The 72,089-nt window shown below is 37.0% G+C and overlaps 2 protein-coding genes and 2 long non-coding RNA genes across 4 annotated transcripts; all 4 read right to left on the minus strand.

The window, feature by feature from the left end:
* Positions 1-16,601: 16,601 nt before the first annotated feature.
* Positions 16,602-17,304, minus strand: LOC133790045 (uncharacterized). Its single transcript, XR_009873861.1, has 3 exons — positions 17,242-17,304; positions 16,881-17,038; positions 16,602-16,667 (listed from the first exon to the last, which is right to left on the minus strand). It is a non-coding gene; the product is annotated as an uncharacterized LOC133790045 (long non-coding RNA).
* Positions 17,305-18,046: 742 nt separating this feature from the next.
* On the minus strand, positions 18,047-19,073 carry LOC133790046 (uncharacterized). The gene is made up of 3 exons (XR_009873862.1): positions 19,053-19,073; positions 18,571-18,641; positions 18,047-18,107 (listed from the first exon to the last, which is right to left on the minus strand). It is a non-coding gene; the product is annotated as an uncharacterized LOC133790046 (long non-coding RNA).
* A 611-nt stretch (positions 19,074-19,684) lies between these two features.
* On the minus strand, positions 19,685-20,632 carry LOC133792466 (E3 SUMO-protein ligase SIZ1-like). The gene is made up of 3 exons (XM_062230374.1): positions 20,571-20,632; positions 20,054-20,126; positions 19,685-19,946 (listed from the first exon to the last, which is right to left on the minus strand). The coding sequence occupies exons 1-3, from the start codon at positions 20,617-20,619 to the stop codon at positions 19,685-19,687; spliced, it is 384 nt and encodes a 127-aa protein (XP_062086358.1). The 5' UTR covers positions 20,620-20,632.
* Positions 20,633-53,987: 33,355 nt separating this feature from the next.
* LOC133788954 (uncharacterized) lies at positions 53,988-56,809 on the minus strand. The gene is made up of 6 exons (XM_062226641.1): positions 56,487-56,809; positions 56,301-56,396; positions 55,165-55,205; positions 54,954-55,071; positions 54,474-54,554; positions 53,988-54,269 (listed from the first exon to the last, which is right to left on the minus strand). The coding sequence occupies exons 1-6, from the start codon at positions 56,682-56,684 to the stop codon at positions 54,216-54,218; spliced, it is 588 nt and encodes a 195-aa protein (XP_062082625.1). The 5' UTR covers positions 56,685-56,809; the 3' UTR covers positions 53,988-54,215.
* Positions 56,810-72,089: the final 15,280 nt, after the last annotated feature.

Below are 72,089 nucleotides of genomic sequence, written 5' to 3' on the forward strand. Positions count from 1 at the left end.
TCTCACTCAAACTTGAGGTAAGAAAATGGTGTATGAATACAATTGCACCCTGTATAGGTATATGACATGCATGGTTTGATATTAAGGCATGTTGGTTGGTATATGCGGACATGGATTGCATATTAAATGCTATTGAACGTTGTTTACCTGTTTAAGACACTGACTAGTCAGGGACCGACTCTAAAGTCGATGATCACGCATTGAATGGCTCTATGGTATTAATGCGGGACCGACCCTAAGGTCGAAGAACTTATAAGCGCTTGCCTGGTCTACGACCAGAAGACTATAGCCAAGGTATATGACCCCGGTGACCGTTTGTCACGTGGCTAAGGGACGTTGTCCATAGCTTCGACTCTAGAGTCGTGAGGAAGGTTATGTTGGTGACTAATCACCATGCACCTGTCCTGATCGAACATATGAAAGAATCACTTAACCGTTAAGCCCTGGTGACCCTATCGTCACATGGCTAGAGGGAGCAACGCTTGTTATTGTGACTGTTGGCTATTGTCACCTATTTGTTGGACTGATAGTCCTGAATGGTTACTATGATCGTTGTTGATATTATATCATGTTCTATTATGTTTTCTTGCTGGGCCTTGGCTCATGGGTGCTATGTGGTGCAGGTAAAGGAAAGGAAAAGTTTGGCCAGCCTTGATTGGAGAGTTTGGGCGATGTGATGTACATACAGGGCCGCTTGACCGCCACGGTCAATGAGTTCTCAGAGGGACTAGGGGTTTACCCTATTTTTGCCGCTTAGGCCGGCGGGGATTGTAATTTGGAACTGTAGCGACTCTTTTGTATTACGAACCACTTGTAAATATTTTGAAAGGCTCATGAGCAGTTTATTTACTTAATGAAATGTACCCTTTCTTTTTACTGGTTTTCTACCTTAACCTGATAATAACACTTAGATCACGTTTTTAACCAAAGGACTCGGGAGTGGGTCAAATTTCTGGTTCACCATTCACCGTAACTGTTCTGGGGTAACCAGGGCGTTACACTTTTGATGACCTAGGGGTATTAAGGTCATTTTTCTTGGGTTATATATGTTTCAAGAGGCTGTAGAAAGTTGTAGAACAAAAACAGAGCAGCTTCTTCACCTTCCCGTACATCATTTCCTCTCTATCATTCTTTGAGGTTTTTGGTCCCAAGTTGAGGTAGCAAGCTAGGAAAGCAAAGCTTGGAGGTTGTGGACTTAGTTCATCATCTTAAGAGGATTCAAAACCAGTTGGAGGTAAGGAATTGTCTTTGAATTTCAGGTGTACTCTGTTTTTCTTATAGTTTTCAACTCTAGAATTTGATGTGGAAAGTTGGAATCAAGGGGAGCTTTTGGTGTGTGTGTGATTGGGTTTTGGTGAGGAGGTGATGTAGGTGAGGTTTAGGGGTTGAATTAGATGTTTTGGTGAGGTTTGGGATGTGTTTGGAACGTTGGTCTCAAGAGGAATCGCAAGAATGGAGTTTCAGTGCAGCTGCTGGTCTGAAGCTGGCGCCCCAGCGCCAGCCCTAGCGCCCCAGCGCCAGCCCTAGCGCCCCAGCGCTACTCAGGGCAGAGAGCAGCCCTCTCTGTTTCTGGGACAGCGCCCCAGCGCTGGTGGGTGGTGCCTAGGCGCTAGGCCAGTTTCAGGAAGTGTTGATTTTAGGGTTCGGGATGGTTTTTAAGGCTCGAGGGTTGGCTCCTTTGCTCATTTTGAGTAGTTTGAGAGTCCCGAGAGTGGGGGATTGGTCTCGGGAGTGTGGTTTAGTTTGTAAACCATTCATTGCTTTGTTTTATTAATGGTTTCTAATTGGCTATGATTAGGTAACCGCTAAGGAGTTTAAAGGTTGATCGTTCTCAGGGTCGTTCTTTAATTCATTCTAGCTCGAACCGGAGGTAAGAAAACTGCACCCCAAGTGAGACATGCATGGATGTTTGTAAGGCATGTTGATTGTGTAATATGGACATGGATTAGACATGGAATGCTTAGCATATATGTTGTTCACTTGTGCATAGCACTGACTTATTAGTCAGGTTTGGCAAAGGTGCTAGTATCAACTGTGAAGCTGTGACTGAATAGTCAGGTTCGGCAGTGGTACTGGGCACTGGTCACGTTGCACTGACTCATCAGTCAGAATTGGCAAAGGTATTAGTATTAGCTGTGAAGCTGTGACTTATTAGTCAGGTTCGGCAGTGATACTGGACACTGGTCACATAGCGCTGACTCATTAGTCAGGACGGCCATAGCGTGGATCACGCAAGCCAACGGAGATTAGATCTAATCGACTATTAGCATTGAATGACTCAAGGAGCATTAATGCCTGACTGACCCTGAGGGTTGATGAACAAACAGAGCTTGGAGGCTGGTGGCTTACCTAGCAGCCACTCTCCCGCTAGAAAAGAGAGCTTGGAGGCTAGTGGCCTACCTAGCAGCCACTCTCCCGCTAAAATCATGTGATGTTCATTTGCTTGTTGAAAGCTTTATGTTCAGTGTGATTATAATGATAATCATTTGATAATGTTTATGAGAAGTGTTATGTTTTCTTGCTGGGCTTTGGCTCATGGGTGATATGTGGTGCAGGTAAAGGGAAAGAAAAGCTCACCTAGCCTTGAGTGGAGAGCTGATGTGGTGGTGTGTACATATGCGGCCGCTTGACCACCACGGTCAAGGTGTTCTCAGAGGAACTAGGGGGTTTACCCTACTTTTGCCGCTTAGGTCGGCAGGATTGTAAATTGAAAACTGTAATGACCATTTTGTACTGAGAGCCACTTGTAAATGTTTTGTTCAGCTCTGCAGAGCAGTTTGTAATAAAATCTCCATTTCCTTTTTATTGGTTTTATACCTTAACCTGTTAATTACACTTAGAGCACGTTTTTGACCAAAGGACTCAGGTAACGAGTCAAATTTCCGGTCCACCGTTCACCGTAACTGTTCTGGGGTAGCCAGGGCGTTACAAGTGCCCAGTACCACTGCCGAACCTGACTAATGAATCACAACTTCACAGTTGATACTAGCACCTTTTCCAAACCTGACTAATAAGTCAGTACCACGCACAAGTGAGCAACATATGCTAAGCATTCTATATTCAATCCATGTCCATATTACACAACCAACATGCCCCACGAGTATCCATGCATGTCACACTTGGGGTGCAATTTTCTTACCTCTGGTTCGAGCAAGAATGAATACAAGAACAACCCTGAGAACGATCGACCTTTTGGACCTTTAGCGATTACCTAGTCATAACTAATTATAGGATTCCATCAATAAATTGAACAATAAAAGGTTCCCAAACCAAAACCTAACCTCCGGGACATCAAACACTACTCAACCGGGTAGTAGGTTCAACCCCGAGGCCTTAGGTTTGAATTCCCATGCTAAAAACACTATTCTAACCAAAATGCCCTGTTGGGCCGCGGCCCTCCCCAGCTACGCCGCGGCGCACCTCCAAACAGAGGCGGCCAAACCCTGACAGGCACCTTGGGCTGCGGCTCACCTATGCCAGGCCGCGTCTCATTATGCCTAACAGCCCAAAAACCAGCAACGCACCAGAAATTTCCCCTGCGTTTTCCCTCTCAAACCAGCCCTTCAAATCAACTCAAAACCTCTTCCAAACACCCATTTAAACCTCCAAACATCACCCATAACTCTCCCTCATCATAACCCAAGTAAAACACCACAAAAACTCCCCTTGATTCCAACTATCCCCTAGACAATTACAAGCTGAAAACCCAAGCTTAAAACAGAGTATAACCAGAAACTCAATGGATAAAACTCACCTCAAACCAGCTTTGAACCCTCTCCAATGGCTGAACCAAGTCTACAACCTCAACCTTTAAGTTCCCTAGCTTAATTCCACACCTTGAGCTCAAAACTCCAAAGAGGAAAAAGAGAGAGATGGACGTACGGGAAGGATGAAGAAAACTTTGTTTTTGGTTCTGTTTTTACAGCCATCTAAAACCATATATATCCTAATCCCAAATGACCAATATACCCCTAGGTCTTTTAAAGCTTCTAAAACCACTTCAAGGGTAATTTTGGGATTTTACACCTACACCGTTAATGATAATTAACGCTTCCCAATTCCTGCTAATCTCAATATTCTCAAACACCAATAATTCACATCCCGTTACCCCTTAATGCCTGATAACACTCTAATCATTAAAACACCCCGAGACTCACCTCGAGCCCCGAGCTTAAGCCTGTTATGACCAAACCGATAATTAACATTCCTTGATCGTCTCATGCCAAACGGCTCGAACAAACCCACATCATAATGTGGTCTCAAGATATATCACCAACATGCGTACAGATAATCAATTTACCCTCAACGGGCCAAATTACCATCACACCCCTGTAATTAGAAATATGGACTCACATGCATGCATTTCACATCATATCATAATATAATCAACATATACATGAATTTATCAATTAATAACATAATTAAGCAAGTACGGCCCTCCCGACCTACTATTCACGCCGTTAAACACATCGGAGAATTCAGGGCATTACAGTGACTATCCTCATTGTTTATGTCAATGATATGATAATAACAGGTGATGATTATGAAGAGCAAGACAAGCTTAAAGGTGTACTAGCCCAGAAGTTTGAAGTGAAAGACCTTGGACCTATGAAATACTTTCTAGGTATGGAGGTGGCAAGGACTAAACAAGGAATTTCAGTATCACAGAGAAAATACATTCTGGATCTTCTCAAAGAAACCGGAATGAGTGGTTGTAAACCTGTAGCAACTCTAGTTGAACCAAAAGGCAAGTACAAAAAGAATACGAAAGAGAAGACGGTAGACAAGGGAATGTATCAACGATTAGTGGGTAAACTAATCTACTTGTCTCATACCCGACCCGACATTACTTTCGCCGTGAGCCTGGTTAGTCAATACATGCACAATCCTCTTGAAGAACATTTAGAAGCTGTGTACAGAATCTTACGTTACCTAAAGAAAACACCTGGGACTGGCTTATTGTTCAAGAAAAATGAAAAACGAGGTGTTGAGGCATTCACCGATGCTGATTGGGAAGGATCAGTTGAGGATATAAGATCAACCACTGGCTATTGTACCAAAGTTTGGGGGAACTTAGTTACTTGGAGAAGTAAAAAACAGTAAGTAGTAGCTCGAAGTAGTGCAGAAGCGGAACTTAGAGCTCTTGCTCAAGGAGTATGCGAGCTAATCTGGATTAAACGTGTATTTGAAGAGCTGAAACTTCAAAGAACGAAGCCTTTAAAGTTATATAGTGACAGCAAATCATCAATCAACATTGCACATAACCCAGTTCATCATGATAGGACGAAGCATGTGGAAGTGGATAGACACTTCATTAAAGAAAAAATTGAAGAGAAAGAGTTATGTGTTGTGTATGTTCCCAGCAAACAACAGTAGGCTGATATTCTAACTAAAGGCTTATCGAAAGATAGTTTTAATGAGATTGTTTTCAAGCTGGGCATGTGGAATCTCTATGCACTAGCTTGAGGGAGGGTGTAGAAAATATTGTTTTTTATTTTATGTTATTATTTTAATTAATTTGGTATCCCTCAAGAATGTGAAACCAATCTGTACACAATATATTTTTTCCTTTTTATGGAGGATTTTAGGGTGATTTAGTACCATTGTAATTACCCTAGAATATTTGGTATTTAATACCAAATTAGTCTATAGTTTGTAAAGTGCTTATTTAAATGGTAGTTCTCTCAAAGAAATAATATCTCAGAATATATTTTCCACAATATGTATTTGTACGAATAAACAAATATAAAAGCAAGTCTTTAATATAACATGCTCGAAATATTTTGACCCGGAAGTGTAAAGCATATATTAAGGCAAGAAGCTAAGAACAAAATCAAATGCATAAAAATATTTTCGAGCCAAGAAATGTATGCATAAAGATTAAATGTTAACACTTAGTAAAAAATAGCTCTAAATTGAGCTGTGAATTTTCTTCTCCCCAAGGGCACATATAAAGTAAATAAAATATTACAAAAATAATAACGGGACGCAGCCCATGACCTCGCCTTCACGAAGAAGGCACCTCCCCATCAATAGCTCTGGACACTCATGCCGTCTCTTCAGCCTCATCCTTGGCATCCTCTTTGTCAAGGCGAGTCTGCCACCTCTCAACGAACTCGGCCTCGAGGGTGTCCAAGAAACTAGTGTCAAGCCCAGGATTGTTGACCCAGATACAGTACATCGCCATATCAACGACATGATCCTTCTTCTTCTTGAACTCCTCGAGAAGGCAGACCTTCTCACCTTCGATTATCTAGAAGATTGCCTTCTTATCCTCCTCAAGCTTGGCATTCAGCTCCTAAAGTTCCTTGATTTTGGAGTCCTTCTCCTTGATTTCAGAATTCTTGGCCTCCAGCTTTGATTCAAGTTCAGACACCTTCAACGTCGCAGCCTTGAGCTTGTCTGCGAGCTTTAATTGGACGTTCTTGGCCTCTTGAGCATGGACCCATCTCGCGAAAACCTTGTTGTTCAACTTGAAGTTATGATGAAAAAATGAAGCGTATGCATGTATACAAAGACGAATACAAGTTATTAAACATACAAGGTAAGTCTATATAAGCAACATTACATAGTAAAATGACTTACCGAGGTGAAGAGATCTCTGCCCTTGTCAAAGATGGTATTTGTCTCGCGGCAGAAGGTGAGGAACTGCCATTGAGGAGTACCAAGGTTGCTGAGACTTTGGCCATCTCGGGATAAGACATCCGAGCTCAGACTGGCACCATGTGACCCCGCAGCATTATCGACCACGTGTTCGGGGACGTGAGTCAAGACCGACAACAGACGTTCCCGTATAGAAGCTTGTTTCTTTGAGGCTGGAGTAGTTTGTTGGGAAACTTGGACTTCAGGAGGAGGCAGAGGGTGTGAGACCTCGGCAGATACCCTGATCTCGGGGTTTGCGTCGGCAGCCTGGCTCGGACCCTGAGTGTCCGAGGTTGGAGGAGTTGCCTTAGTTTTCTTCAACACTTTGAAGGGACGACCCCCTCTCTGAGACCCCATTTGGCATTTGTTTACCTTGGCTCCTGAGCGATGGTTGAGCACGTTGTCCAGGTCGGAGTCCATGTCGTCTGCAAAAAATGCACAAGTTACAATTTAGTAATTGAGCCTAAGCCACTAAAAGAAGCAAGACTAAGGGGAAAAGAAACCTAATTGGTACTTTCTATCGAGCTTGAGCTCGGCAACCAAGAAATTCCCCTATCTTCCGAGGATGCTGGGGGAGTCCCTTCTCTATAAGTAGGAGTTAGCCTTGAGAGGTCTCTATATACGTTGGTCCCATATTGAACGGCGACCCCGTCCCAGACCTCGTTCAGACTATACATGGTTTGAAATTGGCCTAACCAGCTATCGAACCTATGCACCCTATGATCTACCCAAGACGAAATGTAAAAGTTATCCCTAGGATCCGGGAAGAGGATCAGGGTGTTGGGTTTGTGCTTAAGTAAAGAAGGGGACCACATATTGGAGCTAAGAACAACTTTACCTCCACTACCCGAGCTCGGCAAGCCTCGTCTTGTGCTTCGTTTCCCGAGGCAGGCCGGTTGTGTCGGTGAGCTGTAGGGGGACGAGGTCGCAAGCTCGAAGACCTCTTCCTAGGGGGGAGCTTGTTAGTGGAAAGTGGTATTATATTTTATATAATGTTTGATTGATTAAATAAGTGTTACAATAGATAACTATTTTATCTAATGGGGGAATGTTATATTATTTTATAATATAATGTAATATTATATTATTTTATAATATAATATTTTAGATTAAATAAATGTGACAAAGAGTATCACATATTGTAACATATAATAGAGAGTTACAATATTTAGATATATGTGAATATCAAAATATGTAACATATTTGGTGTTACAAATTCAGTTACAAATTTGTAACTTCCAAATATTACCCAATAATGTGTAGATTGTATGTTACACATTTGAGATTGGATTTCACAAAGCCATGATGAAATATGGTTGTTGGAGACATGATTTTAACTCCCATTAGGTGTTTGGAGGTTACAAAATCATGTGGGAAAGGATTTGGGACGTTTTGGAACGTTTTGGAAAAATAACTTTCTTGTGTTGAAAATAGCCTGTGGCCGTGGCCACTGACATTCCCTGGCCGTGACCTGGGGGACAGAGGCCAGTGCCCGAGGCCACTGATAATCCTGGCCGCGGCCAGTGAGGCTGACAACCAACTTGGTTTTTCAGTTTTTTCCAAATTGAACAGTTCTAACATCCCAAATAACTCCCAAATCTCCATTTTAATTCCATAAACTTCCAATTAAACATTGGTAATAGCCATGGGGGTTGGTGGAATTTGAAATTCAAAGGGTATCTCAAACTCTGTAAATAGGAGCCTAATGCTCACTTGTAAGACACATCATTTTCCATCCACAAAGTACTTGGCTGGAAAATACACTATAGAGGCTTGATAATTCGAGAGAGCTATTTCCTAGAGAGATCCCTTAAAGAATAGGGGAAATAAGCATTTTGACAAAGGTTTTGAACCTTGTTCAAGTTGGTGATCCCCACTACTCTGCACTTTGGTTGTGTGAGAGTTTGTTTTTTCATTGATCTTTGCATTCTGTTATTATTCTTGTATTATTATTGTATTGAGTTTGTAATCCTCTTATTCTATTTCTATTTACATATTTATTGGTATCTTTTGTTTTAGAGTCTTTGTAACGACCCAAAAATTGCTAATGAGGCTTAAGGGCCTTGAATAGTGCGTCGGGAGGGCAATTAGTATTTATGTGAATACATGATTTAATGCATGATTATATGATTGTGTGGATATAATGGAATGCATGTTTATGAGTATTAAATATGCATGTGGGCCCTATTCTGCTTAAAAGGGCATATTTGTAATTTTGGCCCGTTGAGGGCATAAATGTAATTATTTGCGATAAATTGTTGAGACCACATTATTATGTGGATATATTTGCATCTTGAGGCTCGAGGCGATCCTAGTGAGTGGTTTAGCGAAATAGTCACGACGGAGATTTATACCCGACTCGGGGGAACCTGAGGGTATTTCTGGAATTCGGGAAATATATTGAAGACTATTTGACATTGGGGAAAATAAGTGGTGACTAATAAGATGACGTGATTTAAGTGGTAAACGTTAGGGACACTTGAGGAATTAGCGGGAATTGGGAGCAAATGACCAAAATGCCCTTAGAGTGATTAAAGACTTGGTTATAATTGGGACGACAAAAGGGTCTTTTGGTGTTTTAAAGGGGATAAGTGACATGCTGCTCATTTAGAATCTAATGGAAAATTGTAGAAGGGTTAGAAACTGAAGGAAAAGAAAAGGAAAGAAAAACAGAGGATGCAACTCACCATTACTCTCCTACACGATTTCTTCTTCCCCTTTCTCTTTCTTGTGGATTTTGGAGTTGTGAACTCAGGAAGGTATAGGCTAGGTCTTGAGACTTTGATCCTTGGAGTGGCTAAGGAACTTAACTGGAATGGATTATCAATTAAGGTAAGAGTTAAAGGTTTTGTTTGAGTTTTCTGGGTTTGTTATGGAAAATCTCTGAATTTGGATTTTTGATGGGAATTTAAGGACTTGAGCTTGAGGATCTGAGGAACTAAAGTCTGGAAAGGAATTTAAAACAACCTAGAGTCGAATTCCCTCAACTAAGGTAACAAATTCTAACCTCGAAGTTTTGGGTTTCTGGTTTTCTAATGATGTTCTTGAGCTTTTGAGCTCAAGTTTAGTTTTTGTGATTGGTGATGTTTTTAGCTAGGTTTTGATGTTGATGGGTTGATTTAGTTGAGTTATAGTGAATTGTAGGTTTGATTTTGATGTTGGATAAGGTTTGGAGTGGTTTGGTGGTGCTTTGGCTTGGGAAAGTTTGAAGGAAAAACCCATAAAGTGGGCTTGTGCTGGTTGTAGCACTGTAGCGCTAGCATTGGAGCACTACAGCGCTATACTTCATGTTTAGAGGGATTTTGTCTCTGCCTGTAGCGCTGTAGTGCCCTTCTTGTGGCGCTGTAGAGCTACCTTGCCTCCAGAAGTGGGTTTTGGGTATTTTTCTTAGGGTTTTTGCTTGGGGGCTCGGGGGTCGATTCCACCACCTCGTTTGGTGGAATTGGGCTTCCCGAGAGCTTGGGATTGGTTCCAAGGTTAGATTATGGAATTGAATGTTAATCAGGATTTTATTTTACGGTTGAGACTAGGTGGTCGCTAGGGCTCGGATCGGAATCGTGCTCGAGGGTCATCTCATTTAGCCAAAGTGCTCAGAATCAAAGGTAAGAAAACTGCACCCAATTATGTGGTTATGTTGGGACTAAGAGTTCCCTATACTTGTATGTGATGTCATATGATGGTATTATGCCATGGGGACATGAGATAAATGGCTTAAGGGTGCCAGAATCTATATTTGCGAATAGGACACGACTTGGGCCACTGGTTGCTGAGGTTAAGTAAATAATCACTAAGCTTGGCCTAAGCGAGCCAGAGTCAGTGGGTTGAACATTGGGCTCGGCCTAACTGAGCCGAAGACAGTGACTTAAACATAGGGTGCGGCCTAAGGGCGTTGACCCTAGTTGTTGAATGATATGTTTACTGTGTGAATCTGATGATTATGGCATGCTAAATACTTGGTTAAGAGACTATTGATTTGTCAATTACTATCGCTGATTATGTAAATGTTGTGGCCTGTTAATGTCTGGTTGATATCTTGTGAATCATTTGACTGTCTGAATTGTCTATGCTATGTTATATAGTTTTCTTGTTGGGCCTCGGCTCACGGGTGCTACATGGTGCAGGTAAAAGCAAGGATGTGATGGTTCAACCATGAGTTAGAGAGCTCTGGGGGCGAGGTGTACATTTTCAGCTGCTCGGCCACCATGGTCGAGGGTTTGTACAGGGACGAAAACCTAAAATGTATATTTTGGCATTAGAATGTCCTTGTTCATTTATAACTTTTGGAACTTTTTGTAAATATGTCCTTTAAACCTTGTTTTGGGATCCCATGTACTAAACAATTATTTAAATGAAAACTATCTGCTTATGAACAAAATCTTTTAAACTTAACCTGTTTATGACTATAGGATCACGTTTTCATTTGAGAGACTTGCTTAGCAAGTCCTGCACTATTTTAAATACACAATGTAACGATCTTGGTTATCCAGGGCGTTACAATTTGGTATCAGAGCGATCTAGGTTTAAGGGTTCCTGAAGACTGGTTGGACATGTACACTTGCCGCTAAAGACAAGCTCGACTCAAGGTTTTATAATTGAATATATGAGATTATATGCTTAAGTGCCTGAATAGAATATGAATGCATTAATTTGTATGATTAATAGGGAGCATGAGATTCTGATAGGGCCTGACCCTTGACTGTTGTGTGATGATATTGAGGTGTGCTAATTAGCATTGTTATCGCTTGTGGATGAATATTTGGGTAATGATTTGTATATGGAATGCATGTGGTTAACTATTTAGAATAAACTCGTATGTTTTATTTGCTTATTAGTATATAGAAAGAATGATGATTATGGTTGCATTTAGTAGCAATGAAATTTGATAACCAATGTATAGTAATATAGATCGGTGTTTGATATGCTTTATGTGTGCATGGTTATTATGATTGTTTGGACCTGCTTGTGGGATGGATCTGGATATGAACATTAGGGCTGAGGGGTTTAGTCGGTGATGGCAGACTGATTCAGATGGTATGTGCTCAGAATGGTTAATTGGACCTGGTATTATTCTAGTGAGGGTTGCAAATGATAGCTAGGGTTGGAAACCTCTATCTGCCCCTGAAAGTCACGACAGAAGTTCGCTGATATGTGAGTAAGGCTGTGAGATCTGATAGAAGAGATTAGATGAGTGAAACAATAGGTTTTGTTGGGATAAAAGTTGCTTTGTATACCTTGACAGTGGGGGTATTATTGCTGGTTTGACCTAAGGGTGGAGACAGATAAGATTTGCTGTATGGATGGCTTAGAAGGCATTATCCTCTGGTTTTGAGGGAGGTTTGGATTAACCTAAGAATTGATCAGTGGATGGGCATAGTTAATCCCATCCTTGATTATATGAAGATGATAGGTCGTGACACTGTGGTTGCGCTAAGTATTTGTGGTAAAAGGATGCCCGAAAATTGTACTCAGACTTGCCATAACGGGTTAAGAGGAGTTCAGGCAGTGATTTGATAAAAGAGGTTATTATGATGTAGTTTGGGCTGTGAAGACTGATAAGTCTATGAACTTGGTTTAGAATGGTAAGACAACGACAAGGTATGTCGATAAGTTTGGTGGGTTGGTCAATATGCTGTAAGAGTTGATACAAGCGGAAGTAGCCTGGAATGATGATTCATTTAAGGATTGAACTCTAGGATGGCCCAGATCATTAGGGTCGCTCTAGTGCATGAGATTTCCATTTGTACTTGGGCAGCAGGGAGGGCCCTGTTATTTAAGATATACGGAATGAGGTACGGAGCGTGAATGTTGTAGGGCAAGGGATGCAAATGACAGTATTCCCATTTGTAGAATTTAGTAAGGACAAATTCTTGGTAATCGGAATAGAAGAACTGACTCCTGGTTTTGACAGGAGGAGGTTTAGTTTACAGGACAGCCGTCTGGACAGTGATGAGGCTTAATGAAGTATTTAGTATGCATCGGGGGCGGGAGATGCCATTCGGAAAGACGTCGGGAAAGGGTACGTTTTCTACATGGAATGGTTTAGTACATTACATTGGACTAGGGATTGTCCAAGATTGGAGAATGAGAAAAAAAAGATTGGAATGCCTCATTGCATTCGAAGCCCGAGGCTAGTTCCTCGGAGGTGACCAGTGTACTTGATAATCCTTGTTCTTGGTTATGTAATGAGTTGAAAGAGTTCGGTGTTGAGTATCTTCCAGGAGAAATTCAGATATGAAGTATATGTCTCAAGGTTATTGTACAAGGGGTTCGTAATGAAAGTGATTGAGCTCGTCATATGAGAGCCTTGTTATAAGCCTGAGTGATAGCTAATTTGTTAAGAGACAACCATGGATTTTAAGGGGCATCACTTAAAGTAAATAAGTCGGACTGAATGGAAACTGAAGTGGGTAGTAGGGATTCAGATGAGTATGTATGGAGTTGTTGGATACGCTTCAGGGTTTAGCTATGGACAGATTCGGTATCAGGGACAGTATGAAGAAAGGTATTAGTTTGGCGGAAAGAATTGTTGGTTCAGTTGAAGAAGTAATTGATTTAGGGATGAATTAGAAGGAGCATTGTATCATGGGATTCATTGACATCGTCTATTTAGGATGAAGAGTTTAAATGCCTGGTTACAAGACAGGACAATGTCTTCAGGAATTGATCTTCGATCTAGTTATTACCAGCCGAGGATCAAGGAATGAGACATTTCAAGAATTTCCACTTGTACCAAGTGGGGTGCAATGGATTATCAATGAAGATTCTTAATTGATTTATGCTTCAACAACATAGGTAAGTTTGACAAACAGAGAGTACATGAATGTTATGAACAAGTCATATCTAGGTTCGTCAAGGATGCGTTGAACTACTCTCTAGTTAGAAGTGGAATGCGAACGACTACTACACTAATGATACCAAGACTGAAGAAGCAGGGTCACAGGTAAGGCTCCAGAAGGTGTTAGTTTTGATATCGGCCAAGAGTACTCAAGGTCACACTATAGGAAGACAAGGGATCAGGCATGAAAAGATTCAATCAAAAGCCACAAAGAAATTATTGAAGAACATTTGAGGGATAAGAGGCACAATGAGACTGGTGAACATGTCATTTACTACCTGAAGCATCTTCGAAGACAGCTACACCAGAGATTGGGCTCGTAGAAGAATCTAAAGTTATACTGAATGGATAATCTTGTACCAGCTTTTTAGAAGACAAAATAAGGATTGGTTAACACCCTGTGGTATAGGAATCCGTGTGTAATGGATGGATGCGGAAGGGTAATGTGTAGAATCCTGTCTTTGTTGAAAATATGAAACTATAAGCGGTGCATCAAAGGCTGGGATGCGCCCATATATAGACTGAAGGGATGATGGTTAGAGCCTCGTGGTAGGTGAGAGAATGGGAATATGGTCGGTATACAGGGAATATTAAGTTGATAGTGAATGCATAAGCGTAAGGGATTTGAGCGGTTGGTCATTCGTAGAGGTATAACCCTGAGATCAGGATCAAGTGAGACTTATTGGGTAATTCATGTTAGAAATCCTTGACTATACAAGAGGAAAATTAATTTGGAAACTGACCTCCTAATTGGGAAGATGTGTGTCAGTTGGACAGAATGCCACAGATTATAGTAAGGTCGGACAGGGTAATGATTAAGATTAGTATAGTACCTGTAATTGGTTATGGACAGGTATATATCTTTCTGGACGATGGAATCCAGAGTAAGGATCTTGTGGAAATGGGGAAGAACCCTATCAATGTAAGATGAGTTAAGGTACAAAGATCGGATGAGTGGTCCGATGGAATTTAGTGTGAAGATGAAAGTTCTAAATGAAGATGGTACTACCTTCTTAACTATATGATGGTTAGGAAGTTTAAATGGATGATAAAGTTTAAAATTTGTGTATTGGAAGGTAAAATGGTATAGGAGTGGATCACTGGAGTGGACCATGTTATACTACAAGTAAGATAATTGGACATGGAAGGTTGTAACTCAGTAGATTGAATTAACACAGTTTGCACTACAAGAAAAAACAGTATTCATAACACTTAAAAACTGCTAACCGGGACTATTGATAGCACTTCTGAAAATGCTAACATAGCCCCTGTTATTAAAAGTCCAATCTTTTCTATAACAGTTTTTGAATGTTATGTTCGGTGTTATCTTAAACTATTCAATAACACATTTTTAGGTGCTATAATATTCAAATAATAACATTTAGATAGAGTTTTTGGTTATAAATTTGAAGTTTAATCTTGTAATTTTTTCATAACACTTTTCAACTATTACATTTGATTATTTTTATAACATTTTTAGTCTGTTATATTATATAAACCATAACGATTTTTTACGCTTATAATATGTTTTTAAATCATAACATATAGTAATAAAATTTTAAATTTTATTTTGATAAGTATGCTTATATGGTTTTTTTTTAATTAAAAGATTTTCATTATTGTATTTTGATAAAAAAAATTCAAAATTAATCATAAAATGTAATTCTCAATAGATTGATAAACCATAAGTATTACATTAAACAATAACTAATTCAAACCATGAATGTGTCTACTTCATGATATCTTAGTTCTAACTTAAGTTTGAAAGCATAACATAATAAAGTTTTATAATCTTGAACAATTTTTACTTCAAAAATGAAAAATTGAAACATTACAAGATACACAAAAGTAAACCATGTGTGAAACTTGCTCCATCCTTCAATTCATCATCCTTTGTGCACTTGTCTTTGTTGTGAGTCCATTTGTTTAGCTACAACAAAATTTAAATAAGTAATGCTTCAACTTAAAGTTATAGTAAACTACAAAAGTACATAAAAAAAAGTTAATTACCTAATTATAACTTTATTAGCTGGCCATGCAATTATACTACAAGCAAAATCTGCTCTATAAAAAGATAATATTAGGGCCTTCTCACCTTAAAGAATGCAACCGTCCAACAACAACAGACTTCTCATGCCAAAAAAATGGTGTGGGTTTAACATGCTTCTTGAGGATAGACTGCATAAACATAATACCAAAAATCAGCTTGACCCAAATTATATATTTGTGTTTGTGTGTGTGTGTGTATTATATACATGCGTTTATAATCAAAGCAAGAGAAACTGGGAGCATCAAATAAAGTAAGTTTTCTCATTGAAAAGTTTCCACCAGCACTTTGTCTCAAATTAAAAGGTAGGTGTAAAAATCGAGTCATTTAAAAGTTAAAAGGTGCCATTGGTGCTCAAAACCAAATGTTTGTTTTCCAATCCAATCACACAATTTAATTGGAAAAGCTGAGATGCCAAGCATCATTAATGCCACACAAAAAATTACTCTAGAGTCCAGACTAAAACTAACAAACAAGGTTAATAAACTGATTCATAAACACAAAAATAAATCATTGGTAATGAAAGTTACTACCACCAATTTTTTTTTTTAACTAGGCTCTCCACCTAAAAAATTTGAACAAGAAACCATAGCAATTGCTATGTAGGTGCCCAGGAAAAATTTGAACAACAGATCTTGTTGGAGTAAATTACATGCCTCACCATTTGAGCTACCCCTCTTGAGTTACTACCACCAAATTAACTAGTTCAGATTAAAATATTTTCAAAGATTTCCTTACCAAAATTTATTTTCATTAGTTCCAATGAGAATTGTTTGGAAGCACATGCTATAGAAGAAAGTTGTATATCCTTATCTAGTAAAATTTCAGAACTCTTTTCAAGTCCCGCATAGAATTATGTTGCATTAAACTTCCAAGATTTAGAATATTAACTGCTATAAAAAATACAAACCATTGTACCATATTTGGATAATGAACTCCACTTGGTGGTCTAGGAATGTGTACATGGAAGGAAATATGATAGCAAAGATTCTCATTTGTATACGTCCAGACGTGATGAGGAAGTAACATGCAACTTACAAGACTTTATTATCAGCAATCATATCCATGCCACTAATTTGTGAATCCATTTGCGCAGGCTGCACTGGTCTATTAGAAACAAAAATGTAACCATTCATCCCACCACTGCAAGATTACGGATATACAGCAAAGTTAGCACTAAAATTGTGAAAAGCTCGCACGAAAGAACTAATTCAAAATTTCTTGTCATCTTGTAAAAATGACTTCTGATTTAGAGAAAAGATTTTTCATGTTCACAGAATATACTGGATGTCTATGTGGAAACCTCTACATTTTCACCAAATCTTGAAAATAAAAAAGAAACAACAGACAAAATACCTGGATTTTGGATCAATGTCTTGTTTGACTTGAGTACTGATCAAGTTCGGATGATCAATATTACTTCTATAGAAAGAAACTATCTTTTTTGCTAAAGGATAAGTCACATGAACAAATAGCACATCCATACCCAATTTGTTCCTCTGACTCTCCTCATCCTACATACAGAGATACCCAATAAGAAACCTCAGAAGACAAAACCCATCACATACTTATATAGGAAAATAAAATGAGAAAGTGGTGAAATAGTTAACTTTATACGGTTATAATCCTAACAGGTAAGCACCTTTCTTTTTATATGGCACTTGATGACCTAGATTAGTTCGTAAAGAAACAATAGTGTTGCAATTTAAAAGAATACCGTCAATGTGTTTTCTACTCTGGCAACTTCTGAGAGAAGGATGGTTTCTTCGATAAATGGAAGTTTACAGATAGCCTGAGTTCCAAGCAATACAAAGTCATCGAATTGTTAGCACAAGCTCAACCTATAGAATTGCCATTTATGAAACTAAAATATATTTCAAAAACAGGTAAAAAGAAAAAATTGTTTCTTATACCTTTAGCCTTTTACAGGTAAAAAAAGGTCAAAGGCAAAAGGTATAGAAAACAGTTTAAAAAATGGGCAAAAGAACTGTTTTCTATAAACATCTTAAAAAGGAATAAACAAACAAGAACAGATTAACAGAGGCATCTTATCAAAGAAGTTCCCTATCAGTGATGTAATCAACCACCACTTCACCATATATACATGAATTGAACATCAACTACCCAAAAATATAATCAATATCTGCAAGTTACATAAAAAAAATTATGATAAAACTTCGTTTATTATTTGATCATGACAAGATACAAAATTTATCTTATACTCGGATATAAAGAATTCAGAATTGAACGTACTTGCCAAGAAAGATAAAGCTTACTTAAATTTTTAATTACCTGTGGGATAGAAAGCCAACAAAGGTGATAATGCATCAGTCATAAGCTTCCTATAAGACTGGAAGAGCGTGTGCACTGTACATGCACAAGAGGGTAAATATCATATGACTAATATATGAAAGCCAAAATGCATAAATACAAACACAGTTTAATAATTAAAACCTTGCAGCGGGGAGTATAGCCATCAACTGATCAAATGGTTTAAAGGGTTGCCCAAGCGTGAATTGAACCTTTAACTCTTCAATACCAACAAAATCTGAAGCAAATGGAGCATAGTGATAAGGATAATACCTGCAGTTGGACAATGGATTTATTAAGTAATATGATTTCAATGAAAAACATGAATGTTGTGTTACTTAAAAAATTGTGAAATTTTGGAGTTTCAAAGACATATGCTTCAAGGACACAAAACCTCAAAGCAGACTTTATTTCCAAAAGTCACTCAAGATCTGATTACATGCACTTGGGAAGAAACACAGGACTTGAAAATGGGGAATGTGTAGAAACATCCATTTATGCACACATTCTTATGCCAAAGCCTAAATGCACTTTATTTCTTGCAAGCCAGTCATAGCATTCTGTCAGAGACAATGAAAACTGCGACTATTTTGCTTACTTACAAGTTAATCAATTCAACCATCCAATGCAGTGTTCAATATAAAAGCAATTAAACTACCTGTAAATTTACAAATATAAAATTACATGAAGAAGAAAAAAAGTGAAACCCTAAGGTGAGGAAGAGAGGCTCGCATACCATTGCCAGGAGCAGACTCCTTCATAATAATAATGCATGACCCAGCAAATCCCTTCTGTATATTTCAACACCTACATAAGATACCAAAATTAAGAACTAGAGTTGCTCCAAACAAATAATAACACAAAACTAAAGAATGTGTTCACACTATAAGGGCTAATAGATATAACCTAAATGGGGAATTATAATATCAAGATTTTTTAGCAGAAAATCATTATAATACAAACTAGAGTGAAAAAAATAAACATACTACACCTGATATGTTCACATTACAAAAAGGGAATTTATAGCCAAACAAAAAAAGTCAGTCTCAGGTCCACAATGATGTGGTAGGTGAACCCCAAAAACAAAGAGTAATGTGTTCTACTTTTGTAGTATAGCCAACCATTAAACCAAAACAAAAACAATGTAGAAAATAGAACCATAAGCTACCTATATAGTTGGCAATTATTAATAAATAGAGCATAACCAACTTCTCTTACCACATCTCTCCGAACCTTCTCTATGAATTCATTTCTCTATGAATTCTACCATACCTTGTTATGTTATAAACACATAAAGAAAACTAATGTGTTACAACTTCTTGACCCAATCTATCTTTTCATCATACTCCATTTTTTACATTATTTTTTATTTTTATTTCCAACCCAATACTCTAAATATCACTTAACTTAAAAAAGTACTTTTTTATTGTGCAGATACTCTAACTAGCTAGCTCTCATGTATTTTCTTTCATTCCTACTAGACATAGGAAGATATAATACTATTTGACTTAATTGAATTACAATTTGATTAAGAAAAACTAGCCAGAAAAAAAACCTAAAATTCTCACAAATTTGAAAGAGGCCATACATAATCATATATTCTAAAACTACAAATTCACCTAAATCATCTATCATAACATTTTACACTAAATACAAAAATGTACAAAGTAATAAATACCAAAATCAAATGCATATTGATTTCCTTTTTCACAAAATAAAAAATAAACCCAAAATCAAATTATATATTTAAGATTAAAAGTAAACTTAAAACGTGGATGGTTAAGATAAATTCAATCAGAATATAGGCATTGAAATACAACTAGAATATACTTAAATACTTATACTTATACTTAAATATACTTAAATACACAATAGAAAACATAAGCAACATTAAGAGGAACATAAGCAACATTAAGAGGAACGAAAACAAAGTGTGTGGCAAATACATTGATCATTGACTCCTTTTCTGATGAAATCCCACAGAAGCACCGAACCTTTGTTTCTGACTGAAAAGAGTGATCATCAATTTCCCCTTTGACTTTCACATTACTGCTATCTGAGACACCCTGTCCCTTTGACGCTAAATCAGGGGCTGCAGACACTTGCATTTTTCTGAGAAACAGGAAAATGTATTTTCTAAGGGAAAAAAAATAGACAGTAGCAAAAAGAGTAGAACCCAGTGACTTTATGAATCAGATAGTGCAAGATATAAGACAAACCTATATATGTCATCTACAAGCTGTGCCACCTGTTCCTTCCCCACAGCATTCTTCTTTGCCCACAATTTAGAAACTGTAAAAGAGAACATAAATTCAGCTAGAATTAATTTCACACAAAATAAGAGAATTTAGACCACAACCAGGACATGGTAAAAGCAAGAAACCTCAAAGCAGAATGCTCAATTACAGTACTAATAAGCACAAGTTTGAGCAACCCAACCAAATTCTATACCAGGCTACAATGCCAGAAAACTAAATTTGAAATGGAAACTAACCTATAGAAAACATAATAATAACTTTTTTAGAAAAACAAAGATGTGTGATGTAGATAGTCGCTGTTTTAGTGTTTAAGACTGACTATTTAATAGATATCTACCTAGACAAACATCTACATAGCCAAGGTCCAAATATATAAATTTCACTAGAAAGAAAAGTAAATAACACAAGACTGACAAATGCAAATGAAAGGAATTTAGCTATTTTCAGGTAGGAAAGCAAAAAAACATACCATCTATACCTTGATCATCAGATAAAACAACCAATATCCGGTCAACAAGGTCCTGCATTAATAACAACAAATGTAAAGTCATAAAACACCAATCCAAAAACATTAACAAGATGCTCAAAATGAATCATTAAAACAAACACCCTTCTGTCATCGCAGAAAATTATTCTCAGATGGGCAACTGTTACAAGAACTTGATGTTATTGTATCTTTATTACAGATAATCATCAAGTTAAGTGATCAAATCCCTGCCCCTACTGTCAATCTGTTTGCCTTTCTCCCATAATTGCGGGAGAGGTAGATAAATAAGAAAAAAATTAAGATTTATTGAGAAGAATACACACCAATACAAAAATAAATTGTGTATGAATTCTGTATTAACTGAATAACAAAAAAAAAATACTAGTGCAACCTTTTCTCTTACTAGTGGGTTACACAACAGGAGGTAACCCTCTCCCTTGCCCATAATCCCTTCCCATAAGAAAGGCAAAATTTGACCTGATGTTCTGCGACATGACACCAAATGACTAACAACTACCAATTAAACTAGCTAGCACCTTCTCAGTAAAACCTTTAAAAGCCAACATCACAAAGAAGTTATTGGATTATGCATACCAAAAAACAAAAAAGTGCTACTCCTAATCAACAAAAAAAGGAGCAACATGTAATTTTTAAACGTTGAAGCCAAAGTGTGATAAATTGCCAAATCCACATGCAGGCAACACCCAGCACAAACAATTTCTTTAGCATCTCGCCTACTTCTTCACCTGCTTTGAAAGACCTAAGTGAGTGAGAACATCCTTAAGCTCTTTTATTCTTAAATATGCCAACTTTTCCTGCAACAAAAACAAACACATCAATAAACCTTGAATGCAACATCAACAATTCAACGTACAAACACTTTCAAATAATTTCATCACAAAATAATTTCAACACCCAAATGATTGAAATAGAGAAGTACCTGAGAGCCAGCAAGCTCCTCAAACTGCTTGACCCAATCATCCATCATAGCATTATTACCCAAGTCCGGAACAGGTGGCCTGGCAAATAATATTGAGCATAACATTTTCTTACTCAATATACAATACTCAGATTCTAGAAATTCACAGATAATAACAAGATTAAAAAAGAAGATATACCTAGATTCAAGAACAAACATTTGATGTGGTAAACAACATATGAAAATTAAACACTGTAAAAAAATTAATACCCTCATATGAAGACTGCGTCCACCACGAATGGCAAGGTCAGCCACCAAAAGAGCACATATATATTACTCGGAGATCGTGAGCTCAAGCACCGCCGTAGACCCGCCGCCGCAAGCACCGTCGCACCCACGAGCGAGCCACGCCGTAGACCCACGAGTCAAGCCTCCCTGTCACATGACCCAAGCCGCGGACCCCATCACCTTGTTGCACACCTGCAACAAACAGAGAGAAAGAAAGAAAGATTGAACGAGAGAGTTGCTGAGAGAGAAAGATAGAGCATGAGAGAGAAACAGAGGAGGCGTAGGGTTATTAGGGATTTTTTGCTTTTGTCTTTCATTTGGCGCCTAAGTGTATAATTTATCGCCTAAAATTTTTAGTTGGGTCAAACAATAGCTTTTTTTAAAATATGCTATATTTTAATGTAATATATGGGCATAATTGTTGTAGTGTTGGTTCGTGTGAGCGGGCGACGTGGCATGGTAATTGATAGTGTCGGGTTGAGACCATTTAGTTTTCCAAGTCTTATAAAGAAATTAGAGTATGAAGGGAATAAGTTTGGAGCCTGGAATTATTGATTGATTATAGATAGTATGGTAATCTGAAGACTTAATGATTATTCTAAAGGATTATGCATTGAATGTGCTAATGCTTAAGATATTAAGGAAAGTATAATCCCTTGATGAATTAGTCACAATGATGAGTGATGGATTACAGCTAGGGTGACACGACATAAGATATGGCAAGATGGAAAACAAGAACATTGATTCTAAGTAAAGAAATGAAAGGCAGTAGGTATTATGATTCAGTATTGATTTGGGGGGGGGGGGGGGGGAACCAATGAAGTTGTGGGAATTCTTAAGGCAGAAGCATTTGCCTATTTGGAAGAACACAAGAATTCACAAGTTGTACACTCTGGAATACGAAGTTCCAGGATAAGAGATTGTATTTCTCCAAGTAGTGCAGACAGGAAAGAGTATGATATTCTGGGAAAGAAAAGGGAGTTCTGACTCCCGATTCGATAAGAACTTTGAGATTGTACCAAGGTTTAGGTCGGGGGCCTACAAGCTAATCTTACCTTGGTATGGGTAATGACTTATGAGTATTACTAGTGTCAATGACATGACTGGAACGACTGTTGATGAGATAAACAGAAATTGGGGTTTCAACAGAATTATTAGGCAAGAAAAGATTAATGAGATTACAGTTATAAGATAAGATCTTATGGAGCAAGATTGTTACTCAAGTAAGAGTGTAATTAAAGGACAAAAGGTAAAGAGCTGGGCTTTGGAGTTATGGTCAGAGGTATGAGATTTATTACTTGATGTGCTCGAATAAATTTCGAGGACAAAATTGTTATAAGGAGGGGATAGTTGTAATGACCCAAAAATTGCTAATGAGGCTTAAGGGCCTTGATTAGTGCGTCGGGAGGGCATAATTGGTATTTATGTGAATACATGATTTAATGCATGAATATGTCGCATGCATGATTATATGATTGTATGGATATGATGGAATGCGTGTTTATGAGTATTAAATATGCATGTGGGCCCTGTTCTACTTAGAAGGGCATATTTGTAATTTTGGCTCGTTGAGGGCATAAATGTAATTATTTGCGATAAATTATTAAGACCACATTATTATGTAGATATATTTGCAGCTTGAGGCTTGAGGCGATCCTAGTGAACGGTTTAGCGAAATAGTCACGATGGGGATTTATACCCGGCTTGGGGGAGCCTGAGGGTATTTCTGGAATTTGGGAAATACATTGGAGACTATTTGACATTGGGGAAAATAAGTGGTGATTAATTAGATGACGTGATTTAAGTGGTAAAAGTTAAGGACACTCGAGGAATTAGCGAGAATTGGGAGCAAATGACCAAAATGCCCTTAGTTAAAGACTTGGTTATAGTTGGGAGGGCAAAAGGGTCTTTTGGTGTTTTAAAGGGGATAAGTGACATTCTACTCATTTAGACTCTAGTGGAAAATTGTATAAGGGTTAGAAACTGAAGGAAGAAAAATAGAGCATGCAACTCACCATTACTCTCCTACACAATTTCTTCTTCCCCTTTCTCTTTCTTGTGGATTTTGGAGCTGTGAAATCAGGGAGGTCTAGGCTAGGTCTTGGGACTTTGATCCTTGGAGTGCCTAAGGAGCTTAACTGGAATGAGTTATCAATTAAGGTAAGGGTTAAAGGTTTTGTTTGAGTTTTCAAGGTTTGTTATGGTAAATCTCTGAATTTGGATTTTTGATGGGAATTTAAGGACTTGAGCTTGAGGATCTGAGGAACTAAAGTCTAGAAAGGAATTTAAAGCAACCTAGAGTTGAATTCCTTCTACTAAGGTAACAAATTCTAACCTCGAAGTTCTGGGTTTCCGGCTTTCTGATGATGTTCTTGAGCTTTTGTGCTCAAGTTTAGTTTTTGTGATTGGTGATGTTTTTAGCTAGGTTTTGATGTTGATGGGTTGATTTGGTTGAGTTATAGTGAAGTGTAGGTTTTATTTTGATGTTGGATAAGGTTTGGAGTGGTTTGGTTGAGCTTTGGCTCGGGAAAGTTTGAAGGAAAAACCCAGAAAGTGGGCTTGTGCTGGTTGTAGCGCTGTAGTGCTAGAATTGGAGCACTACAACGCTATACTTCGTGTTCTGGGGGATTTTGTCTCTATCTATAGCGTTGTAGTGCTCTTCTTGTGGTGCTGTAGTGCTACCCTACCTCCAGAAGTGTCTTTTGGGTATTTTTCTGTAATGACCCACTACTCTAGACTTTTGGACCATTAACGAAACTATACATACAAAACCTTAATAGAACTTACATTTACGAAAATACCATAATTTTATTAAGTAACTTGTAAAAATAAGAGTTACTTACAAAATATCAAGAAGGATATGGGATCCCATTGTTTGAAAAACAAAAACATAACATGATTTAAAAATAAAGGGGTTACATAGTAAGTGCGGAAAATACATATAAAGACCATAAGTAAACGACTACATCCTCGAAATCGAACTCTCGACTCCTTGAATCCGTTCATCACCGATACACATTCTCTAAGCGTCCACAAATCTTACTGCCTCTAAAGCTATTTTCCTGCACATAAAACAAAAAGGAATGAGCCTAATGCCCAGCAAGGAAAATCTAACACATAGTCATAAACATAAATTTCATAAGAAATATAAAGACATAACATAACACTTATTACATACACATACTATAATGGCCATTATTACTTGGGGTCCCATAGACTAAACAAGTCATATGCCCATGAGATTAGTGGGGTCCTACTAGCTAAGTAGGTCATATGCCCATAATCTATTTGGGGTCTTGTTAGTCATATGGGTCATATGCCCAAGCCTACAACATACATATCATAACACTTATCATAACATAAGAAACATAAGATAACACATAAAACATATAACATATGCATTTCTATCCTATTTTCCTTACCAAAGTTACCGGAATATATGGATAGCGTTGGAACTTTGGAACACTCCTAATAACCATTATGAAAAAGAGTGAGTCTAATGAAGAAAAAGAGATGAAAAGGAATGGGAAGACTAAACCCTTGAGACACATACTTACCAAAACTTATGTGCTTAAAAACTTAGATTTCCTAACCAAAATAAAGATTAAGGTTAGAGGCTGAGTAGAAGATTATGAGAACTTAAAAGAACAAATACAGAATTGAACTAGAGTTTTGGGTTACCTTGAAGACTTGTAAGACCAATCTACACCTCAAACCGAAATACTCTAAAACCTTAGTTCCCAAAGTGTTTGATAAGCTTATGATGATCAAGCTTATGATTCCCAAACCCAGGTGTTTATACTCTCACACTCACTTAGCACTTGCAGCCTCTGAACTTAGAGCAAAAGATGAATAATGGATGGGTACTAGGTCCTATTTATAGAGTTTAGGAATGAAAGGATCTTGATTTTACTTGAATAAAAATAATAGCTTTTTAGGTGAATATTATTTAAATAATCGTTCAGCAGAGGCTGAAGACTCGTTCAAAAAGATGCTGGACTTATCAAGAGGTTGAATGGCTGAATGGAAAATGAATTCAAAACATTTCAAAATACACTGAAGGAGGCGATATATCGCCCCCTGTAGGCGATATATCACCTAGGCCAGTATGCCCGAGGCAGTCGTGCATCGTCTCGTGTTTTCCGTATCTACGTGCTACGATATATCGCCCCCTATAGCTGCGATATATCGGCACACGCTGATTAATTAAACACGAAATTACACATTTTTAGCTAAGTTTGAATGGAGTAAACAGCCTTGACGAAGCCCTCAACGTATTCAAAGCTGCTGACTGACCCTATAGCATTCAAACTTTACTCCTTATTAAATTTAATCCTCAAAATACTTAATCCTTAATCACCAATTCATAACATGTGCTTAAAATCCTATTGGTCCTTATCGAAACCTTATAGTATAATAAATATTATCCTTAATATCAGTCATATAATCAAACCTTAGGTTAACATTAATATTCTTAAACTATAGGTTAAACTTAGAAAATCTATAAGTACTACTATGAGTGTCCAAATAATTCCCGGTCTGAACCAAAAGTCCACAGTTACAAAGATAATACTATACATACTATAATACTACTATCTAACTAGCTAAGTAAAGTTCTTGGACTCTACATTTTCTTAGGATTTTTGCTTGGGGGCTCGGGGGTCGATTCCACCACCACGTTTGGTGGAATTGGGCTTCCAGAGAGCTTGGTATTGGTTTCAAGGTTAGGTTATGGAATTGAATGTTAATGAGGATTTTATTTTATGGTTGTGACTAGGTGTTTGCTAGGGCTCGGATCAGGATCGTGCCTGAGGGTCATCTCATTTAGACAAAGTGCTTGGAATCAAAGGTAAGAAAACAGTACCCGATTATGTGGTTATGTTGGGACTAAGAGTTCCCTATACTTGATGTGATGTCATATGATGGTATTATGCCATAGGGACATGAGATAAACGGCCTAAGGCTTGACCACTGGTTACTGAGGTTAATTAAATAATCACTGAGCTTGGCCTAAGCGAGCCAGAGTCAGTGGGTTGAACACTGGCTCGGCCTAAGTGAGCCGAAGACAATGACTTAAACAGAGGGTGCGGCCTAAAGGCATTGACCCTAGTTGTTGAATGATATGTTTACTGTGTGAATCTGATGATTATGGCATGCTAAATACTTGGTTAAGCGACTGTTGATGTAACGCCCTACTACCTTAGAGCGGTTACTAAGTGAGTTTAAAACGTGAATTTAACTCGCTAATCGAGGTTTAAAGATAAATGTGTAACCAAAACATAAACAGATACATAAACTTGAAAATAATTCCATTTACTGAAAATCGTAAAATGTTTAACATTTGGGATCCCAAAGTACAATTAAGAAATATTTACAACTCAAAATGTAATCACAGTCGACTAAACGACAAAATCTAGTTTATACATTCATCTCCCAAAAATGCCTCTGACCGTGGTAGTCAGGCTGACCAAACATGTACACGCTGCCTCACGCTCGCTATACTCATGATTGGTTGACTTTCTCCTTGCCCTTACCTGCACCACAGAGCACCCGTGAGCCGAAGCCCAGCAAGAAAACTCACAAACAGACAACATATGCATATCAAACACTTATCAATTAAACAGGCCATCAACTGGCTAACACATACGGCCATGCCGTCCCAGGCGCTCTACCATGCCCTGGATTCGCGGTCCATACCGTGAGGATATCCCAGGTATCCTTTAGGATCTATCCTAGCAACTCGCACTCTGCATGCTAAACGTTGCTTTCGGCCCTGGCCCCTTGCCGTACTTGGCCTTGCACTCCACGTGCCTTTCGCCATTCCCGGCCCATTGCTGTTCTCAGCCCTCGCCATTATCGGTCATCACCGTTCACGGCTCAAGCCGTTCAGTCATCACATTCACATATGATAAAGCTAACTAACAAGCTAAGCATACATAAACTCAATCAAAGGGTCAAACCCCACAACACAGTCATATAGGGCCGAGCCCCACAACTCATGCTCTACGGGAAACAGTAGTTTTCTTACCTGTGTCCCAAGCTTCTTATGCACCAAAGTCACGAGCACGGTCCTCTAACCCGAGCCTCTCCGAAAACCTAGTCACAACACATATAAAATTCTCTTTTAATACTAACCAATCCAAAACTATTTCCCGGGACCAATCCCGTACTCTTGGGACCTCTGATTTCCCAAAGCAGAGTAGTGGAAACATCCCCCGAGCCCCCTGGGCAAAAGCCCTAAAATGGAAAATTTCCCCTGCCCAAAATTGGCCTAGCGCCGCGGCGCCCAGAATGGTCCTTGCCCCTGCTGCAGCCTAGCACCGCGGCGCCCCTTCGCGAACCCAGAATTCTGGGTTTCTCCAAGTGTTTTCCCCGAGCCAAAACACTCCCAAACCAACCCCAATGCTTACCTAAGCCTCAAATTCAATTTAAAACCCCAAATAAACCACCTAACAACTTATAAACACCAACAACAAGCCTAAACACATAATCAAACCCATGATTCACACTTTGGTTCCAAATTTCAGAAGTTTAAACCAGCAAACCAGAAACTTAAACCAAATCTTATAAAACTTAAACCATGCTTCAAAATTCTTAAACCACACCAGAAACAAACCTCAAAATTGCATAGAATTCTTACCTCCAGTGGAAAATTCGACCTTAAGCTTCCTTCAATTCCAGCTTCAAGCTAAATCCTCTTGTTTCTCAAACTGAATTCCCACACAAACCAGCCACAAACCAACTTTCAATTTTCATGCTCACACTCTAAAAATCAAGCTTAGAAGCTTAAACAAAACAGAGATAGATTCTTACCTTTGAATAATTCTTGGCCTATACTTAGTTTTAGTTGCCTCAAACCAACTTAATTCTCCTTCTAGGTTTCACAATTCCAGCTCCCTTCCTTTTTCCTCCTTTTCTTCTAGGTGTAAAACGTGAATGACATTTTCCCTCAGCCAAACTTATCCAAATCCCTGCCAAAAGACCACTTTACCCTTCCATCTGATTCCCTTTCCTAACTAAACCTCAAGGGCATCCTAGACATTTCATATCCCTTACAAATATACCATTTTCTCACCTAGAACTATTATACTTAATGGTTACAAATGGTCACTCAAGTTACTAAAATACCATTAACCATTAATTATAGTCCACACACCCAATTAATAAAATTCCCGAAATACCCCTAGGCTCCTCCCGAGCCGGATATTTAATCTCGTTGTGTCTTTTAATCTAATTAGCTCCCTAGGACCATCTCAGCATGTGCATCACAATTATATCACCATTATATCATAAATTTCACATATATTACATTTATGCCCTCAGCGGGCTAAAATTTCCAGTTTACCCCTAACAATCAAGTGGGCCCACATGCATATTTATTCCACCTAAACATGCATTCTAATCACATATTTATTTAAATTCATATATTATCATGTTTAATCATTTATTGCCCTCCAGGCATGCTAATCAAGGCCCTAAACCTTATTAGCAAATTGGAGATGTTTCAATTACTAGCGCTGATTATGTAAATGTTGTGTCTTGATAATATCTTGTGAATCATTTGACTGTCTGAATTGTCTATGCTATGTTATATAGTTTTCTTGCTGGGCCTCGACTCACGGGTGCTACGTGGTGCAGGTAAAAGCAAGGATGTGATGGTTCAACCATAAGTTAGAGAACTCTGGGGGCGAGGTGTACATTGTCAGTTGCTCGGCAGCCACAGTCGAGGGTTTGTACAGGGACGGAAACCTAAAATGTATATTTTCCCATTAGAGTGGCCTTGGTCATTTATAACTTTTGAAACTTTTTGTAAATATGTCCTTTAAACCCTGTTTTGGGATCCCATGTACTAAACAATTATTTAAATGAAAATTATCTGTTTATAACCAAAATCTTTTAAACTGAACCTGTTTATGACTATAGGAACACGTTTTCGTTTGAAAGACTTGATTAGCAAGTCCTGCACTATTTTAAACACACAGTGTAGTGGTCTTGGTTATCCAGGGTGTTACAGTTTTAGTTTTTATAATTCTTTTCTTTCCATTATTTCTATTTACTTGTATTTTGAGCAATTGAGTTGTAATATTTCCATAATCAATATTATATTGTCTATTATATTTTTGCATAGATTTGTATTTTTTTTTCCATATTTCCATTGAGTATAAAAATATATTCTCTAACAAGTGGTACATGATCCCACCTGTAGTATTTGCGGTAGGCTGAGTCGTCGATCGATTAGCCTTCCTCCAAGTGGCCACAGGCTCGAAGCCGATCTTCGTGGAAAAGATACGACAGCGACCGTCAACCATAAGGCAGTTGGAGCAGGGCTGCCTTATGATCCCCCATCGATTCAGAGGGGGTGGGACGATGGTATTTGGCTGTAGAAACAGTTTAACGCTAGTATTCCGAACTTTGAGATTTAGTGAAAAGGAAAAGGGGATAAGTTCGAGGGTACTAATGAATGCGTTGGAATGAGTAAAATTTTGAAGGAGTGAGGCCATCCGTCCAGAAGAAAGCGAGCTTAAATTTCGGAGGATGGTTTGGCATGTCCTTGAAAAGCTTCTTCTCCTTTGGATAGCTCAATAGGTAATAAAAACTATCTCCTCCCCGAGCTCGAGAAGGGTTGCCTTTGAGGCAAAAGAGATATAAAATCTCTTGAGGTAAGGGTCCTTCCCACCTCAACTCGTGATATAACGACCTAAGGGAAAAGAGAACCCTGTAGGAATTGGTCTGGAGTTGGAAGGGAGCGAGCCCAACAAAGTCTACAAAATCCTTGAAGTAGGATTTCAGGGGGAGCAGAGCCCCTGCCCTCATGTGCTCGTGACTCCATGCAGCGAGCTTGACTTTACTGTTGGGATTGCCATCTCCTGGGATGAAGCAGCTCCACTCACTCGAAGTTGCAGGCCGACACATTAGAGTGCCCGAAAGCTTCAAGCCATGATAGGCTAGCAGATCGGATATCTGGCTTGTGGACATGACTGAGCTCCAATAATGCTCAGCCTCGAAGAATTCCTCTCTTGAGGTAGGAATGGAAGCAACTTGTGAGGTGGAAGGGCAGTTTGAAGGATATCCCATCAGCGAGAATGAAAGGACACCAGGCTCGAAAGCAACAATGACTCTGAGTTTTGGATCGAGAGGGAGAGATCTAATCTCGGGGTCCGGATCTAGGTAGATTGTGACCCGGAGTATTTTCCTCTTTTTCTCCTCGACCTCATCAATTTGGCGTTGAAAGCAATCTCGGATGTCTTCTTGTTCTCACATTTCTCGATGCTCGCGTATCAGGCGCTGGTTCTGAGTGAAGGGTGATTTCGGACTGGAATTGATGGAGAATAGGGGATTGCGAGCTCTGACCCCCACCGATTCTTAGAGATCTGCGACATCTCGCAAGAAAGAAAAGTGTGAGGGCCAGGCATGTAAAAAATCACAAAAAAGTAGTTTTGGTGGTTCGAGCTCGAAAGTCGGAGATCACGAATATACCTCAATCGAGACTGAAGTCTCGAAAGGGTAGGATGAGTTCGAGGATGAGCCCTAAACTATTGTAAAGTTCGGGCTTCGAGCGTGTACTCACACGAGAGAGTGGGGAAGTTGATATCAGTCTTAAGGATCCTGGATTTTCAGGGATAAAGCTGACGATTACCCAAAAGGTGATGTTTTTGGGATTTGTGCAGTTAAAACCCTAAATCAAAACCCCTATTTCTTGGCTTACATGAAACGCTAATCCTAACAAAAAAACCCCATTATTGTATTTTTTGCACTAAATAATTTGGGTTAAAAACCATGATTATGTTTATTATACAATACATCGGATCAAAAGTTTGTTTAGCATCAAATAAACGACTTTGCCAAAACTAGTAAATATGTTCACAATGCAGAGAATACACATAAAAAACATATAAATATCAAAGCACAGGTGAAGAACGCAAACTTACACAATTTTGTTCGTGGGTATGATGAAATCGTCAACTGAAGGAGTGGTTGTAGGAAAGCTTTCACGGAGTCGAAAGCACTGGAGTTATTTTGTCTCTTTGGTTTATAAAACATGCACAAAATAGCTTTGGGGTTTTCTCTTTTCTCTGGTTCGTGTTTTCTGAAGAATAAAGATTATAGTGAAGATGATGAAGGAGAAGAGATAACTTATCTATATATGTATGACCCTGTGGGATATCAAGCGTCGGACAAATCTGGACCATTGGTTTGATTCAGAGTGGGATCTAACAGATGGGATATAAGTATGCTAATGGCGACAAAAAGCTGAAATACGAAAAGAGGTGGGCAGATGAAAAGAGTACTCAAGTACTCTAACTGCGTAATCCGTGGTTGACGCGTGTCCACACTCGAGTGTGGTAAGTGGCTCGATTTTCGGAGGTAGCAGTTCAAAAGTTTCCTTCTCATAGGATTCAAACTGATACTTTTGAGGGGGAAAAATGTTACACCCAAATTTTGAGAATGGAAATTTTGATCTCGAAAGTCAGGCTTGCAAGGTATAAGCTCGGAATAAGCAGATTCGTCATGCAATTTGCATTGATAAGGTGAGCTCGGAACTACGTGGTCTCGAAGCTACAATAACAAGGATTTAACCATTGTATAAATCTCTCGGTTCATCTTTTATCATCAGACAAGACGGTTCGAGATCGGGCATTATGAGCTTGGAAGGGATGATCTCGACGAAGTTACTTGTTGAGACCAAGGCAAATTGAGGTAGCAAGCTCGTGATGATTAGTCGATTTCGAACGCATTCAAATATTCGAGGTCGATAGCCAAGTGTGAGCCTAGTTACTGTTTGAGAATCCCTATATCTAAGGGAATGGTTGTAATATGTTGTTAAATCCCGAATATCATGGGATTTATATGCGTATTATATAATTATATACATTTAATTATATTTAATTTGTGATTTGAATAATAACTCTCCGAAATGTGAGGGGAGATCTTTTGTAAACCAATCTATAAATAGATTTTATCTGTTCATTTGTAAGGGACTGAGAAAATTGTATTAGAGAATACTCTGTTAAATTGCTTCCAAAAAGCTTTGAGAGAATTCCATAGTTGAATAACATCGACTCGTGGACTAGGTAGATTTTAACTGCTGAACCACGTAAAAAATTATGTCTTCTATTGTTTGTTTCCTCTGGTATTTTGTTTAATTGCTCTTCATTTATAAGTTGACGAAAAACAACGTCAATAATTATTATTTAGAGAAACAATTTCATTAAATTTTACATATGTCTATTTCTTTTTTACACAACAAAATTTTAATTTTACTAATAAGTTTTCCGTTCTTTAAGAAAAAAGTGCAAACTCTTTATGAGAATTAAGTTAGATATTTGAAAAGGAATTACACAATACATCAAATAATATATTTATATATAGAAAATTTTCATCATAATTTTCAAAGTAAACATCGGCCTTCAACGTGCTGAATTATAGAAATAATCAATGTTGTAAAATTTTGTATGGAAATTGAAACCATATATATATATGGGTGCACTCTTAATGGTTACTACCTGTGGATGGTTACTTTAATATTAACTCTTAGATTAAGATCAATGATCCATATTTATAGTTGTTAATTAATATTTCTAAAAATAAATTTTGATTTTTTTAAAATTTTGGAAGGGTTGCCTGATGAAAAACGTGTATTTATTATAAAAATATAATATTGTAAACTTTTCATTTTTCAAATGCATGTCAATTTCAAAATATAGCTAATATCTCTCATTGGTTGGAAACAACATTAATTATGTAAAAAAAAAACTAAATTCGAAATTAATGTTGGAAAAAAAATATTTACCTGTTGGTGACTTGCTATACCAAGTCACTATGTTTCCACATCATCATAATTGTTAGTACCCATCTATGGGTAGTAACCATTGAGAAGTCTTCCATATATATATATATATATTATACAAAAAGGCAAAGAATGTTATCAAGAAACAAGAAAGGAATGAAAAAGATTGGTTGCTTATGAGATGGGTAAACTATATTTCATTTTAGCTATAGAGTTAATAAGAATGAAAATGTTTTCTATCTTTAGTCAAAGAATGGAAAAGAGTTAAGTCATTCATAAGCAAAAGAAAGAAAGAAGGAAAAAACATGTACAATAATGCTTCGTACTTTTTTACTATAAAAATTGGAACCATATTTCTTCAATTGAAGTTAAGAATAAATTAGACACAATAGAGATATGTATAAAAGATATAAAGAAAAAGAAAATATATTACTTTAACTTGTTATGTAGGGAATAAAGTGTAATTATCACTTATTTGTTACATGGAAAAAAACTATAATATATTTATAAAAATATACTTTTACTTATCATTGCTTGTTATTTTAATCTTATAATAATAATAATAATAAATATTTATATTAAGAATGGATAAAAAATTTAACAACATATCTCATATTTTTGTTTTGTTCGACAAAACTATATAGTTGCTAGTAATTAAGTTATTACTTTAACATGTCTCAAATGTTATTATATATATCGTATAACTTATTATGATTTTACATGCCCTAATTCTATTATATGAACTTGTAAAACTATGAGAGAATTAATGGAGAACAATTTTCGACATTTCAATATTGAGATGCGTTATATGCAATCAATTTATCATAAATATATTTCGTTTGCGATCGCGACCATTGCAACTATCTCATCCACATGTTGTGCTTTTTGATAATTCTTTGCATAGTACACACTCTCTTAGTCTCCTAAAAATATCTTCATTGGAGACTTCTATTCGCTACTTTTACTGTGAGAATTCCTTCGGAGATGAATTTGCTTGTTAGAGAAAATATCTCAGATGGAAAGTGTGTGGGTATATTTAACAATTTATAAGAACATAAGTTACTTCACTCATCACCAATTGGTTTTGAGATCGAACCACATGCTTCTTATCCAAAATCGGTCCAAAAAGATAGCCAAAAGAAGACATTGTGATTTACGGATAGTGAGCCGAGAAGAGCCAAAGAACCATTTACGATCGAGTCATCCAAGATTGGTGAGAAAAAATAGCCACCATCTTGAGGGGGGATGTTAGAGAAAATATCCCACATGGAAAGTATATTCAACAATTTATAAGAGTATGAGTTACTCTACTCATTACCGATTGATTTTGAGATGGAACCTCATGTTTCTTATCATGCACATCATTCTACTTCTATATCACTTTTCACATTCTAACATGCAAGGAGTATGCTTTCTACATGCATATCAAATGTGGTTTGATCCCGCAACCCACATTGATAACAAACCACAATGCTGAAGAAGAAGAAGAAGATGATCATGATCATGATCATGACGTCATTCAATTCTCATGCCATCAACATCCACTGTGTTTACAACTTTTCTTTACCTTTTGAGTTAGTGAAATTAATATTTTTGTTTATTTTTCAGGATGAGAAAATTGATGAGATGGTTTGTGGTTATTTGTACTATGTTTTTTTTTAATGTGAATAGTAGTGTCGTTCCAAATAGTTGCATTGGTTCGAGTTGTAAAGTTCCAAATAGTGTCGTTCCAAATAGTTCTTGTAAAAAAATGATTTTTTTTTTCTTTTGAATAATATGATCATCAATTCTTTACCATTTATGTAACTGAAATTAATATTTGTGTTTATTTTTCTGGATGGGGGAATTGATGAGATGATTTGTGTTTATTTGTACTCAATTTTTGAATGTGAATATTAGTGTGGTTCCAAATAGTTGCATTGCTTCAAGTTGTAAAGATTAATCTCTAGACATCGTTTTTTTTTTTTTTTGTAAAATAGATTAATAGTTCTATTAATTTTGTGAGAAGAAGCAACTTTTCATTTGGGAGAAATCGTTTGAATATCTTAGTAACTACTTCTGTTAAATTTAACTTTATTATGTTAAGCCATACCAATTGTCGATTAATAGGTACTTGTATAATAGGTAAGATATATATATATATATATATATATATATATATATATGGAAGACTTCTCAATGGTTACTACTCATAGATAGGTACTAACAATTATGATGATGTGGCAACATAGTGACTTGGTATAGCAAGTTACCAACAAATAAATATTTTTTTCTATATTAATTTCGAATTTAGTTATTTTTTTTGCCATAATTAATGGTGTTTTCAACCAATGAGAAACACTAGTTATATTTAGAAATTGACATACATTTGAAAAATAAAAAAGTTTACAATATTATATTTTCATAATAAATACACATTTTTCATCAGATAACCCTTCCAAAAATTTGAAAAAAAATCAAAATTTATTTTTAGAAATATTAATTAACAACTATAAATATGAACCATTGATCTTAATCTAATGGTTAATATTAAAGTAACCATCCATGGGTAGTAACCATTAAGAGTGCACCCATATATATATATATATATATATATATTTTTATGGAAGACTTCTCAATGGTTACTACCTATAGATAGGTACTAACAATTATGATGATTTGATAACATAGTAACTTGGTATAGCAAGTCACCAACAGGTAAATATTTTTTTTTTCTACATTAATTTCGAATTTAGTTATTTTTCTTTTATCATAATTAATGTTGTGTCCAACTAATGAGAAACACTAGCTATATTTAAAAATTGACATGTATTTGGAAAATGAAAAGTTTACAATATTATATTTTCATAATAAATACACTTTTTTTCATCAGGTAGACCTTCCAAAAATTTGAAAAATCAAAATTTATTTTTAGAAATATTAATTAACAACTATAAATATGGACTATTGATCTTAATTCAATGATTAATATTAAAGTAACTATATATGAGTAGTAACCATTAAGAGTGCACCCATATATTTATATAAACAAGTGTTTGAATTCTCACATGAGTGTTCGACATGTGTATCTTTTTGTTTCTATTTCTTTAGATTCTATAATAAATAAAAATAAGACAACTGTTTGTTTTCCTACAGCAACATTACAAAGAAATAATTTCATTGAATAAAGCTATGCACACTCTAGGCGCCACACACTGAATTGTGTGTGTCGCGCAGCCTTAATTTTCTCATTTGTTTATTTAATCAATTGTATTTATTCTAATATAAATATAAATTAATTCTAAATTAACTTTATCATAAAATATCAGTTTTAAATTAAATAAATAAATATCATATTATAAATGAAATATTTATTATTTTCTCTCTTTATATTAATCCAAACAAGATTAATATTAATTTTAACCTATAGTTTATCAAAATAAAAACTATATAGTTAAATAATTAATTAATTCACAATTAATCAATTACCCATAATTATTTCATTGCCCTGGAAAATTAAGTACTTTACAATTTAGTCATTTCTCTTACCAAATCGTTCTTTTGACATCCTTACCCTTGACAGTGTAGGAAATAGGTGATCTGGGGACCATGGACCTATAATACGAATCTCCAATAAACCAGATTATTAATTAAACTCTATAATATAATAATATTATTTATTAATTCCATGATTACTCCACTATAAATATGGAATTCCACTCTAAGTATTTATAGAATTATATTTACAAAGATTTCTCTAGTATTCCATTGATATAATCAATATATGTAGTTCTATCCTCCATTATTGGTTTGTTAATTAGAGCTAGTCAAAATTACTGTTTTACCTTCTAATTATTTCTTGATCCTTAAGTACAATTAATTCACAAACGAATAATTAATCTATAATCTAATTATAGATTTGAGCTCAATAACAATTAAGTTCCAGAATCAACCCTTAATTATAGATTTGAGCTCAATAACAATTAAATTCCAGAATCAACTCTTAAGGGAACCAATATTCGATCTGTTAGGAAAACATGGATTCCAATATTGTAATTCATGTTCCCAGTCATCCATGATATTGAATCTCCAAAACAAAATTCATTAGCCTCATTATTCTAAAAGACATTAACGAGTGAATAAAAAGATCCAATAAATATAAATAGGAGTTCATGAATACTCATGATTTATACTGATCTACAAATGATCATCTATTATGACAAGAATTAAATCTTTACGTCAAGTTTATAAAGATGATTAATTCTCATCGCTGCTATCATATATAATTTCTATTATATATAGCACATTTACTAAGATGTCTATCCACATCAGTAATCTGAATTTAGATTACTTGCATCTCGTATGCTTAGCGAACCGTACTAATAACCATTCATTAAAGATTCATTACTTTAATATGTTACTGACTATTTTATTCATCATATATGATCTTAATTCTCTCGTACTAATACAATATCATATTCTCATGAATGAATATGGTTTATTCTTGATATTATTATATAATTGATTTAAACAATAATTATAACATTCAAATATAATAAAATTGTACTTTTATTTAAAACCAATAAAATATCTTTACATGCTTTAGGACATTAATCCTAACAAGCAACCACTTGGATGGCTCTCGTCCAAGGCTCAGGTGGGAGTCGTGGGTGCACTCGGGGGGGGAGTCATGGGGTCGTGAGACTTGGGGAGCCTCGAGGCTTAAGCCATGCGGCTTCATGGCTCGAGATGAGAAGAATTTTACAATATTATTTCAAAAAAAAAAATTACAAAAATCCCATGCCCCAAATGGCTTACACTTTTCAGATCTAGAAAATTAAGAACAATTCCTAAACTTAAAGCACCATATAATTAACGACCCTTAAGAGCAAACATTCATCAAGCAAACATCCATCCATTCATCACATATTATAATAACATAAGAATGCATATTTTACCTACACAACAATTAATGTATGCAGAGATTAATAACCGTTCTGAGGCCAATTATTAGTAACAGATTACTACGTGCGCAACGGAATGCACGTCGGTGGGCCCAAGGAATAATTTTTTTTTATTTTATATAAAACAACTTTTAAACAATAGATGAATTAATATACATACATTAATTCAAACACGCATAGAAGCGGAAGAAGAAGGAACCTACCAGTTGAAGCCTATCTAGTGTTCTTGCTTACTTCTTGTATAATTAAACTAACATCCAATTCAAAATCTTTGACAAAAACTCAAACCAAGAACTTCTGAACCGTTCTGTACACCTCAAGACGTGTGTGGGCACGTAGAAAAATTATGGGTGATTGTTATGATTCGCAAGATGTTCTCAACACATGAGATATTTGTAGTAGGCTATAAAAAAATAGGTTTTCAGGTTTCAAGAAAATAATACGATACTATTTTCTTTGTCTTAAAAATATGAAAAAAACTACTAGAAACTTTTTCGAATTTATTATGTATATAAATGAATTAAATCCAATTTAAAACAATATAATTATTGTTGACGGTGAGAACTCGTCAACTAAGTTAAGTTGGAAAAATTATCAAATCGAAGTCACTAATGGAAAAGTTGTAAAATCTTGAACAATAACTCAAGAACAATGATAGAACAATCAATAGAGAATTCAATCTTTCATTCACACTCAAGCCTTTTGCTACAGTAAAATTTCCAACCCCCTTTCAGGTGGTCTTAGAGTCCATTTTATAGTGGGCTCTAATGGCCTTAGGTACATAGTGGTCCAGGAGACCATAGGGTACATAAGTACTATGTCAGGGGAGTGGCTTCAGAGGTTGTGGTCGTACATCTAGCACAGGAGCAGGTGTCAGGAGAATGCCTCCACTACTTGTCTGTACCCATGTCTGATGAGTGGTGGCAGGCGTAGTGGCGCAGGAGGTAGTGGTATCGGCTCTGACCTATGGTCGTAGACGTACGGACCATGACTCTTACCCCAACAGTCTCACTGGCACTGGTATCCGTACTCAATACTAGGTCGTACAAATGTGTCCCATTCGACTCGTACTGGAGCCTCTAAGCATAGGGGTCTCAAGGTGTAAGGAATGGGACCTTGGGTATGTGTTATGGTCCCGGCGTGAGGTGGAGATCTTGGATCCTTAGCACGAGATGCCTGAAGCCTCCCGAGGTCACTCATGAGTCCGGTTGATAGGCATGTGGCCTTGGCGGACGTCTAAGGATGCGTGGCGAGACGCCCTCCTTGCGACCTCCTTGGTGACTCGGCTCCCTAGTTGCTCACGAGGCCCCTCTCCTCTTATGAGGCCACGCGAGGCCATGCTTGGGCGAGGCCATGCGTGACGAGGCCATGTGAGGCCCTACTTGGCGAGGCCATGCGTGGCGAGGCCATACTGGGCGAGGCTACGCGAGGCCCTACTTGGCGAGGCCATGCGTGACGAGGCCATGCGAGGCCCTACTTGGCGAGGCCATGCGTGGCGAGGCCGTGCGAGGCCCTACTATGCGAGGCCATGCATGACGAGGCCATGCGAGGCCCTACTTGGCGAGGCCATGCGTGGCGAGGCCGTGCGAGGCCATACTCGGCGAGGCCATGCGAGGCCCTACTTGGCGAGGTTATGCGAGGCCATATTACTTGGGCGAGGCCATGGGCGCGACGCCGAGAGGTTCCAATGAGGCCACTTGATCACTTCGGCCTATGGCAAGGCGAGGCCATTTCGGCCTACGAGGCGAGGCCACCTGGGCCTATGGCGAGGCGGGGCCACTTGGTCACTTCGGCCTATGGCGAGGCGAGGGCTCACGGGGGCACTCGGGTGCGCGCATAAGGACGCGAGGCGGGGCCTCGCGTGGGCAGATGGGTGCGCGCATAAGGGCGCGAGGCGGAGCCTCGCGTGGGCACTTACATGCGGGTCACTGATGGCTGCGCGTCATGAGTCCCTTGAGGCTTAGGCGGTACTCACTCAAGGCCAGGCCAGACCTTAGGTGAAATTTGAGCGTCTACAATTATTAATATAATATTTAAATAAATAAAACAATAAAGGACTGAGTTATATACTTAGTTACACGCATGCACTGTGATTGGCGTGTGACACATGCCAATTTCAAGACGTGTGTTTTAACCACTTTTATTTATTAATTATATTTAATAATTAATTTATTCAAAATTTATATCTGATAAATGATAACCAATCTTATCAGATAATTAATTATATTTAATAATTAATCATTTGAATAAATATTTGAACCAATTCAAATCCAATTTGAATTATCATATTTATCATTCACATTTAAATAAAGAACACATATTTAATTCAAAATTAATTATTTCAAAAATTATATACATAAAATAAATATATAATTATTTAATTAATTAATTTAAAAAATTATTAATTAATTAATCTCAATTATCATATAATTACACATTTATCCGAAAAACAATTTTCTTCCAAATATGCCCTTTCACAATTGTAACATCTGTTTCAACTTTTACCTTGAACAGCGTGGATAAAGCCAGTTAAGGGACCTATGGACTAATAACTACAAGCTACAATAAATTTCGATTATTAATTAAAAATATTTAATATAATAACCTTATTTATTAATGTAATGCCCTAATTTCTCATAGATTACCGAGAACACAACGTTGGATCATAATTCATAAATATTGCTCTTTTATTGAATAAAAAAAAATACATGGATCCATGGTTTTACAAAAATAAAATAATTGTCTTTAACATAAAAAAATGAGCAACATTTAAATAAAACTTTAAAATAACATGCTTTAATAAAAATAGACCCGCTTGATCTTCCTCGACTATATGGTTCCCACGAGTATATCATGAAGCTCTTAGGTCCCACTCGCCACTGGTCTTTCTATCTTCAATTTTCTGCACAACAACATCATAAGGGGTGAGCTTCTAAGCACAGTAAGGAAACTACAAAGAAAAGTTAGTCATATAATCAAACATATCATAAATTTCACCAAAGTCATACCAACACTTATTTGTACTAATCATACAACAATAAACCCTAGGTCATATCATAAATCATAATCTAAGTCATAACCATAAATCATGAGTCATAGATCATAAATCATAGGTCATAAGTCATACTCATAATCATAACCATGGGTCATAAGTCATAATCATAATTGTAACTATAGGTCATAATAACAAGTCAAATATAATAAAAAAATAAGTGTTTATACAGTGGTGGCAATTAAGCCCCTGACATAAGTCCGTCATAAAGTTTTGGCAACCGAGCCAACCGGACGTAGTCCATCATACATCATTGGACACCTTAGGTCTAGACACACTTACCCCTTTATTGTACTTGAAATGTTAGGTCATACAAAACATAAACTATATCATAAACTACATAAACTAGGTCATAATACTAAACTACCTAATTTTCCTTACAAAAAACCAGAATATTGGAGACAAGAGCGGGATTGAAATTCCTAAAACCAAACATAAAGAAACCATAAGTTTCCTAAAGAAAAATAAGATGAAGAGAAGATCTAAACCATGGGGATAAGAACTTACCGAAAACTTTATGTTTCAAAGAAATTGAACACCTAACCAACAGTCACTATCACAAGTTAGGATTTGAAGAAGAATGAAGGAATAATAGAAACAATAATAAACTAAACCTGAAGATAAAGAATACCTTGGATAGCTTAAAACCTCGAACACTGAAATCACACAAAAACTTACTTCCCAAGTGTTTAGAAAAGCTTTAGATTTGAAAGCTTTAACCCCAAAACCCTAGTGTTTCTCTCTAGAATAATCTTAGCACCTTGGAGGCTCTGAACTATGCTTGAAGATGAATAAAATGGCTGAGTGAAGGATCCTATTTATAGAGTTCAAGGAGTGCAACTAACTCCTTTTAAAATGAATAAATAAATGATTCAAAATGAATTTTTCGCTCAACAGATGCCTAGGACTCGATAAAAAATGTTTTGGAATGAGTCAAAGTTGTTGGGGGTTATTTCTAGTTTAGAATTTCACGAAGATTCAAAAATGGCCACTGGAGCCGATATATCGCCTAGGGTAGGCGATATATCACCCCTACCTATGCCCCTGAGGGTCCATGGTTTCGTTCGTGCGAAGTCGACGTGTTTTCCGTATCAATCATAGGTGACATATCAGCCCCTATAGCTGTGATATATCGGCATACGATGATATTTTAAACACGTTTTTGCACACTTGAATTTTTTTAAACCATTTTGACTAAGTAAAACATGATCCTAACAGTTGCTGGAAGGTTTTAGACCTTCTAGATCTATCCTTTAATAAATTTATTCATCTAAAATCCTTAATTCCTTAATAAACATACATGTAACAAGTGTCACGCTCTTAATAATTCTATATAAAGCTTAGGTTATAATAAATAATATTTCTAGGACCAGCTATATTAATCAAACCTTATGTTAAAATTAATATTTCTAAATTATAGGTTAAACTTATAAAATCCATAACTATTTCTTCGAGTTTCTAACTAAACCCAAAACAATTCCATTATTTAAATATCATCTAGGAACCATTATTTAATTCCATATAGGAAATATATAGATTCCACATCTGTATACTATGTCCCCAGACATCTACACCAATGAGTCTCCAAAACAAAATTTTTCAGCTCATCATTTTGACGAACCATAATGAGTGAATCAAATGACTCAAATGATATAAACAGGAGTTCATAGTAACTTCAGTATTTTGATCAATTTGTATATGACCATCTATTGATATGTTCAACTAATACTTTATGATGAAACAACATTTAATTAAGTATTAATAATATATCGAGTCCAGTTCAATATAAGCTCATTATATAAAGTACCTCCACTAAGATGACTTACCACATTAGTAATCTCGATCTAGATTACATGTACTCATAATACTAGTGAATCGTACTAACGATATTTAATCCAAAGATTTCATATAACTTTGTTTTACAATGAACTATTTAAATTCATTTCCCACAATCTTAATCTTCTCGTACCAATACAAGATTGATGTCACATTCATGAATTTGATGATTTTTTTATATTTAAATAATATTACTCAAACAACAATATAAAACATTAAATATACATACAAATTCATTTCATTTATTGGTTTCATAAAAATATTGTCCATTACATATGCTTTAAGGGCACCATTCCCAACATCTAAGCATGCCCAAAAAGTTTGGGAGCATTTGAAGGTGTTAAGTTCACTTTTGAGAAGATAGACCAGAAGCCTCCCAGGCATTGCGTTGCCTCCTTAGAGGCGACGCATCGCGCATGCATTCAAAAATGCACTAATCACAGTAGGCAACGCATTGTCTGTTGTGGGGCGATACGTCGCTTGTCATTGTACGAGAATATTACAATTTTGGCTCCAAAAAAAAAATCTCTAATCCTATTGGTTAGACTTAATGACGGTGCATAAACTATAAAAGTGATCATTTAGAGTTGAGAAGCCTTATCACAATTCTCAATTCTCTCTCTTGCTCTCAATAACGCATTTTTTTATCCAAGAAAATCACCAAAAATTGCTTGACTTGTGTGATTTTTAAGACTTGTTACATCTCAATTATCATTTCACTATTGTAAAAGCTTCAAGCAACTTAGGCAAGACTTGGAATAAAAAATTTGGACAACAATACTCATTGTGGCAAACTTTGGCTCAAGGATTTCAATATCCACGACAAATGACATTTTCATCTTGATTTTGTGTTTCCCATCTTTGCTCAAGTTTTCTATTTTTCTTAAGTTTTTTATTTTGATATTTACTTTGTATTTACTTTTTAGAGTTGTAAAATAAGGGTGGTGTAATTTCACCCTCCCAACATTATATTACTTCAATTATTCAATGTGGGTCCGGACCCTAGGTTCTTTTTTCTGAAAAAGGACAACTAATTGTAGGAAATACTCAGAATTTTAGCCGTATAAAAAAAGAAAAGAAAATGTCTAATAATAAAAAAAAAATGGGGGAGTGAGCCATCCCGCCTATAGTATCTTTGAACCATATCATGTACAAATAGTTAACCATTTTTCTATTATTTTTTTAATTATAAATTTAATTGTATTAATATTTATGGAAGAATTTTCACTAAGGTCTAGTTTATATTGTATTTACATTAACAAATGTATATATTAATTATTAATTTTACTTATTTAAAATGGTCATAAACATAGCCTAGAAGATGTCACAAGTTCAAACCCCCTTCTTCCAATGTCAAAATAATAAATTACTTATATAAAATTATGTATTAACTAATTCAATTTAAAACAAAATGTTGCATTAGACTAAGTATTATAAGCACAAGTTAAAACACAGTGAGATAATAATATACACAGGAAAAATACAAATACAAACACAAACACAACACAAATATTAATCATACAACACAAATATTAATCACACCTCAAGAGACATAACTCAAATCATAAATGGAATTATATTATGATTGTTGACTGGTTTTTTCGTCAACTACAAATAAGCAGATAAAACTTAAAATAAATAAGAATTAAACACAGGGTTTTATGTGGTTTGAGCTATTAATTAACTCTAGTCCACGAGTCAATTATATTGAGAAATAAGAACTTACAAAGTTGAAGTTCTCTAGAGGTTTAGGCAGTGTTTTTGCATGCATAAAAGTTCGGATCCTTTTACAAGTGATACTCTAGACCTATTTATAAGTGGTTGGGGGAGTTAAGCTCATTAATGGGAGGTGATTACAATAATGTTCCCTTAATGAGATCAGATTACACATAAATTAAGGTTTATTTCCCATAAATTAGGCTTCTAGGCCCCATTTGCTTGTCAATGGGCCCACTACGAGGTTAGCAAGCCCACAACGTCATTGGAAAAGGTGATTTTTGGTACTGTGAGGGGGCAGTGGCACGTATCCTCACGCTTAGGCGGCGTCGTGGGACATTCATCTTGCTGGTTGTATGAAACCGACAACACGATCTCTGTGGCCACCAAAAGTGTCAGGTACATGTCTATGGTCCTGAATGCCTCTTTGACTGATACTTGGCGTGAGAGTTTTCCTTCCGTGGAGGAAAGTCCTTGGGGATCGCTGGGTTGATCACAACCCGAGGAGCTATACTGGATCACTGTAGCCACTTGTGCGGTTGCTTCTTGTCTGAGGTCTTCGGGAGATGGTTCTGTTGACGAACCCCCGAGCATGTTCTCTGATCGCGATGAAATGACACTTCAACGTATCGTGTTCTAGGTCATGAGGAGGACTGAACGACACTACCCACTGAGACCACGTTGTCTTATGAAGAAAACACAAACAACAAAAATCATATATAAAGTAGTAGGATTGAATCAAATAATTTTATAAGGGAAATTTCACTTTTAATACTTAATGATGCCTAATATTACCAAAAAATCCCAACACTAATAATATTTTCAATTTGATGCTAAACATTCATCTCATACCCAAAATACCCCTCCCATTATATCAAAAAATCATAAAACCTTCTCTTCCTCTCTCTTCCCTCTCTCCTCCCTCTCTCTCTCTCTCATTCTCACGAAATCATCCATAAAACCTACAGTTTTGTATAATTTTCTTGTCAAAATCATTGTTAACCATCTCCATTGTCTCTGTGAAGTCGTTAATATCAAAGGCAGCATCTATTTTGAGAGTTTTTGGAGGAGAAAAACCATGGGTAATAAGATTTTACATTTTATGTGTTGGGTATTATTTGTTTACATTTTTTTGGCTATTTTGAACAGATCTGAGCCTATATTGGTGTATTTTTTGGGATTTTTTTAGAGATTCCGCGATCTGTGTTTTTTTGGGTTTTCTGCACCTTTTTTGCTCGATAGCAGCTCGATAACGGTTCGATATGAGCTCGATGGTATGTAGAAGAAGGTCTTGTATGAGCTCGATGTGAGCTCGATTATAGCTTGATAGGTTTGGTTTTTAGTGCTCGATTGTGCTCGATGGAAACTCGATAAGGGTTCGATTGGACCCTACAATATTTGAGCTCGATAGGTTTAGGTTTTCTCGATTTGTGCTCGATAGGAGCTCGATAGGGTTCGATGAAGGGTTTGGTTAGGTTTTATGTTTGGTTTAAGAAATGGTAGCTCGATGCTAACTCAATAAGAGCTCGATGCTAACTCGATAAAGCTCGATGTTAGCTCGATAATGTTCTTTTTCAATGTATTTCTGAAAAAATGACAGTTTTCCTGACAATGTTAATGTTTTTTTTTCCAACACAGGCTCTATTGTCTATATTTTTGTATCCTACAATGGTGTTTGGGAATTACAAGGGAATAAGTTGATTTTTAAGGACCCTCAATGCATGGTGATACCGATGGAGGATACTATAACGTACTTGCAACTTCTTGACATATTGCATAAGGAACTTAAAGTTGATAAACATATGTATGAGTTGAAATTGGAGGTTCCTTACACTTGCGGCGACCAACCGTTTACACCCGTTCATGTTGAAAGTGATCTTGGTGTCCGTGCATTTTTAGGAGTAACATCTAAAGAAAGGTTGGCCTTGTGTGTCACTCCTGTTAAAAAGATTGTCACTGTAGACCCATATTCCACTCCCGGACCTGAGGGAGCAGCCAGTACTTTAGGATTTCCTATTGGTGACCTGAGGGACAACCAGTATGAGTACAACCCCTATGTGAATGATGATCCAGTAGCTGAACACAATGAGGACTTAGGATACAATTCAGTGGATGATGATCTAGTAGCTGAACATTTGCAAGTAGAACAAGCACAAGAACAACCAATGCGTCATATTGCACGGACAAACCCACCAAGTCAAGGACGTCGAACACCTGGCACTAGCTTTAGTCGTCCTGGTGGAATAGAATATAACTATACAGGGAACATTTCAATATGTTCAACAGAAGATCACAGAAAATGGAGTGCTCCCATGTTTACAAAAGAAGATATCATGGCTTGTAGTCGTTTTGAATCACCCTCATCCGGTGTAGCGTTGGGGGAATTACATCTTGGGAAGACATTTGAGAACAAGATGGAATAAGAATAATTTTGAGTTTATGGTTAAGAAGTCTGGTACTGATGTGTTGTATATCACTTGCAAGGATCCTGATTGTGGTTGGAGAATAAGAGGGAAAAAAGTAGCGCGATCGAAGATGTTTGAGATCACTGTTTATAATAGTGTACATACTTGCTCACTAGAATTGCGACAAAAAGACCACCGTCAAGCAACACCTTCTGTCATTGGGCACCTTATCAAGAACAAATATGCTACTGATGGCACTAGCTATCCACCAAACAGCATGAAGGAGGATATGAAGAATAATTTTAGGATCGATATGAGTTATATGAAGGCTTGGAGATGCAGAGAGAAGGCACTCGATTATGTCAGGGGGACACCTGAAGAATCGTACTCCAAGTTACCTTCTTACCTGTACATGCTGTAGAAAAAGAATCCAGGTACAATAACTAATTTTGTCACAGATGACGGTCACTTTATTTACTGTTTCTTCTCACTCGAAGTTTGTAGAAGGGGATTTACATCATGTGGTCCTGTTATATGTGTGGACGGCACTTTCTTGACGTTAAGGTACGGTGGCCACATGTTATGTGCTGTCGCATTGGATGCGAATAACCACATTTATCCAATTGCATTCGCGATTGTTGACAGTGAGAATCATGCTTCTTGGAAGTATTTCATGATGAAATTGAAGGAAGCCATTGGAGTTGTTGATAATTTGTCTTTTGTATCAGACAGGCATGCTAGCATTATTCATGCTCTTCAGTTGGTCTTCCATGATGCCTATCACGGCGCATGCTACCATCACATAAGTATGAATGTAATCGCTAAGTTCAAGACCGATCACTGTCACAAGGAGATGTGGAATGCGGCATATGCATTTCGGAAGTCAAAATTTCATAGGTTCTTCAACAATATAAAGCAAATGGATCCTGCCATAGCTCAATATCTTGAGGGTATTGGCTTCGATAAGGGGACTTGTGCGTACTTTCCTGGGAATCGATATAATGTAATGACAAGCAACTACACTGAAAGTTTCAACAACAAAACCAGAGACGCAAGAACCTTCCCAGTCACTACTTTTGTGGAATTCATTCGTTTCACAATTCAGTCATGGTTTTCCGCGCGTCGTGAGGAGGTAGAGAAGTGCGCATCCAAATTAGCAACAATATATGAGAAAGATGTCTCAGGCATTGCGGATGATGCAAGGTACTTGAAAGTCCATCCTCTTGGACAGTTTGAATTTCATGTCGTAGACCCAGAAGGTGATGGTGAGGTGAATTTGATGACCAAATAATGCTCTTGTGGTCAGTTTCAAATAATGGGTTACCCTTGTGTTCATGGTGTGGCTGTGGCCATGTTGCGCAGTGTCAACATTTACTCACTGTGTTCACCATATTACACTACTGAGATGTGGAGGGAGTCTTACAAAGAAACAATTTACCCAACTGGCAACGAGGATGATTGGGAAGTTCCCGAGAACATTGAGAAAATGCAAGTTGGGGTTCCCGTTGAAAAACAACCAGTTGGTCGACCGAAGAAGAATAAGGTGAGAAGAAGGAAGACAAACCGCACTCCATCGAATGGAGAAATCATTCGCAAAGAGCGCAAGTGTAGCATGTGTGGTGGTCTTGGCCACAACAGGGCTACATGCAAAGCTAGGCTTTAAACTCTTTTTTCCCATTTGAACTTTTTGTATTAATAAACTCTTTTTATTTGATTTTTCTTAAAAGTTATGTTAATTGTTCGATATGAAAATGATATTGCTCAATAACAATTCGATAACAGTTCGATATAGCTTGATATTAGCTCGATAACAGCCCATGAAAGTTATAAAAAAATGATAACAGTTCGAAACTGTACATGTAAAGACCCCATATACAAGATTATCATGAAGGTAACAAATTTTGATAATTCAATAACAGCCCATGAAAGTTATAAAAAAATGTGAACAAGAAACTGTACATGTAAAGACCATGTATATATGCAATCATCAAGGTAACAAATTTTGATACCACAAGTCTGTGGTCCACTTGTTCCTGAACACCTCCATATTTTCATCGCAGATAGTTTCCAATGGAAGACTGACCATTAGATGCTCAATATGCTTGACAGCATACACACCACAATCCCCACTGTAAAAAAAAAGTAAATATTAAGTGCACATTACTATAATTTTAGTTAGAAACAAAATTAGTATGAAGATGATGTTTGTTACCTTCTCTTTGACTGATGGAGCTCGTGTTTCTGTTTGCGACGCCATGTGAACTGATGCGGCCTCTTTCCTGCTGATGGAATCTTCAACATCAAGCTATCAGTAAACAGTTTACTCCACATTAACAGAGAAGGAAGCAAAAAGCACCATGGACTCATAATATCCTCAAGCTTTGCGTCACTAATCACCGAGTTGTCCAAATCGTAAACAGTCAGAGTCCAACTAGAAATGGAAGCCTCAATGGCAAACCAATGTTGTTGTCCATAGTTCTGGCACCAATATACATCCTCAACTCCTCCCCAAGATGCCAGAAACTGCTGCTCGATGCCGGTCAACATGGACATAATGTCAGCATCCCAAGAACACTTTGTTTTGTCGACTGTTTTCTTATATTGATCATATCGGGCAGGTATCACTTGTGAGAAATAACTGTTCATCACAACTGCATTTTGTCGATATATATTGGGAAAATACTTGTGACGCATACGAAGTATGTGTTCTGCCGCATCAATATGCTACAAAGAGAGTACGATAAAAAAAATTAGCAAAGACCATCATAAATTGCTGCTGTCGAGCTCCATCGAGCTCACATTGAACTATTATTGAGCTCACATCGAGCTAATCTCAAACAGTAAAGAACAACTATATTTTAACATCCCTATCGAACTCCTATCGAACTCCATCGAGCTCACATCGAGCCAATCTGAAACAGTAAAGAACAACCCTATTTTAACATCCCTATCGAACTCCTATCGAGCTCACATCAAGCCAATCTGAAACAGTAAAGAACAACCCTATTTTACATCCCTATCGAGCTCCATCGAGCCAATCTAAAACAGTAAAGAACAACCCTATTTTAACATCTCTATCGAACTCCTATCGAGCTTCATCGAGCCAATCTGAAACAGTAAAGAACAACCCTATTTTAACATTCCTATCAAACTCCTATCGATCCTGTAAACTCCCATCAAACTCCTATCGAACTCATATCGAGTCAGTAAAAAAAAAACATGTAAAATTGAAAACAGTCTATAATTAGGTATAAATGGCTTACCCCATCATTGAGCCACGACTAGGGTGTCTTCAACGTCAGAAACCACGCTAGACTGTGACTCCCAGTCTTTACATCCCACGGGGTCTTGTTGGGCATGTCTCCAAGTAGCCACTTGCACATTGTCCTATACTGTTTGGGATCTGGCTTCTTGAGAGGGTCCAGCACCTGTGTAGCCTCCTCTGCTGCTGCAGCTGCATTAGTGCGAGGTCTTTTCCTCGTGGGATCGGTGTAGTCCTCAAACCAATTTGGCTTGCGTCTTTGGCGTCTAGCCCTCTGAAACTGAACCCCAGCAACATCCTCAGGGTTGACAATAACGACTCCCGAAGTCCTAGCATCAGGTGTCACAATGATGGTAGGAGGCGTGGTTGGATCATCAACATAGTCTAGCGGAATATCCAATGACTCTGAGTCTGAATCTTCATTGGAGCCCCTCGGTTTCTCCTTAATAAATGTCAGGATCTGACTGACTACGTCCAAGATCACTGACTGGTTCTTCAGGAGGGTCTCTTGTCGACCCTCGACTCTGTCCAACTGCTCAATCAAGTTGGCGAGCTCAGGGGCTGAGGCTGAGGCTGAGGCTGGGGTTGGTGTTGGGGTTGATGCTGAGGCTGGGGCAATAGGAGGGGTGGGACCTGCAACCTCCTCCCCCGGGGCAGCATCAATAAATATCTTGGCTGCCTGAGAAACTATCTCTGCGATTTTCTCAAAAGTCGCATCCTCCTCCTCATCAATCTCCAAGGGATCCTAGCCAAGCCCAAGATAAAGGGGAAGATCTCCCTCAGTCAAAGACAAGTAATAGTCTTTTTCTGCTGGCCGAGGCTTCAACATCGGAAGAACAATTAACTGCAAACAACATAAAACATTTGGTTAACTCAAATAATGATAAAAGATAAGCATATATATATAAAAAAACATAACTTACATTCTTCTTCAATAATATCGGTGCGATGATGTACTTGGTGAAATCCTTGTTCCTCCGATGCAACCAACTAAGCATCCTCGGGAACATGTTTCCCGAGCTCACAACAAGCTCCACCGCAAGCTGTTGGATAGCCTCATATGCCCAGTACTGTAAGGCCGGGGCATAACCATACATACTGTACTTGGACTCTTGCTGCACCTTGACATCCTTCTTGGCATCATAGTTGGCATTTTGCTTCACCATGTCCTTCTTACAAGAATGCAATAGCCTCCTATAAGAGTACTTCCCCCATGGATAGCTGAAGAAGTACTTTACATTCTCAACAATTTTTAGAATATCTCGCCAAATGTGCAACTTGCCCTCAATGGCATTCAGAACCCCCTCAACAAACAGACATAGACCAAGCTTGTACACATCTTCCACAACCGTACAAGTCTTGAAAGCACGGTCCACATGTGAGAGCTTTACTTTCTCAGCATCGTTGAAATACTCCTTTATCAACCGGTCGCTGAGATTACGCCCTTCCAACTCTTCTGGTGACGGGAAGGTACTGAAATCCAACCCTGTCACCAGGGCAAACTCTCCCATGCCGAATCTACAAGACTTCGACCCCAAGAAAAAATACACCTCATCTTCATTGTTGCTGGCGATTTTCCTCAGCAACAGTTGATGCACCAAGACTCCAGAGAAATTAAACTCCGAAGCCAAAAAGAACTGCTTGAAAGGGGATTCCTTAGCCCTTTCAAGCAGCCCGAGCTCCAAAAACCTGGTCTTAATGTGATTTAAAGTACTACTACCCCGATATGTCACTCGACCAGGAAAGTGATCACTGAACGGAACAAGCAACTTAGGCATCTGTAACAACACATGAAAAAAAATTGGTAAGAAAACAAAATAAAAAAAAATTCATAAAAACACTGAAATAAGTTTTCATCGAGCTCTATCGAGCTATAATCGAGCTGCAACATACCCTATCGAGCAACTATCAAGTTCCATCGAGCAATATCAACAACCTAAATCTATCGAGCCAGTGTCGAGCCTATCGAGCTAAGCAAAATCTGTCTACATAAATAACCATCGAGCTACAGTCTAGTCTAATATCGAACCATTATCGAACCTATCGAGCCCTTGTAATATAATACCACAGATCCATCGAGCTCCTATCGATCCACCATCGAACCGTTCAAACTGCCCTATCGAGCCTACTATCGAACCATAATCGAGCCTATCGAGTTAGTTTCATATATTGCCATAGATCAATTGAGCTCCTATCGATCCACCATCGAACTGTTCAAACTACCTTATCGAGCCTACTATCGAACCACAATCGAACCTATCGAGCCACTAGTTCAAACCCAGAAAAAAAATTTCCCACAAAATCGATGAACCCATTCCACAAATCACAGATTCAACAACAATATAAAGCAAATATGGACTTGGGTTCAAGATTTTACCTTTGTTTTTGAAACTTTGAAGGAAATATGCTCTGTGGGTCTCGGGTTTGACAAAAAAATGGGAGTTTGCTGTGGGTCTCGAGATCAACGGAGAAATGGGAGAAGGTGGGGGTTCGACGGAGAAGGTGGGGGCTCGAAAACTCGACGGAGACGCAGGCTCGATAGCTCGACGGAGATGGGGGCTCGACGAAGGTGGGGGTTCGATGGTTTTTTGGGGATTTTTGTGAGAATGAGAGAGAGAAAGCGAGAGTGTATAGAGAGAGAAGGATGAGGTTGAATTTTTTGGGTGTGGAAAAATGAGAAGGGTATTTTGGGTATGAGGAAAAAGTTTAGCATCAATTTGAAAAAGTTAATAATGCTAAGATTTTTTTGTAATTGTACATATTAGTATGTATAAAAAGTGAAATTTCCCTTTTATAATGTGATTTTGTTATGAATTTAGAGAGAATATTAAAAAAATTAATCTAATAATATAATTCATTCCCCTAGTATAGGGTACCTTAATCCTATTGAAAAACTTTACATGAATTCATCCTATCTAATCCCCATCTTCATATGTTTCAAAAAAGAAAAAATACATCTTATTTTTTTCATAATTTATTGTTGAAATCATTCATTTTTCTAATTTTCTCTTATATATCAAATCCAACTGATCTAAATGTCACGATTCATGGGACCAATCCAGTATTACTATCTCGTAGTCAAACCATGTTATCCAATACGAGAACCATTTTTTCTTTTCTACAAAAAAACAAGGAAAATAAATTCATCAGCGACCCCATTTTTGAAATACAATAAATTCATCACTTATGAGCTCTACTGTTCCAGTTCAATACAATTTTATTTTTTTGCCAAGAATTGTCACATTCGTTATACAAATTATTTACAGAGAAACAGGCTCATTCACACCAAGTGTTGGAACAAACAGAACAGATCAATCAACAAATGAGTCCATGAGAATTGACAAATCCTAGCCTCATTGCCTCTAGCAAACCTTAACAGAACAATACAGATTTTGTTTTAGCATCTCTTACAAATTAAATTGTCTCATCATCTTTCCTCGATAAGCAATTCTTCAAGTTCCCCCCTCCGTCTCTCCAATTCCTGAAGTTTCAAAAACACATACAAATCAGTACAAAACTCAAAGAAGAAGCTGAAAATCTCACATATAATGATTGAGAGCAAGAAAACTTCCTTAAATTCCTATATTACGTCTAAAAGCTTCAATTCAAGCAAGCTTGATAAGTAAGGAACACACTGTCTTGACAAAACTACACATTGCACACGACTTAAGACATGAGTACTTACCTCCAGATCTCTTACTGCCTGCTCCCTTGTAATTTCTTTCTTCTGACGAGCACGTTTGAGGAAGCCAAGGCATAGGATTCCCTTAATATTTAATAAGAAAACAAGTAAGAGAGAGAGAAGCCGGCCACAAATATTGAATATGAAAGCTTAATTAATCAAGATATTTGCAAAAGTAATATTACCACATAAACTTTAATAAGAAAACAATCATTTAAAGAGACAACATAACAATTTTTAATCAATCGACTAGTTATTTTTACACACAGCCTTGCAAAAAATTCAGTATCGAGAGTAGTTCAGCAAGTTAGCTGAATTGAAACTACTTAACTATGAAGTTAAATGTCATACAACACTAGAAACATTAACAGTTTATAAAGCCAATTTCGATTAGATGTCAACCATATAAAAGCTGTAATGCCGCATATATACATCTTTATTGACTCAGTATATAGGAATAGTATGCATCTCTGTTTTGCTTACCGAAATAACATAAACTACACCACAAGCAAGAAGCATGTAGCTTGCTAAGTTCTGAAGGAAAACAAGGTTCCTTTGCTTACTAGAATAGTTAGGAAAAGCCCTTGTCATCACTCCAACACTGCAGAGAACAATCAATTAGTTCAGAGAGTCAACCAAATTCTATCATCATCTTCAATCAATTAATATATTAAAAATTTCTGAAAAGACATACAAGATCTGCAGCATGCCTCTACCAACCCAGTACTCCAAGACCTGCAAAAGGGTAATTGGATAATGGAATTAGATGGATTGGGGCCTGAGATTATTGAGAGCTATAGTTCAATGATTTATATCAGTTTGGAACCTTTACAATCATACAAAGCTCGATGGTTCACTTGGAAACATTTTAACCTTTTACATTGGCGAAGATATCCATCATTCATTTCATTTTATAAAAAAAAAAAAAAAAAACTAAAATGTCATAGGCAAACTGTTTATATCAGTTTGGAGTTAGCGAAGGCCTAAACAATCATAAAAAAGTTCAAATGATTTGCTTGGAACATTTTTAACTTGGAAAATTTTTACCTTTTACATTGGCAAAGATTTCCACCAGTCATTTCATTTTTCTAAATTAAAAAATTAAAAAATAAGTGAAGTGCCATGCATTAGCAAAGTGGTGTCATAAACAAAATGATGAATTCAATATCTCCATTTTTTCACTTTGGCAATGTCATGCAATTTTTTCATAAGAAATTAGTAAAAAAATCACATATTAGGGACTTAATTGTTATTGTTTAATAAGCTCAAGGACTTAATTGTTATATTCTATAGTTCAGGGACTAATTTGCTAAACTACGAATAATTCAGGAGCTGTCATGCTAAAAACTAAAATGTTCCTAAGCAAACTGTTTAGGCAAAATTCTGTAAAGAAATAACAGCAAGAGGAAAACAGTGATTTAACCCTGACTAAATTTATCTGATTAACTCTCATTCTTTCAGTTTAAATTTCTTATGTTGGGCATGGACAGAATTGATAACTTTGTTTTGTGATTCCCAAACCAATACCCTTTCAATTCAATGATTCACAACATATGTGTCAAGACATACTTCATTTAGTCTATTTTGTCTTTTGTGCACGTGTTATGCTATAATTAGCTGAGTTGGTTTCTTGTCTGAATTAGTTATAACTAAATAATTATGTATTAGCTCAGCTTATACAAAGCTATATAGAGAGAGCTCTATGATAATACATTCTATGCACTTTAAATGACAAAACTTTTTTGAATGAAAGTCAAGATCATATATACCAAAAACAAAATCTTAAAGAAGAAATTTAAATTACTAGTAAAAAAAATTTCCATGACGAACCTGCCAGAATTTCAAGATGAATCCCCATTCCGTCTCCGCTAGGACCACCAAAGCAGCAATCAGAACAGCGTAACACCGAAATATTCCATCGAAAACCTGTGATTCACCTCAGTTCACAAAACAATCAGATACATCAATAATAGCACATGATATATAGATAAAAAGAGAGAAAGGAGAGAGAAGTACATCAGATCCGTTCCTGAATGATCTGATGGCGGAGAGAACATTGACGACAATGCAGAGAATGGCAACGAGAGCAGTCACTACGCTAAAGCACCTCCAGACCACCAAGAAATAATCGGGCCTCCTTCTTAATAAGGTATTGGAAGACAATCTGGGAACGGAAGCTTCTTCTTCTTCGGCGGCAGCTGTGGTGGTCGCCATTTTCCCGAGAAAATAATAAATTTCCCGCCCCTCTAACTAACTAAACCCCAAATTTTGCTCGATCGTTTTCTTGCTCCATCAATTTCCAATGGAATCCCACTTTCTTCCAAGGTGTTTCATAGTGACGTGGCATAAGTTGAATGGTTGTTGGGGAGAATAGGGTGGGAGAACGTGTCTTAAAGTTTTTTTTTTTTTTTTCCAAAAAAAACAAAATTATGCACCAACAAATTGATTTGACACTAATTTTTAAAATAGGAATCTCTTCTAAAATAAAACAAATGTGATTCTTGAAGGAAAATTTCAATTTGTATGGTGGATAATTTTTATAATTGAAAAATAATGCTACGTATATTAAAATTTTTAAAATAATGTTATTTTTTGGCACTTTACCCAAAATGTCATTTTTATTTCCTCATCACTTTTCACTTCTCATTTCTCTCTTCCCTCTCTTTCTTATTCCACTCTCTCTCACCTCACAACACCAATACCACACTAAATATTATATTTCAAATAGATTTGGACATAATTTATGGGTTTTTTTTGTGATTTTTTTTCAAATTTGAAACTCTGAAATCTGCAGAAAATCGACATTGCTCGATGGTGCTCGATGCCAACTCGATGAGACCTTCAAAATCATGATTTTTCATGAAAAAATGACTTTGCTCGATGGTGGTTCGATGGTAGCTCGATAGTGGCTCGATGTCATCTCGATGATACCTTCAAAATCATGATTTTTCATGAAAAAATGACTTTGCTCGATGGTGGTTCGATGGTAGCTCGATAGTGGCTCGATGTCAGCTCGATGAGACCTTCAAAATCATAATTTTTCATGAAAAAATGACTTTGCTCGATGGTGGTTCGATGGTAGCTCGATGGTGTTTAATGGTGCTCGATGCAATTCTTGCAAGAGACATAATTTTTCACTTGGGTGTCCGTTTTGGGTTTTTTTTTTTTTGTATTTTTTCAAGATCTACACGTTTGACATGTTCATATGCACATTTGTAAAGTGTAACACTTGTAAAAAATACAAAAGTGCAAACATACCTCATGTTTAAGACATCTTTTGGTATATTTTTAAGTTTTAAACTTCCCAAATATGCATATGAGTATGTTAAACGTGTAGATCTTGAAAAAATACAAAAAAAAAAAAAAATCACCACAAATGGACATCCGAGTGAAAAATTATGTCTCTTGCAAGAATCACATCGAGCATCATCGAGCCATAATCGAATCACTATCGAGCAAAGTCGTTTTTTCATGAAAATCTCGATCTTGAAGGCCCTAGCGAATGGTTTCTCAATAATGCTTGATGCTAGCTTGATGGAGCCTTCAAAATCGAGATTGTTCATGAAAAAACGACTTTGCTCGATGGTGGTTCGATTATGGCTCAATGGTGCTCGATGTGATTCTTGCAAGAGACATAAATTTTTACTCGGGTGTCCGTTTGGGGTGATTTTTTTTATTTTGGGTATTTTTTCAATATCTACACGTTTAACATGCTCATATACACATTTGAGAAATTTAAAACTTAAAAATATACCAAAAGATGTCTTAAACATGAGGTATGTTTGCACTTTTGTATTTTTTTACAAGTGTTACACTTCACAAATGTGCATACGAACATGTCAAATGTGTAGATATTGAAAAAATACCAAAAGTAAAAAAAATTATCCCAAACGGACACCCGAGTGAAAAATTATGTCTCTTGCAAGAATTGCATCGAGCACCATCGAGCCACTATCGAGCTACCATCGAACCACCATCGAGTAAAGTCATTTTTTCATGAAAAATCATGATTTTGAAGGTCTCATCGAGCTGGCATCGAGCATCATCGAACCACCATCGAGCAATGTTGATTTTCTACAGATTTCAGAGTTTCAGATTTGAAAAAAATCGCAAAAAAAACTCAAAAATCATGTTCAGCCCCGTTCGAAATACAATATTTAGTGTGGTGGTGGTGTTGTGAGGTGAAAGAGAGTGAAATAAGAGAAGAGAGAAGAGAAAAATGAGGAGTGAAAAATGAAGAGGAAATAAAAATGACATTTTGAGTAAAGTACCAAAAAATAGCATTATTTTGAAATTTTTAATACGTCTAGTATTTTTTTGTAATTATAAAAATTATCATGCATACAAATTGAAATTTCCCTTCTTAAAAAAAAAAATTGTGTATCAAATTTCAAACCTAATACTATTTTTAATTATTCTATTAATAATATGAGTAATTATATATAATATCAAATTTTATTTTTAAAAATATATAAGATTATTAAGAGATAAAACCTACTTTATATAAAATAAAATAAAAAGATGATTCATTATATTTTAAACATATTTGTTATACCCAATTTTTAAGATGAGTAAATCAACTTGAGATTAAGAAGTGACAAAATTAGCTAAGAAAATACTCACATTAAACTATCGCCAATAAGCCAGTACACATTATACCACTCAAATACTAACAAAAGTTCATAATCTTATTGCGAGGGTCATGATGGGTAAACAAGCCCATCATTTTGGAATAACCCTATTTTTCCCTCTCAAACCCTCACCTCACGGCTCCTATTGTACAAAGTTGTGAAGAAGTGGCCTGTAAGTGACGACTTGCATAGATATTATATAATTTTTTGGGTTCCTCTGCCATCTGAAATAGGTGTTTGGCAATTAAAAAAATTAGCTTAGATTTCAGCTGAGTAATTATGTTTCTTCTTTTATTCAAGTTCATGGAATTAATCTTTTATTGATTACTTTATAGACTATATAATTTGTTACTAATATATTTTAAAAATGTGTATATAATTATGTACAAACAAATCTTGTCTTAAACTTACAAGTAGATTTGGACATGATTTTATAAAATTTCAATTCAGCTTTCAATTGATAGACACTCTTTAATATAATATTAAGTGCTATTAATTGTATTTTCTTGTTAATCACGCTAGTTTTAGTACCCTAATAATAGATATTGTAATTTGAAAACCTGCAGTAATTACAAGATACATACTTTTTTTCTTTATATGTTGAAACCATTTTTTAATCTGATTTTTATGCTAGTGGTGATATTCTGTCACCACCGAAATCCAGGTGATCTTTTCTTCATATATATTTCAAATGTTTTTAAAATGGTCACTCAGATCGAGTTGCTTAAAAACATGTACTTGGTTACAGAGACATATCTTTAAAAATAAATAGATAAAGCTGACTTTAATGATCCGATTGTTCCTAGCTAAGCTCGGGTTTAGATTTTCCTAAGTGTGAATCACAAACTCGACCAAAGATGTTACTCAATTAATCAAACTTTTTTAGTATATTACCCAAAGTATTAAATTAATTATGTATATTCCTGTTGAAAATATATATGGTCTATGATCGATACTTAGGCTGAACAAGATCTTCAAAAAATTACTACTCTTGTTTCTTTGTCATGTGTTTTCACAAGTATTGCTCTTTTTTTGTTTCTTCTGACTTTATAAAATGAACTCCATATCTGACAGCAAGAAAATGCTCGACAGAGCTAATCTCCAAATGCTTACAGCAATTTCATTTCATGGATAAAACTTTCAAAAGATTACAAAATAGTTTTTATACTCGGTAGCTACAAACCATGACTAACAGAAATTAGTTATACAATCTTCTCTCTCCTCAACGTCCCCATAACAGCACGAAATCCCTCAGCCAACGTGGCTTCACTCTATCCCTCTTGCGGCTAGCTTCTTCCATTTCTTTCTCTTGGCTGGTTCCCTCCTCTCTAGCTCGTGTATTGTCATTGTGATTCTCAAGTTCAGGGATTTCTTTGATTTGTTGAGCCGAGTCCTTCTCCCACTCTTTCATTTGTTGCTAAATTGCCTTTGAGTCTAATTTTATTGGGTTAGTTGCAGTTGGACTAATACCTTGGGCCTCACTAACAATATCATTATCATATACGCATACAACTTCTCATGAATAATTAGCTGACATGTAAAGCCAGAGAAGAGAGTAGAGTCTAGAGAGACCCTTATTACATTATCCAACTAAAGCAACTTCACTTGTATTAAAAAAGTGAATTTTGTTCATTCTTAATTTTAGTTGTTGATCACCACTAACATGATTTGATCATGTACTTAGAATCGTTGTGTGAACATGATTGCCCACCTGCTCAATGCTCCTACAGGAGATCTGGAAGCTGCTGTTGGCATGGGAACCGTTGGATCATCAGAGGCCATATTGCTGGCTGGTCTAGCTTTCAAGAGAAAATGGCAGTAGAGGGAAAGCATTTTGATAAGCCTAATATAGTCACTGGTGCCAATGTTCAGGTGATCTTAATTGTCAATCTCAACTATCTTTCTAAACATGCTGTTGTTAGTAGCAAGAATTTAGTCAGGTAGTCATTAAATTTTATACTCTTTTAGAATGAATATCCATCTTTGCCTTTTGCTGATTGATTGAGATGATGGGATGATCAATAGGTATGCCGGGAGAAGTTTGCAAGGTACTTTGAGGTTGAGCTCAAAGAAGTTAAACTAAGAGAGGGATACTATGTGATGGATCCTGAGAAGGCAGTTGAGATGGTGGATGAGAACACTGATAGGAAATCTTATACAAGATCTTTATTTATTTTCATGTAGATTTAATATTAAATAAATTAATATGAGATAACCTAGAACACATTTCTAAAATTGAATTCAAAGAGAAATAATGATAAGAATACTTACATTATGTGCAGCGGAATGAATGAGTCTTTCTTTCAGTTTATCTAACTCTTGTATCCTTTCTGTCGTAGAGTATTACCAAGAAACTGAACCGATCTTCAATTTTCTACACAGTCTTCCAAAGTATCATTAGAATCACCTAGACTAGAGTGAGCAATTCTCAACACATGAAATAGATATAGAGAGAAGAAGAGAAAAGAACAATAAGGCTTAGAAAATGACTTATGTTTAGAGAGAATCTAAAACCTATCAAAAAACTAGTGTCTGTCATCTTGTGACTTCTCATTTCAACTCTCTCTTGACATTGCTTTTATAGACTCAATTAGGTCATTTTTTGATTAAAAAATCAATAAAATAGTAGCCAAATAACAACCCTAGGTCGAAATTAACATGGGCTTTAGGTCCGTGAAATTTCACATTTGATTATAAGCCCATTGGACTTAAAATCAATGCCTGTATTATTTTCTATTGATTTAATTAATTAAATAATTATTTAAATCATTTATCAAATTAATTATTTATAATTTGAACATTGATTTAAACTTATTTAGTAATTTAGATACAAATTTATCTTAATTAATAAATCTGTCATAATTTCTATTTTCTTCTCAAAATTACATAACTCTGTGAAGCTATCCAAAATTGACCTGGTCAACTTTGATAATTCTAATTGATAATTAAATCAATTAATTGAGACTATCTAGATGATTTTATCCAAGGTACAGTGGGGACCATGAGCCTATGAAATCAAGCTCCAATAAGTTATCATAAATCTAACAAATAAATTTACTAACTTATTAATTCCTCGTGACTCCACTAAAGACTCGGAATTGCACTCTTGAATTCATAGAATGCTCTATAACAAATATAGATACGTTATTAATTATCCATTGTTACAACCATAATTGTCACTCAATCCTCTATAGACGGTCTACAGTGAGGTGGGACTAAAATATTGTTTTACCCCTCATTGTATTTTATCCTTAAAACACTTAGTTCATTGTAAATGATATTTCAGTAAACTAATATTAATAACTGAAATGAGATCTCTATCATTTAGCACTTTGAACCAAACTAAAAGGAAACAATCATTTCACTTATTCATCAGAAGCTATAGATGTTCATATCTATGATTAACACTCCCACTCAATTATACTACCGAGTTCCCAAGATGTAAGTATGGGCTAGTTCGTAGGGTAAGCTGGTAACGAACAAGTCAAAGAACTCAAAGAATACAATTAGTTAGAATACTAACCACTCAGAATTGAGATTGAATTGACCTATGGCCAACTATATGATATGACTAGAATAAATAATAACTGTATGTTTACTTATCCTATCAACTGTCAATATCGGTCCTATCTGATGTAACAAATATATCTGATCTTATCTACTTTGCTAATGTTCTGGAAAGAACATAACACTCCAATGTGTAAGTAGATCATATCGTAGATTGGCAAGTCATTGTAAATCCTGTGCACAGACTAATCTTAGGACTAACTTATTTTGAACATATAATCATATTTATATTCCACTGTGATTACGTCACTATAAATACGATTAGCTATATGCTCGGGATTTAATAGAAGTTTATATTAAACAAATAATCATGAAAATAAAACATGTGAGCAAAGTGATTGACCAAGTCAAAAAATTATTTCTATTATTTTATTGATAATAAATGAGATTACAAAGAAATTGAGTTTTAATTAGGGCATAAAACCCTAACAAACTCCCACTTGCACTAATTGAAACTAATGCCTTAATTGTACTAATCTCATTTCCTTGATATGCTTATCAAATGTAGCTTCTAGTAGTGTCTTTGTAAACGGATCTGCAAGATTGTCTTTAGATGCAATCTTCATAACCTTCACATCTCCCCTGGCCACATATTCTCGAATAATGTGATACTTCATTTCTATATGTTTACTCCTCTTGTTACTACAAGGTTCTTTCGAGTTGGCTATTGCTCCTGTATTGTCACAAAACAACACAAGTGGTTTATCCATTTCTAGAATAACATCAAGATCCGAATAGAATTTCTTTAGCCAGACTATTTCCTTAGCTGCTTCTGACACGGCTATGTACTCAGCCTCCATGGTGGAATCTAAGATTGCAGACTGCTTTACGCTTCTCCATATCACAGCTCTACCCCTAAGAGTAAACACCATTCCAGAAGTAGACTTCCTGTCATCGACATCAGCCTGAAAATATGAATCGGTGTAGCCTACAGGTTTAGAACACCACCCTTGTAGGCTAACATATAATCCCTAGTCCGCCTTAAATACTTCAGGATATGCTTAACTGCTATCCAATGTTCCGGTCCTGGATTTGATGGATACCTGCTCACTACTCCCACTGCATAGCAGATATTTGGTCTAGTACACAACATGGCATACATCAGACTTCCAACTGCAGATGCGTAAGGAACTTTTCTCATTGCATCTTCCTCTTCAGGAGTCTGGGGAGACTGCTTCTTTGAAAGATGTATTCCATGGCGGGATGGTAAACGTCCTTTCTTGGAATTTGTCATTGAGAAATGTTCAAGCACTTTATCTATGTAAGCTGCTTGAGATAGAGCTAAGAGTCTGTTATTTCTATCCCTGATGATCTAGATACCTAAAACATAACTTGCTTCACCTAAATCCTTCATCTAGAATTGAGTGCTTAGCCAATTCTTCACATCTGACAATTTCTTAACATTACTTCCAATGAGTAAGATATCATCTACATAAAGAACCAGGAATACTACTATTTGATTTTCCTTTAGTTGGTAAACACAAGGCTCATCAATATTTTGTTCAAAGCCATAGGTTTTGATTATTTCATCAAACATAAGATTCCAAGAATGAGAAGCTTGCTTGAGTCCATAAATGGACCTATTCAACTTGCAAACTTTTCCTTCTTGTCCAGCTACTTTAAATCCTTCTGGTTGATCCATAGAAATGAATTCGTCAAGCTTCTCATTAAGAAAAGCTGTCTTGACGTCCATTTGCCAGATCTCATAATTGAGAGCGACTACTATGGATAGGAGGATGCGTATGGACTTGAGGATGGCTACCAGACTAAAAGTTTCCTCATAGTCCACACATTCTCTTTGGGTATAACCCTTTGCCACTAATCGAGCTTTATAAGTCTCGATATTTCCATCAACACCACGTTTCTTCTTGTAGATCCACTTGCACCCAATGGCCCTAAAGTCTCTAGGTGCTTCCACAAGATCCCAGACAGAATTTGAGTATATGGACTCCATTTCCTGTTTCATGGCTTCGAGCCATAGTTCCTTTTCAAGGATAGCCATTGCTTGTTTGAAAGAGAACAGATCATCATCACTAGTGTCACCAACAACCATATTGATTTCACCATCCAAACCATAGCGAACTGGGTTCCTAGAAACCCTCCCACTACGACGAGGCTCTGTGACTGTTTGCTCAGGAATAGTGGTACATTCTTCATTTAAATCGACTTGCATCGGTTAGACATGAAGAGTGGGAATTTCATCATCAACTTGCGTTGATGAAGATGGAACATTGGTTGGAGTCAATTCTTTAACCATCTGCTCTAAAACTACTTTGTTGCGTGGTTTGAGGTTTTGGACATAGTCATTTTCTAGAAAAGTAGCATTCGTAGAAGTAATCACTGTCTTTTCTGAATGACTATAGAAAAGTCCACCCGAGTATCTTTAGGATAGCCAACAAACATGCAAACTTCAGTTTGCGATTCTAGTTTTCCTTCCTTTTTCTTCAGGATGTGGGCGGGACACCCTAGATTCTATAATGGCATAAACTAGGTTCACGTCAATTCCAGCGTTCTAAATGTGTTTTAGGGATTGATTTAGATGGCACGACATTGATAATGTCGTTTGCGATTTCAATTGCATGTCCCCAGAACGAAGTTGGTAGAGTTGAGTAACTAAGCATGCATCTAACCATTTCTAATAAAGTTCTGTTCCGGCATTCCGCAACACCATTTTGTTGCGGAGTACCTGGGGCAGTAAGTTGTGATAAAATCCTAAGTTCAGTTATATGATCTTGGAACTGCATATCCAAATATTCTCCACCCCTAATAGATCGCAAGATCTTTAATGTTTTACCTAATTGGTTCTAAGCCATCGCTAGGAATTCATGAAACTTTGAAAATGTTTATGATTTCCTATGCATTAGGTAAAGACATGAGTATATAAAGTAATCGTCAATGAAAGTGACAAAATACTCAAAACCACCCCTGGCTTGTACATTCAAAGGTCCACAAACATCTGAATGCACAAGTCCAAGTGGTTCTTTGGCCCTATCACCCTTTGCAGAGAATGGACACTTGGTTAGTTTGCCTTCTAGACAAGATTCACAGACAAGTAATTCACCTAAGGTGAGTTCCCTCAAAGGCTCATTCTTTGTAAGTCTTTGAATCCTATCATAGGCAATGTGACCTAGTCTCAAGTGCCGTAAATACGTCATATTATCGTTATTGGTCTTTTGACGTTTATTGGTCCTAGGTTTAGCTACTTTAAATAAATCATTGTTAAGAGCGAGGGGTTCGTTAGGTCACAAAATATAAAGCCCGTTTTCCAAACATGCAATACACAATTGTGATCCATTGAAGGAAATATATATATTAGACCTTGTGAAAGTCATAATAAATTGTTCTAATTGCAACATGGAAACTGAAATTAAATTTCTACTAAAATCCGGAATAAAAAATACATCTTTTAATATTAAGTATTTATTTATGAACTTCATACGAGCTCTTCCTCTAGCTTGGACCGCAATGAATGCTCCGTTCCCAACTCTAAGCTTTAAGTCGCCTTCGTCCACTTCTTCCCATGATTCTAGAAGTTGTAAAGAGTTACAAACATGGTTGGTAGATCCAGAATCAATAATCCAAATAGATTTATCATTCTCTAAAACACATGTTTCTAAGATAAATGAACTATAATCATTACCTTTGTTTTTCGCTGCTAGAAACTTGGGGCAATCTCATTTCCAATGTCCCTTCTATTTGTAGTGAAAACACTTATCTTTACCTTTCTTGATTTTATTGTTTATCCCCTTAGGCGTCTATGCATTTAGTTGTGCACTCATCTTTGCAGCCTTTGCAGGCTTGGGGTTGTTTTTTTCTCCACCTTTCCTCTTGTTTCTAGCTTTCAAAGACGAAGCTTGATTAGCTTCAGCCTTGGCTGGATCAGCAACAGTTGTAGTCTTATTTTCTCATCCTTTACTAGGTCCACCCATGATAGGCTCAAAAATCTGAAGCTCGTTCATGAGTTGTGATAGACCATAGTTGAGTTGATCACGAACGTTCGGACACGGTGTCATTCGAGCATTCACGGTGTCATCACGTATGTGCAGTGATGGTGCTATCCAAGCATTTACGGTGCCATCACGAATGTGCGGACACAGTGCTCATTCTAGGGATTCCTCAATCATGACGAATTCGGAGTTGTCACCAATCAACTCTATGTTGATATTCTACTTCCAATTAAGGAAGTTTTCTCCAGCGAGTATCTCCATCGAAAGTTGAGAAAGGATGGGAGTAGACAAAGACACTACTTAAAATTACAAATTATCAATAAAATAGAAATCAATCACATTTGCTCAATAAAACTCATATTCACACAAATTTCAAGATATAGCACAACACACATAAAAAAATATGTAAGATATGAGAAAAAAATACCAAAATAATCATATCTCTATTTCTTTAGGTTTTTAACTAATCTATGATATCCTTGTCCTAGTTGGCGAGAGTAAAAAATACCACTAGTTAAATAAAGTGTAAACTTATTTAATCATGGACACCATTATTAAAAACCTACTATTCGATCAAAATAAGAAAACAAAATCTCTTATTTTATGAGCTAGACCCATGGTTTCGATAATCATAGATTTAGTCATAGTAGTCACCGTAGGGGTGAGTCTAATAGAATTTGACCTATAATTATCTATCTTTCGAAATCTAACCTTGTCAAAATAACTAATGAACACCTTCCGTGGGGGACGAATCAAAGCGTCTCGAGATCCCATTAAGTTATTGACTCTGTTAAACCAATGGTGGAGATCGAATATAATTCTTAAAATAAGCTCATTATAAAATTAAAAATAGTATTTTTATTATTTTTCAAAAATTAATGACTGGTTCTCCATAAAATTGTAAGATTAGAATTTTTAAAACCAAAGTCCTATAATTTCCTATTAATTCTAAAATGTCACATTGAAACAAATTCAATTAATTTAGAATTAATTTGTTGCTAATCAATATTTATGTTTAACTAATATAATGAACCTATACAACTAAGTCCAACTCAAGTAAATGGGCTGTTATCCCCAAAATTTCAGTTCGATGACGTGGCAATCAGAAGTGACAAGTGGCAATGCATGGTTAGTAAATGACACATTAATAGTCAATAAATGTATTAGCTCTTTGGAGTTGTGATAAAGTGATCTGACCGACCTGATAGAATTTTTGTCCGACCGGTAAAGATATTTGACTGACCAGTTAGGAGTTTGGCCGACCAGTCAGTCGTTTTGACCGACCAGTCATCTATTTTGGTTGACCAGTCATCTGTTTTGGCCGACCAGTCAGTCGTTTTGGCCGACCAGTCATTTATTTTGGTCGACCAGTCATTTGTTTTTCCCGACCAGTAAAGTGTTTTGCTAGACCAGAGATGTGTCATGCTGGACCAGAGGTGTGCTAGAGGAGTGCTTTGCCTATACCAACCAGAGGTGTGCTTTGCCGATGAGAGGTGCTTGCCTATGTCCTCAGTAATAGCTGCAACTCGAATCATTCTCAACTGCCGTGGGCATCTCTCAGATATCCCGGAATAATAGCTCTTTGGAGTTGTGATAAAGTGATATGACCGACCTGATAGAATTTTTGTCCGACCGGTAAATATTTTTGACTGACCAGTTAGGAGTTTGGCCAACCAGTCAGTTGTTTTGACCGACCAGTCATCTGTTTTGGTCGACCAGTCAGTCGTTTTGGCCAACCAATAATTTATTTTTGCCGACCAGTCATTTGTTTTGCCCGAATAGTAAAGTGTTTTGCTAGACCAGAGATATGTCATGCTAGACCAGAGGTGTGCTAGAGGTGTGTTTTGCCGACGAGAGGTGCTTGCCTATGTCCTCAGTAACAGCTTCAACCCGAATCAATCTCAACTGCTGCGGGAATCTCTCAGATATCCTGGAATAATAGCTATATTCTTGTAATTTAAATTCATTTATATTTTAAAAATTAAAGTCTGTTGGAAGAACCAAGGACCCAGTCAAAGGAATATATCTGATGTACGATCCATGAGCCTATAAATAGAGGGCTCATGGCCTCATTTAGGGGGATCTTATTTTTTTTAGGAGACTAAAAGAACTCTCTAGTTTTTAGACTTTGGGACTGTTACTTGGGGCATTCTGGGGGCATTTTCTGAGAGAGCTTAGAGAGAGAAAGCTTGTATTCTCTAGAGAGAGAAACTTTGTATTTTTCTACTTACACTTAAGAAACTCAGTTGGCTCAAGTTCATCTGATCTTAAGTGTAGGATCTATATATCACAACTCTAAGTGGATTAGGCTATTACCAACATATTTGGGCTGAACCACTATAAAATTATCAGTGTCATATTTTCTCTTGAAGGTTTATTGTAGTTTTGACGTCTACTCGTCGCTCGCCAAAATTTTGGTCAACATTTTGGTGCTTTCATTGAGAGCCTGAAGATAAGAAATATACAAATATCATATCAAGATGGTGCCCAAGAATATCAATGTGGCATCCAAAAAGTCAGGCACGTTAAAAGAGTCTACTAGATCAGAAGGTCTTAGACCACAGAACCCAGAGACTGAGCTCGGGGTCTTTCTCGAGGAGACCACTCCAGAAGTTGAACAACTCCAGGAAGCAATAGGCGCTTTCCAAGAGGAAATGATGCAATTCAATGCTCGGCAAGAGTCTTTCACTGAAGAGATGGCCAGGCAGAGAGCTGCGTTAGAGCAGCAAAGGCGCGATATGGAGGCCAGAAGCGAAGAGATCAGACAACGACAAGAGGAGGCCGACCGAAGATATCGCGAAGCAGCACTTGCTTTAGAGGCGGCTACCAAATTGGCCCAAGCCAATGCTCAAGTCGCGGCACAAGCAGCCGCCCAAGGAGCACGAAAGGACAACGCTAGTTGGAAGTCCCCTGCTAGAAGGACAGACTCTCGGGGACCTGACCGGAGTCGAAGCAATCAGACTGGTCGGGCAGATGACGGAGTCAACTCTAGAACTACATCAACTCAGAGGGAGAACTCTAGAACTCCCTCCAGGAGCCACCGATCAGAAACTTCGAGATCAGGAAGTCACCGATCGGGCAGTAAGAAGACCCCACCCAGGCAGGATCATACCAGAACTCCTCGAGATAAGGGAACTTCACAGTTCAAAGATGGACATGGTCATGATGAGGCTGATAGTCATCACATCGAACAGTCAAAGGAAAAGGAGGGCAACGACCAACAAGGAGGAAAAGACTGCCTGACACGTACCGAAAAGCCTCCACTGCACCCCGGCCAGCAGTGTAGTGGGAGAGAGCAAGTCCCACGTAGTAAGCCCTCTGAAAAATTGAAGAGTACGGTGTTCGATCGGGCAGGGGAGCATGCTTACCGAAAGGATCTAAGGGACGTTATCACCAACAAGAGGAGGATTGTCCCGGTCGAAGGGTAAAATCTGAACCGCCTTGTCAGTCAAGTAGAAATACTTGACGATAGTGCACCAGATGGTAATGCCCGACCAGGCGGTCAAGACCATGGAACTTCGTCGGTTGCACCAGCCATCCAAGCCCAGCTTGACGTGCTAACGGCTGCAGTGCAAGGTTTGTCAAAACGACCTTCCGGGATGGATGCGATAGACCACCGGAGTGGCAGCCCATTTTGTGCCAGGATTAGAACATCCCAACTGCCGGCAAAATATAAAGCACCAGTTCTGCCAGTATATACGAAAAAGGCAGATCCCATCAGACATGTTGGGAAATTTGAGGACCAGATGGAATTGCTCGGAGTAAGTGACGATTATTGGTGTAGAATTTTCCCAACTACATTGTCGGATACTGCCCAGGAATGGTATTGGAAGTTTAAGCTGAATTCCATTACCTCTTGGGAGGCATTCAGGAAGGAGTTTTGTAGACAGTTCAGCGCTACCCAGACTCCACCAGTTTATGCCAACCACTTGGCAGATATCAAACAAGGAAAAGATGAGTCTTTAAATAATTACATACAGAGATTCATGAGAGAAGCCAATAGAGCAACTACTGTAGGAGACGAGGGGAAGATGGTTTCCATATCCGCTGGGATAACTTATGGGAGCCCTTTGTGGGATAGTATACATAGAAATCCAATTTCAACACTCAACAATTTCTTGAACGAGCAGACAAGTATATGAAATTGGATGATGCAATCGAGAAAGAGGAGAATGGCATAAAAAATCCAGGCGGATCGACTGACCCTCCTAAGAACGGTGAAAATAGTCAGAATGGTGGAAAGAAACATGGGAATAACGGGTCTGACCACCATGAAGAAAAGAAGGCTAAGTTGAGTACAAACAAAAAGCCAACCAAGTATGAACCTCAGTTCACTAATTACACCACTCTCTCGACCAGCCGAGCAGAGATATATCTTGCTAGTCATGAAGAGGTTCCCTACAAGAAACCTCCACCCATCAGGAAAGAGATGAGTAAGAAAGACATGAATAAGTTTTGTCGTTTCCATGGAGATTATGGTCACGACACGAATTAATGCAATCACCTCAAAGATGAGATAGAATTTCTTCTCCGGTAGGGCCAGTTGAAAAAGTACCGGGCAGAGACACCCCAAGGAAAAGGAGGCAGCAGCAATCCTGGGTTCAAACGACAGAGATCTCCACCCTTGCAACCCGGGCATGTGGACTTTACCTTAGACACTATATGTGGAGGTCCACACTTGGGTGAAGATAGTAACAAGGCAAGGGAGAGGTATGCTCAGATACTCTGACATGAGCTGGAGTGCTAGGACTAGATTGGGTGGACAAAGCCTGACCATGAACCACTGGAACGACGAGCGTCTGTGGATATATTATTTCTAAATACCGCTTTCAGAGTGGTAGTTTAATTTCAAGTTGTTTAACTTGTTATTTAAATTTGGTTTATGAGCTGGTTATTTTCTCACCAGTTATCTATTTTTGAAATTTTGTTGTTGTTTAAGACTCGTTATTAGACACGTTTTGTCCTTTTTAATTTACGAGAAATAAAAGAGATTACGCGCAGCGTGGTCGATTCTTGCTACATATATGCATGTGTGTTAATTATTTGAACAGTGTTCAACTGGTCGGTAAAATCGGACAGTGTTCAACTGGTCGATACGTTCAAGCAGTGTTCAACTGCTTGAATATTTTCCATATGTTCTATGTGTTTCACGAGTAATTAACTGCTCGAACAGATGCGGTCAAGTAGCAAGTGACTAAGGATCTTTCAACTCTCGATCACTTGGGGGGCACATGGGGTATACTGGTATATAGTTTAACACAGGCAATAGGAGCACGAGTTAAGATATCTGTTTTTAGGCTGACTTGTAAATTTTCGAAGTCCAAAAAGGCCATTAAACTAACTTGTTTGACAAAGCTTAAGTAACTTGGAATTTTTAAAAATTTCAAGTTAGAAGCAGATATTCGTGTGACAATAAACATTATGCTCATAAAATGTTAGAGCAATAAGAGTATGAGAAAGTATACTTAGTATGG

Source organism: Humulus lupulus, chromosome 7 (assembly GCF_963169125.1).
Source record: "Humulus lupulus chromosome 7, drHumLupu1.1, whole genome shotgun sequence".
Classification (NCBI taxonomy): Eukaryota; Viridiplantae; Streptophyta; class Magnoliopsida; order Rosales; family Cannabaceae; genus Humulus; species Humulus lupulus.

Coding starts and splice junctions, on each gene's coding strand:
- LOC133788954 (XM_062226641.1), bottom strand. CDS start 56,684: ATGGCGACCACCACAGCTGCCGCCGAAGAAGAAGAAGCTTCCGTTCCC. Junction 55,206..56,300: donor TCATCTTGAAATTCTGGCAG/GTTCGTCATGGA, acceptor ACCCTTTTGCAG/GTCTTGGAGTACTGGGTTGG. Junction 55,072..55,164: donor AGAGGCATGCTGCAGATCTT/GTATGTCTTTTC, acceptor TGTTCTCTGCAG/TGTTGGAGTGATGACAAGGG.
- LOC133792466 (XM_062230374.1), bottom strand. CDS start 20,619: ATGCAGGACCTTGTTGACCGGATATTGGTTGTTTTATCTGATGATCAA. Junction 20,127..20,570: donor TGTTTTATCTGATGATCAAG/GTATAGATGGTA, acceptor TCTCTTTTACAG/TTTCTAAATTGTGGGCAAAG. Junction 19,947..20,053: donor CTTGTAGATGACATATATAG/GTTTGTCTTATA, acceptor CCTGTTTCTCAG/AAAAATGCAAGTGTCTGCAG.